The following is a 72,089-nucleotide window of genomic DNA, read 5'->3' as shown; positions in this document are numbered from 1 at the left end:
GGGGTGGGGAGGGGCCTCCAGGCACAGAGGAGCCGGAGGCCACCTTTCTTCCTGGCCACACCAGAGCAGCGCTATGGATCTGTGACATCCTCCAGCTCTTGCATCCCCGTGAATGAACTCTGCCTCCGCCCCAAACACAAGGCCTCCAGGCTTTCCAACAGAGCCCACGTGCCAGGAAGTATTGGTGAGTCATCTATAACATGCCTGGGATTTCACAGAGAAGCCAGAGAAAGGGGTTTGTATGTGACACTCAACACCCAACACCTAAAAGTTCCTGCACCAGCAAGGAGGGGGCGCCTCTCTCCCCTCCCCCACCCAGAGACAGCCCCCAGCACCTCTTTCCTTGTTACGCGCAGCAGCTCATGTCTGCCCGAGCTCCGGCCCCAGACGAGCGCACTAAACTCACCCAATTGCTGGACAGATCCAAGGCCCCTCTCAGCAGCCGTTTCCCCCTGTCCCCTTAGAAGACTGTTGAGACTGTCCTTTGTCCTCAGGCATGTTCTTGGGGGCCTTAACCTCAACTTGCTCAAATATTTCTTCCAAACAAATGCAGTGCTTTCCCCGAGGGCTTTATGGTTCATTACATCTTCCCCGTGGCACCAGCATCTACAGGTGGCCCTGCCCAGCCTCCAGGGTGCAGGCCTTGTCCACAGTGGGACTTGGGTCTTACTTAGTCAAGCCTCCTGGTGGTCTCTGTGTACCCATCTCCCCTCTTTTCAGAGTGATAGAATTTGGGCTTGGGCACATGGACACCTGCCTAAAAGGCTGCTTATCCAAACGCCCACCCCATGTGGCCAGATTCTCGTGCCTGAGCTCTGGCCGGTGAGGAGAAGCAATGTGTTCAAGAGCCAGACTGTGTCCTGGCAGGCAAGAGGAATCTCCCTTCTCCCTTTCTCGGTTCTGTCTACTGGGATGTAGACACGCTGCCAGGCGCTGGCTCCCCTTGGTGTCCCACGTGGAAGCTGTGTGCTGAGGATGGCGGAGCAAAGGTAAAATGCCCTGGGACCGTGGTGACCAGGTAACCACCAGGCCTGCCCCACATCTCCTATCCAGACTTTGGTGAATGAGAGAAAGAGACTTCTGTCCTGTTCCAGCCACTGGAAGACTAGAGTTAGGATCTCTCTGTGACAGCTGCTGGCCAACTGGCCTGTTTTGTTTGAATCCGCTTAGATTCCATCCAACCACCCCGTGTGATCACCCACTCTGTGCCAGATGCTGGGACTTCAGCGATGACTAGGGCACTGTCCCAGGCAGTGGGTGTGCGCCGTGGGCCCAAGGGGAAAAGAAGAGTCAGCTACAAAAAGTCAGCTGAGTGTCATCCGGGAAAGAGGGAAAGAGCGCAGCAGAGGCCAGGAGGAGCAGCAGGGACCGGCGCACACACGGGCTGGGGCTGCACAGAAGTACAGACGGCGGACACAGAGAGCCCTGGGGATCCCACACCGTCCCCCGCAGCCTGGATTTTGCACTAGGGACTGGGGCCCACGAAAGTTTCAGCCCCTAAAATATCTCCAAAATAAGCTGTCTCCACCGAACTGTAAAGCAATCAATAACAGATGCCAGCAGAGATCCCCTGGAAGCCCCATCCTTTCACTTGAACATTAAGACACTGTGGCCTTGGAAGGGACGCATGGCCCCAGGCCACAAGCCAGGACAAGCGCCCCGCTTCTCCCTGCGCAGTGCCTCTGTGTGCTGCTCCCTTCCAGACTTCACCAGCCCCCTGGAACTGTCCCACCAGCCTCATCCTTCTGGCCCGTTCCCCGGCGACGTGTGGGCTTTTCAGTCCTTTTCAGACTTTGGCACTGAGGCCACACGGAGGATGTTTCTCCTTCACTCTTGGTGTCTCAAATGGCCAAGGCATCCTGAAGATTATTCCAGAGCAGGTCTCCTCGAGGCCAGTGACCGTTTGCGCTGCAGTTGGCTGGGAATGCATGTAGCTGCAGTGTAGGGCAGATGAGCTTGCAGACCCTTAGTCAGGAAAGCTGAGCAAGCACTGGATAGACGTCTCTCTGGCGATGCATTCACCAGGAGTATCTGGAAAAAAGAGAAAAACCTTTATGTATTCTACATATAAAAGCCCTCTCTCTAATTCATTCACTCATTCACAAATAATTAATTGATCATCCATTATGTGCTGCCAAAAGGTGACATGGAGAGAAAACAAAGATAAATCAGACTGGGCCTATAGATTTGAGGAAGATTTGAGGAAAATCCATCTCGGAAAAGACTGAAACAGACTACACTTGACTGGCACCTAAACAGGCTCCAATGACTTTATCCAGAGTAGGAAGCAGAGAAGAGGCAATAAGTGCAGGTGCAGAGAAAAGAAGGCAACGTCTGACAGGGAAGGCTGTGCGGCAGGTGCCAGGGGGTAACCTACCCAGAAAAGCAGGGAACTCACACCCTCCAGAACCCGTGCTCCAGAAAGAGGACAGTTCCTGAGATTGAGTCTGGGCAGAGGACCACTTGTCCTCTTACAAAATGAAGATCAGGTGAGAATGTTATAATTTGCAAGGCATCATGCAAATGCCAGCCCTTTTTGCAATTTGGGGAATGCCATGATTTTTGTTGTTTAATTGTCTTAATAATCTGGATTCCAACAAAAAATTTGCAGATGATCCCATCACACTTGTGATGAAAACTGTACTCTCCTGCTGTGTGCTGAGGGATGCAGGACAACCCTAGAGGTTTCTTAACTCATGTGCTCACTGAGCACTTGGGGAAAGTGCAGAGATTAAGCACACACTTTGTCTTGAAGGAGAAAGTTTCTCATTTGCATCACCCTCATCTGGAAGAGGCTCCAAACAGAAGATGAGCTGGGGTGTGAGCTCCAGGCGGGCAGGGATTTTTGTCTGTTTTAATCATTTCTGTAACTCAGCACCTAAAATAGTGCTGGGCACATAGTAGGTTCTGAGCAACTATTTGTTGGATGGATGGATGATGGGTGGATGGATGGATGGATGGATGGATGGATAGATGGATGAATGGATGGATGGAAGGATGGGTGAATGGGTGGATGGGTGAATAGATGGATGGGAGGATGGATGGATGAGTGGATAGATAGATGGGTATATGGATGAATGGGTGAATGGGTGGATGGATGGATGGATAGATAGATGCATGGATGGGTGAATGGATGGATGGGAGGATAGGTAAATGGGTGGATGGGCAGATGGATAGATAGATGGATGGGTGAATAGGTGGATGGGAGAATGGATGGATGAATGGATAGATAGATGAGTATATGGATGAATGGGTGAGTGGATGGATGGATGGATGGATGGATGGATGGATGGTTAGATGGATGAATGGGTGGATGGATGGATAGATAGATGGATGGATGGGTGAATGGATGGATGGGCAGATGGATGGGTGGATAGATGGATGGGTGAATAGGTGAATGGGAGAATGGATGGATGAGTGGATAGATAGATGGGCATATGAATGAATGGGTGAGTGAATTGGATGGATTGACGGATGGATGGATAGATGGATGGATGAGTGGATGGATGGAGGGATGGATGAATGGATGGATGAGTGATGGGTGATTGGGTGAATGGGTGGATGGTTGGATGAGTGGCAGTGATTGAGGCAGGAGAGCTGGTGCTCTCACATGCACACTTCATAATCTGCATCATCTGACCTTAAGCATGTTGAATTTTGAGGCTTAGGCTTTGCTAGCACAATTAGTATATTTTTGTTTCTCTCATCAAAGAGACCAACCTAAGAAACAAAAATTCAGCAATGGTGCCATAAGTCTGAATGTCCAGCCACAGTTTTAGAGTGTCTGACCGTAGAAGGCTAGAATGCCCTCAGCAGGATTTGTACATTTTGTTGCAAAGTTATTATCATTTCCATAAGGCACTTATCAGCATTTTCACTTGTGGAAATATGCAATCTTTTTGTAATATAAGAGGGGAAGAGCTATAACTGACTTTTTTTTTTTTTTTTTTTTTTTTTACAGAAGACTAGCAAAGCCAGATCTCTACCACATGTTTTCTGTGGCTTGAAGATTTTTGGAGCTTACAATTCTAAGTAGCCATCTATGTCTTCGGTTTTCTGTCTTTGGGCACCAATGTTTACTAAAAACACTTTCTGTTTCCAAACAAATTAGGAAAATGCACATGTGCTACTCAAGAAACAAGGCTGTGATTGAAGCCTGACACCCTGGACGCTCGGCTGGCTGGTGTCAGGGCACACGGGGCAGCAGGTGCTGAGGCCAGGAGGTCCCTCGCTGGCTCCCGGCATCAGCAACTGGAGTCCACGGCCTGGGGACTAGACTGTGGAAGTGCTTGACCGATGGCTAAACTACCCCTGGAAGGGACATAATTTCTGCTTCTGTTCCACAGAGTAGACTTTAACTTGAATTCCATCCTGCAAAACCCTTGGGATTCAGCAGTAGAAAGGACCCTGGTTCAGTTTTCCTCTTTGCAAAGAACACATGATCTGGATTCAGAAGTCTTTATTTATACCCAAATGTGCAATCTATATGCCACATGGTTTTTCTGTAAGAAACTCACCTTTTTTGCACCTTGCTTTCTTCCTCCAAACCTAGAAGGTCAACCTGCTGGGTGACGTGGCACTGTGTGTTCTGTGTACACAGACTCTTTGTGCCTACAAACTCTTCCTTTCCTGGCTCTTTCTTCCCAGTGTTCTATCTTCTAGAGGAGATTATATTAGAGACTGAGAAAGAGGCAGAAATAGAGAGGGAAGGGGAGCAGACCCCTCAGTGGGCAAAGGCAGGGAAGACTCCAGGCCCCACAAGAGTGAGCCCTGGGAGGTGGCAAGGCCTTGAAGGAACATGACAAAATGGTACCCCTGATGCCAGCACCCCTGAGTGAGGATTCCTGAGCCCACACATGGCACCAAAGCAATGAAACTGCAGGCTTTCAAGGGATCAGGCAGAAGGCATTTCAGTAGCAATTACTGAGGCCAAAGACGGGAGAAAATTCCCCAAAGGTTTGGTCCACATGAGATCCCTGAGACTCTAGGGCTTTCCTTTAAGTCTCAGAGGTGCACACCAGCAATGACTGAGAAAGAATTCCTCACTGACACTGTAAGATAGGGAACAGAGTGAAATCAAATCCTGCAGAAGTAGGACTGATTTAAAGAAAACAATGGAGTAGGACATTTTGCAGAGTGGGAACGTTGTAGAGAAACAGTATCACCTGCAACATGGAACTGATGGGTCGACCTGCCGGTCTCACAGGCCTGTTGGGAGGTAATGTGAGTGGAAATGAGCTGCAAAATGTAAAATGCATGCAAATATCTTCATTATTTGTGTGAAAACCGCTTGACAGAGGCACATTTTTAGTTTCTTGTGCTCTGCGGTGAGAAAAGCATTAACTTACCCAAGGACACAACCTTGTCCATTTTCTCCAGGATAGTTTTAAGATAAAATGCACTTTACAATAGAGTCAGAAAGTTTGACGTTACTTGGCACTTTGGGATTAAATCATCTCAAGGGGGAAAAAATCTCAAAGAAAAACCAAGCAGAGTAGTAAGGCTTTAATCCAAAGGAGAACAAACTTTCTGTTCTGCATTCCAGGACTGTGCTCTCAGAAGGGAATCAGCATCTGTCTAAAAAGCACCCCCACCCGCTGGCCTGACCTACTGCAAGGGATAGAGCTGACGGGCACTTGCTCGTCTTACAGCCAAACCTCCCACATAGAATGAGGCCAGCAACTGCTCACAGGAACCAAGGAATTGGATCCAAAACATTTGAAGTCTTTTTATTTGTACTGCAGGCAGGCAGGGGCTGGATGGAGTGTGTGTGTGTGTGTGTGCACATGTGTACATGCTAATGAGTTCCTTTCTGGATAACAATTCAGTTCCAGTTTGAAAACACACACACACATACACACACACACACAGATCATCAGGAACTGTTTGGACTTAGAAGACTCCTGCAGTCTAGTGCCACGGGCCCTGTCCTCGGGATTTCATGTGAGCTGGCTGCGTCAAACTGGCCCCCTTGCAAACCACCCCCCTCACAAACAAACCACTTGCAGGACTGTAATGGTCTGGAACGGGTTCCTTTACTGCTCTGTCTCAGAAAACGTGCATGATGCCTCACAAATGACAGATCCACAGCAGAGAAACCCTGGGATTGTGCCTGGCAAGGAGCCCTCAAGCTGTGCTGGCCACAGACCATCTCCATGGGGCTCACTTTCTGGCCCTGCGGAGACCACAGCCCCCAGGGCACCTAGCAGAGCAGCCACGTGGCCTGTTCTGGGACAGGGCCTAAGGGAGGCAGGACTGAAGCCACCCGCAGGCCCAGCGTCCCTCTGCCAGAACTAAGCTCGCTCCACACACTGTCCGAGGTGCAGAATTTGCCTCATCTCTCTGGCTCCTTCCCAGGTGGGGATACAACCTGACTTCAAATCAGAAAGCTGAAGCTCTCACCTGGAAGGTGAGAGCCCAGATGTGCTGTCAGACAGCGCACTCCACACAATCCAGAGCTCTCTGTCTTTCTCTTTAGTTAGGAGCGAGCGACAGCCTTCTGAAGGTGGGGGGAGCAGAGGGAAGGTGACGACATTACTTGAGAAACAGAGAAGAGTGACCGACACATTCCTGTAGAACCTTCAGTGCAGCCCCAAACCAGAGGGGTGGAAGGAACTCCCCAGCCTGACTCAGAGCGTTTCCAGACTGGCAGTTGCAGCACGTGCTGGATTTGGCAGGGGACGGGGACGGGGGCCTCTTCCATGCATGTTGGTCAAGTGACAAGAAAAAGAATTCCAAATTAAGTGGACAGAGCTTAGCCAGCTCACTTTTCAACCTCTACGGCTTCCTGGCCCGGGGGCACCGGGTTTGGGGCTTGAGCACCACACTCAGTGGAGTCACCAGTGTGTAAAGTGACAAGCATGGCCTGGCTGCCGCCTGCTCCCTTGGACAACACCGACACAGAGGGCCCCCCTTAGTTTTGCCACATGACAAACCACCAAAAGTTAGGGGTTTCCGACAATCGTTTTTAGCCAGTTGGGCGGGACGGCCAGGGCGCTGCTGATCTGGGCGGCACTCGCAGACCGCAGCCCGCCCCAGGCCCAAGCTGGCGCCCCGTGACCTCCTCCCAGTGCCCCGAGACCTCCTCCCAGTGCCCCGCGGCCTCCTCCCAGTGCCCCGCGGCCTCCTCCCAGCGCCCCGAGACCTCCTCCCAGCGCCTGGCCTGGACACTGGCCCCAGGCTGCTGCTGGCACATTGTATTAGCTAGAACTACAGTCAAACTGCAGTCAGTAGCCTCTACCTCCTGAGCTCGATGTCACAACGCAAACGAGTGCAACTACACGGAGGGAGGACTTGCCGCCACTTGTGCCGTGACCATAAGTGTGGGCAAAGCTACCTGCATCCATGTACTAGGGCTGCCATACAAATTCCACAGCCTGGGCTTAACCGGCAGAAGTTACCTCCTCACAGCTCTGGGGCTGGAAGTCTACGACGAGGTGCCCTGCACCAGTGTTTTCAGCCGGGGCCTCACTCCTTGGCTCGCAGATGGCGCCTGCTCCCCGTGTCCTCACGTGGCCTTTCCTCCACGTGTGCATCGGGTGTCTCTTCGTGTGTCCTGTCTCTTCTCACAAGGGTGCCCCAGCAGCCTCGCTTTAGATAAACTGCCTCTCTGAAGGCTCCACCTCCAAGCACAGTCCTACTCCAGGTCCTGGGGGTTAAGGCCCAAAGATATGAATTTGGGGAGAACACAGCTCAGCTATAACACCGCCAAAATCCAAAACAATCAAAGACGTGGAGGTATCATCCTTACGGGGTGTGGTCCACAATAGTACATTGACAGGAGATTAGAAACTAAATCTTAAATATAAAGAGTGCGGCGCTGGCTGTATCACCCGCAGCTTGGACAGCCTGCTTCAGGGATTTCGATCCCCGAGCCCCCTCAGTGTGTCAGCCGCTGCTGTGTGCACCCACTGAGACTCTCTCCTGCCCGCGCGGCCCACCTCCTCTTCTGAAAAACGACATTCACCGACGCAGAGTGTAAAGCAGAGGACATGGGGTCACAGATCGTTTCATTTAGTGGCTCCTTCACATCTATTTTCAGGCCTAACAAAAGTTGTGTGAAACTGAGTCATACCTGCCACCTTTGGCCCGGGTAAAACTTTTCCTGTCCGTGGGCTGCGGACCGTGGCACGGCCTGATGGGCACACAAGAGTCGCGTGAGTAGCTCCACGCTTTGCACGTTTTTTTCTTTATACTAGCCTACCCACACCCCTGGAAGCCGAGGGACACGCCCACAGGCCCACGCGGCCCGGTGCCATGGGCTCTCTCTCACTGTCCCTCTCTTCCCACGTCCTGACTGAGCTCCCTGGCAACCCCAACTTCCCGGCGGCCCCTGTTGGCACTGCTAACCTCTCTGTTCCTGTGAGTAATAAATTTCATCTGCTTTGTGCATTTTGTCTTCACTTCCTCATTGTGTCTCAGCTGGCACACACCCAAACCTAACTCCAATCGGGCTCACCTAAAAATGGTTATCTTGGCTATTGCCACTCTCAAGAGAGAGACCTCCAGACCAAACTAGAATAACAGTCACAACACTGGGGAGTCCCAGAATGCTTTGACTTTGGCACATCTCTGGGGACTTAGTAGGGGTACAGGCTGAGTAGCCACTGTGCTCCAGGCAAATGCTGGGATGATTCGAGAATCCCAGGTGGGAAGAGGCAGATCCTCCCAGGCCTCACAGCACGTAGAGGACAGACGGAGAGTCACAGGCCCCTAATACAAATGGGACTTCCAGGTAGGAAACCGTAGGAGCAGTATATTCTTTTACGGTAAAATTGCATTTTTGTGGCTAAAGGTCAAATTTGCTTGACCTTTACTTGAGATTAAATTCATTTTTTGGTTTGAAAGATATTCTCCCAGAGTCTTTAAGGACCTCTGAGTGTGACCTTTGCCCCTCTGGGTGTTCAGTTCCGAGTAACCCTTTTTGGCAAGTGCATTCATGACAGGCACAGGCTTGGGATCTGATATACTTTTTTTCCTTTAAGGCTTAAAAAAAAGAATCTGCCGCTCTCAGAACTAAGCCTGCAAGTTGCCAAAGCAAAACACAATAAGAGCAAAGAGAGCCCAGTGTCTGTCCTATTTGTGCAGCAGTGCGGCCTAGACCCGCGCCTGGCTCTCATGGGCTCTGCTCAGACGGCGCTTCGAGAAAGCTGGCCGTGGGCCGGAGAGCAGTGCCCGGCTGTTATGGACGTGAGCGTCAACAATGGAGAAAAGAGTAATTCATACATCATATAATAATAAGTGGTGGAATAAAATTAATGCTTCTTTTCTCATGGCAAAACTGTATTTACTTTTTGGCCTCACTCAATATATGTCCAGAGATGTGAAGGCCCATAGAAGAGTTTTTTCTTTCCTTTCTGTCTTCCAGGGAAGCACAGTGGCATCGACCACAAAATGATAAGGAGGGAACCTGTCTGTGATCAGTGGAGCTCAGAGGCCGGGACTAGACCACAAACCACCCCGAGCCTGGCACTGAGAAATGGAGAAATGAGAGCTTACGTCTAACGACTGCTTTCATCCTTGCTAACTTCTAAAAGATGTTTTCCTTGTTTATGAATTTTATGGGGGTCACATTTAAACCACGGAAAGAGGAATGTACACCTAAAAGGACGCTTAAGTGTCAAGGACCCTCTGAAGAGGTCAGGCTTGTCACGTCACAAGAATGTGATGTCTAATCTCCCACTTCCAGCAAGAGCTGCCGTTTGCATAAAACTGGATTTCAATGTACTTGAGGCTGATGTGACCTGTAAATTACTATTTTTCATGTAATGCACTTTGTAAACGTGCAGTCATATGCTGGATATAATTATGTCAACATGCTAACAGAACCATCAGGCTTATACACATCTTACTGGCTTATTATGACTTAATTTCCTATCGTGGATTTTTTTTTTCAGCCACTCAGTGAGGCATTCTGAATTGCACGTGGTCTCACTGTCTCCATTGCATGGTCTCGGGAACGCTGGCCAAAGTTGCCCATCTTTGGAGTGTCCGCAGTCACAGGCATCGGTCTCTGGGCAGCACAAAGACTCGGAGTGTCCTCACAATGGGCAGAGACTGGGAGGCAAAGTCCTGCGGGTTCTGGGCAGGCAGGGACAGCAGTCGCCACACTCCGGTGGCTGCAGACCTGGCTGTGGGGCAGCACAGGCGACAGGTGCTCTGGGCTTCCGGCCCCAGGAGCTTGGTCCTCAAAGATTATGTGAGTCGAGAACGTTCACTTCGGCCAGTGATGCAGGGTCTTGCTGAGATTTGCTTTCTGTACCAAGTGACTCTTTAGAACAAGACTGTAACTAGCCCTGCAGAGAAAAGTGCCTGTTAAGTTCTTATACACGTTTCTGAGGGGCGGACCCAATGTTGGAAGTCACCTGCCTTTATTTATTCCTTCCTGACCTCATGCGATGGGACTTCATAATAAATACTATTGTCTGATGTTCTTTAAATCTCTTATTCTTACTCATTTTCCCCAGAAGACTTTTTTTTTTCAAAGATGTGGCCAGATAAAAAGTAGTGACAACAATATGTTTAAAAATGGAAAGCAGCTCTGCATAGATTAAGCACTTCTGATGCCAACATCCAGGGGTTGCTCCTCCACACGGAGGAGCAAATCGGGCCTTGCAGAGTGGAAGGATGTGCCCCGAAGCGGCAAGGCGTGTCTGGCGCCGTGAAGAACGCCTGGCGTGCTGGCCTCCTGTGGATGTCCCCGAGCCCCACGGCCTCAGCCGCTCCGCATCACAGTCCTGGATCCTCTGTCTCGGCCTGCTGGCCGCAGGTGTGCCACCTGTCCTCCCTGTGGACTTCCAGCCTTCCGTCTGGGTGCGTCACTGAGTCTCTCATCCTCTGGCCTCAAGTGCCCTCCCAGTTTCGTGTTCGTCTCTCTTTGGTTCTTGAATAAACACAAACAGTCCTCAGGGTACCAGCTCCCTAGACAGCTCCTTCCCATACAGGAAAGCCCCCAGTGGAATCTGTCCTGTGTCATTTTCAAATAGATACACAAGGGTGGTAGAACCGTCGTCCCCGAGTTGGAAGGCACCACAGAGATCGCCCTGTCCAAACTCCCCTTTGGAACAAGAGCCATATAATAACAAACGTTTGCTGCCACAAGTCATTAGATGGGAGGATAGATTCAAGTAATAAAAACACAAGTCTTTAAGCTTGTGATTAAAAAATCTCAAATGTGGATATGGTGGGCAGCCTCTGGGATGGTTCCTGGTGATCCTTAGTCCCTGGTGAAGTGACTCAGCTCACAGCAACCTCCAACTCCTGGGCTCAAATGATCCACCTGCCTCAGCCACCCTAGTAGCTGGAACTACAGGTGTGTGCCACCATGCCCAACTAATTGTTTTTTATTTTTATAGAGACAGGGTCTCACTATGTTTCCCAGGCTGGTCTTGAACTCCTAGCCTCAAGCAATCCTCCCACCTTGGCCTCCCAAAGTGCTGGGATTACAGACAGGAGCCACCGCACCTGGCCTGTTTGTTGCTTTACACTGCTAAATTTAAGACAGCAATAATTTGTTACATGGCAATGGATAACTAACACAATGAATTAATGTCATCTTCCTAATTGTTTCAGGCAACTTATCACAATATCACATCATCATTTAATGTTACTATTAATAAAAGTTTCCCTTCATTCATTATTTTATGTTGTAGGTGTCCAACCAGATTATTTTGACCTTCTAAGCAGACACAATTGCTTCACCCAAAATTGGACGGATACACCATACAGCAGAGTGCTGATAAAGATTATCCATTGGCTACTTTGCAAAGTCAGATCTAAAACCATGGTGCAGTGTGCAGAATGCTGAGTGAGCCGGAGTGACACGGCCACGCACGCTGGACATCTCGGGGTCTCCCTGCCCCTCCCCTTCCTCGGACCCATCATAGCTCTCCTTTCCCCATCTCGGCCACCTGTCATGGCTGGGCCCTAGGAAGCTTTAGCCAGCCCTGGCTATGACGGGAATGCACTTGACTCATTGAGGCAGCTAAACTCAGGCTGGTGACCAGGAGGACTGTGCAGGAGCTTCCACAAAGATTCCTTTCCCCAGGCCTGTGGGGTGAGGCTTTGCAGCCCGGGTGCCAGGCAACCACGAGAAGGCCTAGGAGGGGTCGACTGAGGAAGACACAGCAGCCAAGACAGCAGTTCCTGAGGCACTCCACTGCACCTCCCCTAAAGCCAGACAGCCTGTCTCTGCTCCTTACACCTGTGAATTCTTAAATTCTTCTCCCTCTCTCTCTGTCTCTGTCTCTTCACCAAATTCATTGTCAGTCAGGCTTTTCTATAACTTGCTACTGAAATAAACCTTATTGATACATCATCTAAAATGTTAATGATGCAGGTAATGCCGTATTATATGAAATGCCCCATTCTAGAACATTCCCAAACTTTTTACCTCAAGAAATTGTATAGACTCAACATGACAGTGTCCTTTTAGTAACTGGTGACTAGGAAAACGATGGCAGTATTAAAATTTTTATATTTTATTCATCACATTAGTGTCTTTAGCCAAGCAGAAAATACTCATGCATCCAAATGCAGAGTGGCAGATACTCAGCCCATGGTCAATACTTAGAGCTCTTGAGAGTTTCAGTATTTGCAATTCATGTTGTGGCTTCATCCCTTCAGAAATACAAGACAAAAGGAGTAAAACATGGGCAGATTAGAGTAAGGGGAGAGAGAGGTTAGAATAGAAAGATTGAGAAAGAAAAACCTGAAAAGACACATCGAGCTGCTAAAGCAGGATCGATCACAAGTGCTTCCTTAAAGGAATTCCAGACCTGAGCCAGCCACGGAGCCCCCAGACGGGACTTTGAAATTTTCCATGGAAAACCTCTCAATGCAGACAAGAGAGTGCATAACGGTGGAGCTCAAGGGATTGGGGCCTGAACTAAAAGTTGGCAATTCACCTCCAGAAAAGTCATGCAAGTTTTGCATCCTGTCTCATATTATATTTATATTTGTATACACTTGGACCCAGGAATTTAATTAAATCTTGTCTTGTTTCTTAATCAGCAAAATGCTAAGAGAGCTCATGTTGCACATCAAGTTGTTTATTAGACATTTGTCTAAGAGCAGATATACTCAAACCACTGTGCTCTTCATCAAGTTACCATCTTCACCACTCCATTCACCTACTGAAGAGCCATCTGTTGCTTCTAAGTTTGGGCAATTGGGAATAAGACGGTGTTAAACATCCATGGGCAGGTTTTCATGTGGATGTAAGTTTCCAATTCATTTGAAGTCCCTGGGAGTGTGATTGCTGGATCACATGTTGTTGTGGACTGAATTGTGTCATTTCCCACCACCACCACCACCAAATTCATATGCTGAGTGTATTTGGATATAGAGTCTTTAAAGAGGTAAGTAAGGTTAAATGAAGTCATAAGGGTGGGGCCCTAAGCCAACAGGACTGGTGTCTTTATAAGAAGAAGAAGAGATACCCAACCCTAGCCCCACCACACCCAGGCACACACGGAGGAAAGGCCACATGAGCACACAGTGAGAAGTTGCCTTCTGCAAACTGAGCACAGAAGCCTCACTAGAAACCAACCCTATAGACAACTAGATCTTGGACTTTCAGCCTCCAAAACTATATGAACCTGGCTTTCTGTTGTTTAAGCCACTCAGTCTGTGATATTTTGTTATGACAGCCCAAGCAGACTAACACGAATGGTAAGACCATTTGCTAACTGTAATTCCACCAGCAATGAATTCACACCATCTCATTGTTGTTTTAATTTGCAATTCCCTAATGACACATGATGTAGACCATCTTTTCATATGCATACTTGCCATTTGAGTATCTTTTTTGGTGATGTGTCTGTTCAGATCTCTTGCCCAATTTTTAATGGGATTGTTTGTTTCTTTTTTGTTGAGTTTTATGAGTTCTTTGTATATTTTGGATACCAGTCCTTTATCAGATAAGTCTTTTGCAAATATTTTTTTCCCAGTCTGTGGCTTAAGAGGGCATTTTTCTAAAAAAATGTAATTTCCTTCGTATAGGCTTTTATAAAATTGAGATATAACTCACATATCAGAAAATTCATCTTAATAAAGTAAACAATTTGAGGTTTTCAGCATACTCACAAAGTTGTGCAAACATCACCACTACCTAGTACATTTTTATCACCACCACCCCCAAAAAAACCCCATACCCATGAACATCTGGTCCAATTTCCCCCTTTCCTAATCCTCCAGCAACCACTCATATTCCCTCTGACCTAATGGCTTTCCCTACTCTGGGCAGTTTGTATGCCTGGAATCATACACTATGTGGCCTTTTGTGATTGGCTTCTTTCACTCAACATAAATTTCCAAGGCTCATCCATGTCACAGTATATATTAGTACTTTCTTTTTATGGCTAATATTCCATTGTGTGAATATATCACATTTTGTTTTACCATTCATTGATTAATGCACATTGGGTTGTTTCCATTTTGGGGCTATTATGAATAGTGCTTCCATGAATATTCATGTACAAGTGTTTGGGTAGGCATGTTTTCAAACCTCTTGGGCGTCTCCATAAGAGTAGAATTTCCCAGTCATGTGGTAATTCTATGTTTAACTTTTTGGGAAACTGAAAAACTATTTTTTCAAAGTGGCTGCACCATTTTACATTGCCACCAACAATGTACGAGGGTTCCAATTTCTCCACATCCTCACCAGCACTTGCTATTGTCTCTTTCTGATTACAGCCATACTAGTGTGTGGGAAGTGGTATTTTATTGTGGTTTTGTTTTGCATTTCCCTGATGGCTAATGATGCTGAATATCTTTTCATACGCTTACTGATCATTTGTATATCTTTCTTGGAGAAATGTCTATTTAGACACTTTACCCATTTTTAATTGGATTATTTGTCATTTTATTAATGAGTTGAGTTGGAAGACATGGTTATATATTCTAAATACACATCCTCATCAGAGATATAATTTGTAAATATTTTGTCTCATTTGAGGGTTGTCTATTCACTTTCTTAAAGGTGTCTTTTGCAAGCAAAAAAAATCTATAATTTTGATGAAGTTCACTTTAATTTTTTCTTTTGTTTCTTCTGCTTTTTTGAAGGTGAAATTCACCTTCTTTCTTAATTTCCCTTATCTTCACATCTTTTTCTCTCTCTTGGACATCAGTGTGATAAATTGCTTAATGTTTCTGTCCATCTGACTCACCAATTTCATGTGCTGTTTGAACCGTAGTTTTTAATCAAACAATTTGCTTCACCTTCAGTGAAAACAAACAGTTTTAGGCTATTTCCTTCTTTGACAAGAGTCTAAATTCCCAAGCCCTGGAGTAGTTCAGGTCCCTGCAGCTTGGACGCTGAGACTGTGAGAAACTGTGTCCTCCTGTCAGTGGCATTTGGGGGAGGAGGGGTGTTTCCTGTCTAGGGAAGCTCTCATCAGGTTTCAGTCCAAATAAAGCTGGAAGAGTCTTCAGATTGGGAGGATAGAGGGGACCTTCTGGTGAGAGTTACTCTGGCCTTTTGTTGATTCTAGTGTGGGGCTTGCCAATCAAAGGCGTAAGTAAGCCCGCGCTTAACCCAGTATAGACTAAACAGCCAGGAGGCCGGGGGTAGAAATTTGCTTACAGGGGGATTTCCTTCATGGTTTAGAGGTCAGCAGCAGTGAAGGAAAGTTAGTGGAGGGGCTTACTCTGTGACTCAACATGTGTCCATGAATGTGAAACCTCGCCCTTGCATGGAAGGCCTATAAGCAAAGAACCTGGGGCAGGGAGCAGACAGAACTTTCACTTAACTTCACCAGAACTCTGACTTTGGAGGTCTGGGGATAAATGGGAAGCTCCACTTCGTAGGAGTAAGTCTCAAGGGTAATTAATTGGAATACATAATTGTACTTTTACCAACACCTACAATCAAGGACTGGGACTTTTATTATGAAACCACATTGCTACTATAAGAACAAACAGAAGCTTACAGCAAGGGAAAATGAAAGCTTGGGTTATGCGGCAACATATGAGTATCAAAAGAAATGGCAGTAAAACATGTCACATGCGGGGTGGCACCACATGGGACAGATTTGAGTTCTTCATGGCAGCCACTCACCTTCTCCCATAGGTCCGACCCTCCCACCAGGGCGATAGGGCATGTCTGTAAAAGAGCTTCCAGAGTGTTGCGTTTGTTACAATCCATAAACCAACACTGACGCAGCATCACCACCCAAGGTCCGTAGCTTACATTAGGGTTCACTGTTGGTATTGTACATTCTGTGAGTTTTGACAAACATGTATCCAGTGTTGTAGTATCATACAGAATAGTCTCATTGCCCTAAAAGCCCCCTGTGCTCCTTCTGCTCAGCCCCCTCTTCCCCTCTCCTGCCCAAGCCTGGACAACCGCTCAGCTGCTACTCTCCCCCCAGCACTGCCCATCCAGTGTTACGGTGGGACTCGCCCAGCCTGAGCCTTCCCAGACTGGCGCCTTTCACTCAGCGATACGCATGCACAGCTCCTCACGCCCTTTCGCGACTCAGCAGCCCATTTCTTCCTAGTGCTCAGTGGGATTCTGCTGGCTAGATGTACCACAGTTTGTCCATTCACCTATTAAAAGGAATCTTGGTTGCTTCCAAGTTTTGGCAATTATGACTAATGCTTCTACAAACACCTATGTGCAGGTTTTTGTGTGGACATCACATTTTGAACTGATTTGGGTAAATAGCAAGGAGCACAATTGCTGGATCATATAGTACGAGTACCCTCAGTTTTGTCAGAAACTCTTTTCCAAAATGATTGCACCGTTTTGTATTTGCAGCAGCAGTGCCCATGGCTACGGCTCCGCATCCTTGCCGGCACTTGGACCTGTCGGCGTTTTAGACTTCCCAGTGGCCATGTAGGTGTATCTCATGTCATTTTAAGTCAAGGTTTTCTAATGAGGTATGAGGTGGATCAGATCATCTTTTTCAAAGGCTTACTTGTCATTTGTATATTATCTTTGGTGAAGTTTTTGTTCATATCTTTTCCCATTTTTTTATGAGAACTCTGTACTTTCTACTCAATTTTACTGTAAAGTTAAAACTGTTCTAAAAAATAAAGTTGATTAAAGAATCTAAATAACCTTAAGAAGGACAAAAAAAATACATAATACAACAAAACTCAACTGACTTTTCAATCAGAGCAGCCCCTCACGTCCAAATGAGCATTGTGCTATCACACCAGTGCTGTGCTCTCAAACTACACTTGTGGAAACATCACTAATAATAATTTCTGAAGCTTCTATTTTTAATAAACATTTGATTTACATATCAAAAAAAATATTTCTCCTTAAAGCCTTCCTGAACCCTTTCAAAGTGTGTGAGCAATTTTCCTCTCTGATCTGAGAACGCCCTGGGCACATCCGCCATGGATGTCCCTGACGTAGAGTGACCGTGGGCTTCCTGTCGCCTCCACTGAGCCCCAGCAGGCAAGATCAGTGACGTTCTCCTCTCGGCCTCCCAGTGGCCACAGAGCCTAGTAAACAGCTGCTTATTGAATGAATAAATGAGTAAATGTATCATGTATTTCATTTCCATACATACATGGAGCTACCACTGTGAATACTATAATCACGTTTTTCCATAATTAATCTAGAAAACCCAAAGCTGCAATTATAGGAAATAATCTCTTTTACTGTACAGCTGAGGAAAACTGTTCTACATTGAATTAATCAAAAGAAACAAATATAATGAATTGAACTGAATGCATCATAGAGTGTAATGTTATATGTTAAAGAATTATTTTTTTAACTCTAACAATCATTTAAATATATTTAAGTACATTGCATCAGCTGCTCAGTAGAGACTTTGCAAGTTCTGCCCTATGAGTTATTTGTAATTATTCGTACAGAAGATCTTGGAAAAAATACACCTTTTCTGAAGCTCTTTATGCTACCAATTTGCTGGGAAAATAGTTTTCTGGTAAGTAATTCAAAGGCAAATTTCAACTGGCTCTGAAAAAAATCATTGCAAATTAAGGTAAACTAAATTAATTATTATTACTTACCAAATATTAGAAGGATTTGATTTGTAGAAAATAACTAGTGACCGGAACTAATTTAAATGATTTAAATAATTCTCTAGTATATTTTTGTGCGTTGATTTATTTTATGTGTTTATTTTTGGTTTGTTTTATTTTAAATAGAGACAAACACGTTCACATAGCTTAGGTCTCTTAACTTTTTAAACAATATACATCCTTCTTTAGAAAGAAAACTATTTTACCTGAGTCAGCTACCTCTGGATTCATAAACTCAAATTGCAACAGACTCGATTTAGCTGCATTTTCTGTAAACAACTTTTTTCCCTAGGCAATCAGTACATTAAAAACTATGCATATCTGAAGTAGTAGAACCTAAAACAAAATGAATTCCAATAAAAAAGTTAATTTCCAAAGTTCTGGCATAAACCACAATCAGAACCTATAGTTTTAATGTTTATCATTAAGGCCTGTAATGTAATAGAAATTGGAAACTTTGGATTTGAGGGTAGGTCGTTTCATCACTAACAGTGTGCTCTTATATGAGCCCTATCCCTTTGAGCTTTAGTTTCCCAACCTGCGAAATGCATGTCGTTGTTGTCATCATGCATACCTTGCATGGTGTAGGGAGAAGTATTTGTTTAGTGCCTTTAGCATTGTGTTTCCCGAAATAGCCTGACAATAAGAATTGCTAGAGTTGTTATTTAAAAAAATTAAAAGTTCCCAGGACCCACCCCAGACCTACAGAAGCAGAATTTCCAGGGGAGAGTTCTAGCAATCTGTTTAGTTAACAAGCATTCCAAGTGATTCTTATGGTGAAAATTTGGGAAATTATGCTAGCGGCTCCAAAATTTTTTCTTTACAATGCTCATGAGCTGATCAAAGAGTGAATACTGACCCAAAAAAGGTGCGTAAAAATGAGTAGACTCTTATAGATCAGATCCTCAGTTCATATAAGGAAAAGATCAATGTTATTCCAATTTATTGATGCAAACCACATTGCTTTCACACAGCGATTTCCTTGCACTCAGATTTACTTAACCACTACAATGAAACCAGCCGATGTAATCCCTCATGCTACAACCAAGTGGTCTGGGGGCTTGCGCACCAGGAGAAAAGACTCCTGAGACAGGAAGCCAAGGCTGTTTCCACACGAGGAATTCTTACGGACAGAGGAGAGCAATGGTCCGAGGCAGTTCACACTGGACTAAGAGCAAAGCCCCTGGAAACGCCTTCTTTTCTCTCAGCGGCGTGTGTCACCACACGGAAACCGAACCCCAAATCCCAAGCAACAGGAGGTGGATGCCCACCCAGTCCAGTTGCTGTAGGCAAAATATGCAGCTCTCTGCAACCTGTAATCTCTTGTCCTTTCCTGACACATGTTGTTTCACACTTTTGTGCTGTTCTCTTGGCCAGAAATGCCCTTTCTCATAGAACTAATGTATTCCAAACGCAACCCCAATGTCACCTCTTCCAGAAAGCTCTCCTGAATCCTTCCTCATCCCGGGGGGGCCCCCCACAGCCTGCGCGGCCCTGGGCTGTGAGGCCTGCTTCTGTTCCCACGGCCCTTGAAAGGCAGGGGCAGTGTCTATCCTTCCTTACTCTGCCTCCCCAGAGCCTGCCAGCGAGTTCCCGGCACACACGCAAGTGGCCGCTGTGTGAGGGCAGCGAAGAGCGGAGAGGGCCGGGCCGCGGGGGGAGGGGGGCTGCTGGCTGAGACAGCCTGAGTTAACGCTGCCACCAGCAACCTCCAGAGGCCAGGGGAAGTTCACAAAGCTTCTCTAAATAAAGGCCCATGCGTGTGCTTCAAGGGAATATGTCTTCACCTAGAAACCTGCCCCCAAGCACAGCCCACCCATTTTTGGTCAATTCATATCATCAGGGTAAACACAGTTCCCCTACATAAACTGGTTATCGTCTGCCTCCTTGCCAAGGTGGAGAGGTATAGCTAGAAACACACTCAGTGTTGTACACATCTTTCATGCCATAGAAGACATCTAAGAAGTCACACCTATATATCTTAAATAGCCACTTCGTGAAGGAGCAGACAAGGAGCTCATGGAGACATCAGGCATGGAGAGAATTTACAAGCTAGTTTAGTATTTTAAAAGCAAACCAATGAGTCATGCCCAGGGTGGTTGGGGAACAAGGCAGAATCCCTCCAACATGCCTGTCATCACCCTTCTGGGGAAAGTGAGGTAAAACCAAAGGCACAGGAATACGCAAGCGTGTTCACAAAATCAGCTCAGAAGGGAAGGATTTTTTTTGTTTGATCCACCCACCTATAGGAACCTTTGAAATGAAGCTGCAGTAGTCAAGCTTGACATTTAAAGAGAAAAGTAAGAAGACTGCCACTTTAAGACATATAAACCACTCAGATTATAACTGAGACCAGGTCTAAACCAAAATCTCAGAGGGTAGCGTCCTCGAGTTGGTCCTGCTCGTGTCTCGTCACCTGTCAGGGATGACCAAGGGCCCTTGGAGCCCAACCCGCGTTCTGTTCACCTCAGTCTCCCCCGTGTGTGTCTCTCCTCTTTTCTGAAGTGCTTTTGTTCAACCTTCCCGCTGTTCCTCCTGAATATTCCTGCAAATTCTGGAGTTGCTTTGCCCATCTGGCGAGTATATCTCCAAATGCTGCTGAGTCCTACCCTGCCTCAACAGTGGATAGTTCCCTACATTGCTTCATTTTTACCTTTTTAATTGCACTGTCCATACCTTTCTGTGGGTTTTATTTGTGTTTACAGCATTGATGTGCATGTTATCTGGCTTTGCAATCTTGCTTAGTGATGGTCAACGGCAGTAAATGCAGCCGTGGGGCTGGTGCCGGCCTCACACCGGGCTGTGCGACACAGACCGACCTGCAAGCTGCGTAGATTCTTCAGTTAGACAGAGAAAGCAAAGGGAAAAAAATCCAACTACAGCAAATTACTTTCTTTTGAAGTGTTGTCTCAGCAGTGGCTCACATTCAAATGTTCACTTGTCAAAAGGCTTCCTCTGTATGAGAACCGTCCTGGGATTTTGCAACGGGTGGAAGATTTTGTAAACTTAGGAACATGCATAACCAAAAGCACCTGTGAACCCCTAGAATTGGCAGGAATAGCCAGTGGAACATTCACCCTGTGTATAAGACTCCCGCAAAATCCTTCAGATGAAACCGTACACCTAAAGGTCTTGAGGCGATTAATAAAGGGAGATTATTTCTGCTCCACAGTGTGGTAGGAATAGCTTAGCCCCTTGGTAACGGTCTTACTCAGACACCCAGGGCACAAGTGTCTTTGTTCAATAACAAAGTCTAGAAGGAACAAGAGAGGTGGGAAATGTGGAATGAATTCCATGCAAATCCCCATTAAAACATTGTCTTGAAGACAAGTGATTGAACTTTAAGACAATCCATTTTGAAATAATGGGAACTGTGAAGATCAATCTTCTGGAATCCCCTGAGAACAAACGCCTCTCGAGTCTGTCCAGAGTCACTTCTTCTCATACTGACACATATCCAGAACAGGTGTGTCATAGTGGCGGTCACTTTGCATAAGGCCTCACTTGCAGTGTCCCCTGGGTGGTAAAAAAGAAAGTAAAGGGGAAAAAATGAAGGGAAGGGAAGGGAAGGGGAGGGAAGAGGAAGGGAAGTAAGGGGAGGAAAGCAGGCAGGCTAAAAGACCTATTTGATCTTAAAATTTCTTGAGCTTAGATCTGTTAAACTGTTAAGGGCTGTTAAGATCCTGTCCTGTTTTGGAACTTTTTGATAAAGGCCATTCTCACTGGAGTTAAGTGATATCTCATTGTGCTTTTGATTTGCATTTCCCTGATGAGTAGAGATGTTGAGCACTTTTTCATGTTCATTAGCCATTAGTCTATCTTCTTTTGAGAAATTGCTGTTCATGTCCTTTGCTCACTTTTTGATAGGGTTGTCTAAGTTCTTCTTGCTGATTTTCCTGAGTTCTATATAAATTCTAGTTATCAGCCCTTTTTCAGATGTGTAACATGTGAATATTTTCTCCCATTCTGTAGGTTGTCTGTTTGCTCTCATGACAGTTTCCTTGGCTGTGCAGAAGCTTTTTAATGTGATCAGGTCCCATTTATTTATTTTTGTTGTCACTGTGATTGCCTTTGGGGTCTTCTTCATAAATTCTTTGCCTAGGCCAATGTCTGTAAGTGTTTTTTCTTAGTGGTTACCTCGGGTATTGCAATTAACATCTTAAAATTAAAACAACCTAGTTTGAATTAGTATCAACTTGCACACTCAATAGTGTACAAAACTCTTCTCCTGTACAGCTCCATCCCTACCTCTTTAGATTGTTCTTGTCACAAATTACAGCTTTATACATTGTGTGCCCATTAAGATAAATTTATAATTATTGTTTCATACATTTTTTTCTAAATCATATAGAGCAAAAACAGTTATAAACCAAAAAGACAACAGTACTGGCTTTTGTATTTACCTATGTAGTTAACTTAACCAGTGTTTTTTATTTCTTCTCAGGGAAAGTTACTGGCTAGTGTCATTTAATTTCAATCTGAAGGACACCCTTAAGCATTTCTTACAGAGCAGGTCTGTCAGGAATGAACTCCTTCAGCTTTTGTCTATCTGGGAATGTCTTAATTAATCTTTCATTCATGAAGAATATTTTTGCTGAATATGAAAATTTTTTTTCTCTAGCACTTTAAATATGTCTTCCCAATGCCTCTAGTCCCAGGTTTCTGCTGGGAAACTGGCTGTTAATCTAATTGATGATCCCTTGTGTGTGACAAGTTAGTTATCTTGTTGGTTTCAATATTCTGTTTTGGCTTTTGACAGTTTGATTATAACGTGTCTTGTTGTGCATCTCTTTGAGTTGATTCTGAGAAGTTCATTGAGCTTCTTGGATGTGTAGATTCATGTATTTTATCAAAAATAAAATTGGATAGTTTTTGACTATTATCTCTTCGAATATTCTCTGCTCCTTTCTCTCTCTCATTGCCTCTGGAACTCCCGTTATGCATATGTCGGTATACTCGACAGTGTCTCACAAGTCTCTTATGCCCTCTTCATTTTCTTCATTCTTTTTCCTTTCTGCTCCTCAGACTAGATGATTTCATGTGACCTCTATTCAAGTTTGTTGACTCTTTCTTCTGTCTGCTGAAATCTGCTCTTGAGTCCTCTAGAGAATTTTTCATTTCAGTTATACTTTTCAGCTTCAGAATTTCTATTTGGCTCAATTTTATAATGTCTTTCTCTTCTTTTAACTCTCTACTTATTTGAGGTGTTATTCTCTTGGTTTCCTTTCATTCTTTGTCCATGGTATCCTTTAGCTCTTTGAGCATATTTAAAACAGTTGATTTAAAGTTTTCATCTAGTATGTCCAATGTCTTTGCTTCCTAGGGATAATTTCTGTTCATATGTTTTCTATGAATGTGCCATACTTTCTTGTTTCTTTGTATACTTCATAATATTTTGTTGAAAATTGGATATTTTCAGTATTATGTGGAAAGGAAGGAAGGAAGAAAGAAGGAAAGAAGGAAATAAAGAGAGAGAAAGGAAGATAGACAAAGGAAGGGAAGGGAAGAGAAGCGAAGGGAAGGAAAGGGAAGTGAAATGGGAAGGGGAAAGGGAAGGGGAAGGGAAAAAGAAAAGAATATGCTTTCTAGGTCTTTTCAGATTGGCTCTGTGTTGACACACTCCACTTAGCCAGGTCATTTACAACTCTGCCTTATTTCACTTCCTGCTTGCGTTTAGCCTAAAGACCAGCCAAAGGTGAAAGCCTGTGGTCTTCTCAAGTCTATTCTGAGTGTGTGTTTTTCCCTGAGCATGTGTGTGGCTTTCTAGGTTCCCCACATGTACAGTGGCTTTTCAAAACCCTTATTCCCCCTCCCCAAAAGAAATCTTACTTCCTGACTTTTCTTACCCGGTTTTGGCATGTCTATTATTTGCTGCAACTTCTTCCCCGCAGACAGCAGCAGCTTGTTCATTTGGCTTTCACTGTGTTTGAGAACCATGTAGCTGTTTCACTCTGACAGGTTCCAGTGCAGGTTAAAACAGGGAAGCCCCTGCAGCAGTCCTTTGGGAAAAGCCCAGTCAGGCCAAAACAGATAGATGCATTCCTCGGGAAGAAGATTTACTCTCCCCCTGCCCCGAATCATATACTTACATTGGGAATGTTGGCTGCAGTCTTCAAGACTGCCACTGCTTCAGGGAAGGGACTGGGGCTAGGGTAAGTTAAGATGCTACAGACTCTCTTATCCTTTTTCAGTGGCCTTCCTCCACGCTAAATATTTGCTTGGTTTGTGTAAATCTTTGGCTATCTTCCAGAGTTCTACTAAGGTTGATTCTGACAGTTTTGCCAAGTTTTCCAGCGTCTGGAGAGGGATGGACACTGGAGATGCTCACTCTGTGATTTTCACTGACATCACCTTTCTCAGTCTTGTCTCCGACCTGCATAGAAGTATCCCACGAGTTCCAAACCACAGCACTTCTAGGAACTTCACTAACATAATAAGCCCAGAACTTCTTCACGGCTTATTTCCATCTCTCTCTTTTACAAAAGCCTCTAGGACACTTAGTGTTTCTCGATTTCCATGCCCCATAATCATACACACCAGCATAATGTCCTATGGGAAATGAAGACAATTAATATGACTTTAACTATGTTGTAAAGACAGCAGAACTGACAGAACCCTGATACAAGGCAGTGAGTCTGTAATGCTGCTCTAGACAAGTGAAAATGATCTGCTTATCTTTACCTTTGCTCATTAGAATAGGATACACATCATGTACCAAGAGATGTTTGTTCTAGTAAAGATGCAACATCCAGAAAATTGTAGCTATTGGCGTTGAGTTTATGATAATCCACAGTCATTCTGTGGGATCCATCTCATTTTGCACAGGCCTTGCGGGTACGTTAAATGAAGGTCCAGTGCAGATCACTAACCTGCATCTTTCACATCTTTGAGAATGGCATGAATTTCTACTGTCCCCTCAGTAGCAAGGTGTAACTTTTGGTTTACTATTCTGGTGAGGGGTGGCAGGGACTGGACAATTCCAGGGGCTTCCACTTGACCCTTTTTACTATAATAGCCTTCACTGCATAGATCAGTAATGGTCAGTCCCTAAGTACATCTGTTCTGCCTGTACATGTTGGGACTGAAGGGATCTGTGGCTCGTGGTCTTTCTGGATCCATCATAAGAAAGGCTCAGGTCAAGACTTGTTGCATCACCTGACCTCCATAAGCCCCCACTTTTAATTATAGGGGAATTTTAGTTTCCCACGATTGCATCTAATTCAGAGACAGTATTAATAGCCTCTGAAAATGACAGTTTTCTCTCCCCAGCAAACAGTCACCACAGCTGAGGATAATCTGTGAGAAAGTTTCGCAACACACATCTGTGGAATAAAATCAATATCCTTACTCATGGGAACCTTCAAATAAGGGGTTCTGGATCTGTGAACTGGCTTGAGTCTGAGAACTAGATAAAAGAGAACCAGACCCCTATGGCAGTTTGGGTCAGGTTTCTGCCCACCACAAGACTTAGACTTAGACTTTCCCACTTACATAGGTCAAGAGGGACCTTAGTCTTCCTCTGATCACTCACTTAAGCATATCTTCTAGATTCCGATTTATGACATTTTCTTATCATCAATTTATTTAAAATTCTATAATTTCTGTTTGTATTTTCCGTTTACCCAAGAGTTGTTTAATAGGAAGTTTTATATTATTTCATGTGGAAGGAAACATTTGTTTTGTTAATAATTTCCAGTTTTACTACATTGAGACCAGATACTGTAGCTCTTTATGACATTTATTGATATTTTATTCGTGACCTAATATGTGATCAACTTTTATGAATAATCTACAAGCACCAGAGACAAAGTCAGGGGAATTCTCATGGTGTAAAATTATAAACCATAATATCTATCTTAGTGACTATATTGTTTAGATCTTCTTTCTCCTTGTTTGTTTTTTCTTAACTTGGTCTGTCTCATCCTTAGAATGATGTGTTAAAGTCTCCTGCTGTCAGAAACTTTCTGAATGTGTCTCCTTGCATCTCCTATAGCTTTTGCTTTATATGAATGTTTTCTTCCTTGTCTATCTCCTAGTTCCACTTTCTTTTGGCTGTTATTTCTTTCTTTATCTCATTTTTATTCCTTTGTTTGTTTTTCTGCCTTTCCTAATGTTCCTCATTAATTCTCATTTAAGTCTATTCTCCTTTATATACCTTACAATTTATTCCTCCTTTATGAGAAACTCCATTTTTCTTTCATTTCTTTCCTGAATTTAATCAACTCTCATTTTATTTCTTCTTGTTCCTTTATCTATTTCTCTTCATACATTCTTTTAATTTCTGATTCAAGATATACTACCAAGTATTCGCATACCACCAAATACCACTTGTTTGAATATATTTGATTCAGACTGAAATATTGTTTTGTAGTCTTCATCTATTCCATGATTGCTTTTGCAGGAGAATTCTCAGCAGTTGGGATGTGTTCAAAATTATCTTCTCATTTTTTATAATAACCGTATAGATGCTCAAGTGGCATTGGGATCAGACACAAGAGTCCCGTATCAGTGGAACCCTCGTCTGTCATTGCAGCAAAGTTCTGCCTCTTTAGTTGATTTCTCAACAGGGAGAAAAGACTTGTGTGACTTCCAATATTTTGGTTCTCTTTTTTCTTGCAGGACCCTAAATTACCCCCTTTACCACTCAATTGCCAAGCGCTACCTTTCTTTTCTTTTTTTCCTTTTTCTCCCCTAGAAGCTAAGTGTTCGAAGGCTGCCACCTCACTTCACACAGTCTTTAAGCCCTTTCCTGGTGGATGTGGGATGTGCTCTAATCTTTCAGAACAATTGTTGCAGCATTTTCACATTTTTACCCCTTCTGAAAGTTTTTCACATACGCTGTAGGCTTCTTGCTAACTGCTTCCTTCTCTCTTTCTTGCAGAAAAATTTTGTGGGGGGACAATTACCGAGATTTATTGCTTTTTGGTTATTTTTCAATCTGTTCAACTTGGTGAGGTTTTTTGTTTGTTTGTTTGTTTGCTTTTGTTTTTGTTTTTTTCTCCACATGGATTATTTTGAAGTTTGGGCTTTGTCCATCCTCAACTTATGCTGAGAGTATGATCTTTAGGTGGTTTTATTTTTTCTTATTGTTGTTCTGTATTGTATTTGAAGGAAATATTGGGAGACTCACACCTAGGCTGCTGCCATTGTCTTAGCTAACCAGAAATCCACCAATGCCTTTCTTAATGTTTTAGACCCTCTGAGAAGTGTCCATTGGGCTCAGGGGTGGTGTTTGGGGTTGGCTGAGCAGTTTGCAATAATGGGTGGATTCCAACATTCTGATCTCCCTGGGGCTTTGGACTCTTTTTCTATTGTTTTCCAGGGAAGTTCTGGCATCTCCAACTCATTGAGGCAGATCTGTGGAGTGGAGTCCAGGTTCCAATGATCCAACATCTTAGCAGGTAATAACACTTGCAGGTGTTTCAATCAACTTACTAACTCTCAAGTCCCTAGCAAATGCTCTGATGTAGATAAATTCGACCCATCTCAATCTTACATTCTATCAGGTCATTAAATATGAAATGTCTGATTTCAAATCAAAAGTTTAATTTATTATATCTCAAACAAGAAGCAGTACAATTAATCAAAGTATGTGCCTAAACCATCAACACAGTGTTGCCATCTTAATGGTAGCTTGTTTATGCCAGCAGCAAAGAAGCCTGGAGAGCGAGTGGCAGTGAAATTGCGAAAGGAGTTTTCCACAGCTTGTTAAGAATTGAGTATTTTTCCTTGCAAGAAGTGGTCCAAAGCCTGGAAGAAGTGGTAGTCAGTTGGTGAAAGGTCTGGTGAATACAGTGGATGACAGAGTTTCCAAGTCCAGCTTCTGTGGTTTAAGAGTCATTGTTTTTTGTGACATGTGGTCTTGCAAGTCTCTAATCACCACTTAATTGCAAGTGTCCTCATCATTTTGTCTGATTGGTTGCAGTAGACATCCACTGTAATTGACTGACCAGGTTTCATGAAGCTGTGGTAGACAATACTAGTGCTGAACCACCTAACAGACACCATTAGCTTCTTTTGATGAATATTTTGTTTGGGACTGTGTTTTGGCACTTCACCTTTATCCAACCACTGTGCTGAATGCTTGCAATTGTCAAAAAGAGTCCATTTTTCATCACACATCACAATACAGTGTAGAAATGGTTCGCCTTTATGTCATGACAGCAAGCTTTGAAATGACTTCTTTTCTGACACTCATTAATTCATGCGGAACCCATCTGTCCAGCTTCTTTACCTTGCCAATTTGTTTCAAATGGTCCAATACTGTTGGAACAGTAACAACAAACCTTGCTGCTAATTCACCCATAGGCTGACGTAGATTTGCTTCCACTACAGCTTTCAGCTCATCATTATCCACCTTGGTCTCAGGTGGCCCACATGGCTCACTTTCAAAATTAAAATCACCAGAATGGAACTTTTCAAACCATCCATGTACTGTGTGTTCATTAGCCACATCTTTCACAAACACTTCGATGATATTTTAAGCTGTCTGCACTGCATTGGTTCCACGATGGAACTCATGTTCAAAAATAACATGAGTTTTTCACTTATCCATGGTTTCACAAAAATTGTTCTAAAAAAAGTTTGAAAGATAATCACAAGCCAAAACACGCATTTGAAAGACAAAGGATGTACCTTCACAATAGCAACAACAACAAAAAAAAAAACAAGAAGTATCAGAATGAAATGTCAGAGATATCAACTGTCAAACTTAGTACTTAAGGAAATAGGGTATTTCATACTTAATGACCTAATACTACATGGAGAATCCATTTTATATGCGCTCCTCCAATCTCTGGGAGTACTAGCTGGCAAGATCCCTTAGCTCTTGTGTGTATGAGTGAGTGTATACGTGTGTGTCTGTGTGTTTGTGTGTGTGTACGTGTGAGTCTGTGGGGGGGGTGTGTCTGTGTATCTTTCTGTGTGTGTGTCTGTGTGTGTTTGTGTGTGTGTTTCTGTGTGTGTGTGTGTCTGTGTATGTCAGTGTGTGTGTGTGTGTCTGTGTGTGTGTCTGTGTGTATGTGTCTGTGTGTGTCTGTGTGTCAGTGTGTGTCTGTGTGTGTGTACGTGTGTGTGTGTCTGTGTGTCTGTGTGTGTGTCGGTGTGTGTCTGTGTGTACGTGTGTGTGTCTGTGTGTACGTGTGTGTGTCTGTGTGTGTGTCTGTGTGTGTGTCTGTGTGTGTCGGTGTGTGTACGTGTGTGTGTCTCAGTGTGTGTCTGTGTCTGTGTGTGTCTGTGTCTGTGTGTCTCAGTGTCTATGTGTGTGTGTGTCTGTGTGTGTGTATGTCTCTGTGTCTCAGTGTCTGTGTGTGTGTGTGTCTGTGTGTCTGTGTGTGTCGGTGTGTGTGTGTGTCGGGGTGTGTGTGTGTGTGTGTGTGTGTGTGTGTGTTGGGGTGTGTGTGTGTGTATGTGTGTGTGTGTGTCAGTGTGTGTGTCGGTGTGTGTGTGTGTATGTGTGTGTGTGTGTGTGTGTGTGTGTGTGTAGGCTTCTCTACCCGAGAAGCCCCTTATGTCTGTTACTCCTGAGACCTGGGAGGCAGTGGAGGTGGGACTGGAGGGTAATTAGATCTCCTTTTATGGCAACTGCCCCAGGTAAAGTCATTGGAGGTTTTTGATTTTTTTGTTTTGTTTTTTTGTTTTTATGCAAGGATAAGTCTAATTTCCTCAGAGAATAGAGGGTTTGCTTCTGCTCTCAAGGAAGGTTCAAGAAGATTTGCATATCAAAGTCCTCAGTGTCATCTACTTATGCCCGAAGATTTTCAACCTATGCCTGAGAGTCCCGCTCCCTCCTAACCATGTTCTTATCTTAGAGTAAGAGACCTGGAGGGCTGAACATTGAACAGGCATCGGAACTCTGTAGCCTTTACACGTAGGACTTAAGCTTGAGCCACAGCCAAGTCTGTGTTGCATGCCCCTGAAATAAGGGATTCTTTAAGGCCACCACACAGACCTTCTGACGCTCTCCCAGTCACTCGAGCTAAGAACGCACAACCTCAGCTTTGCTGTTTTCTTTGCACGCGTTCTGTAGGGCAACCGCGCCAGCTAGCTCGCTCCCACCCACACTGTCATCACTGTAGCCACAAAGAGCAGCAGCCGTTTGATATTCAGCGTCCTGTTCCCCCCTCAACTTCATCCCATGCTACCAAGGCAATGATCTGGGAAAGTGTGGCGGTACAACATGCCACACGTTAGGACTATCCCGTCCTCCCCAGCGTGATGATGTGAGTGCTCACAAAGGGCATTGAGTAAGCTTCCTGTGGCCACACCTGGTACAGATTATTCTATCAGTCAGGCTTTGCAAAGTACATGAGGCACACTCAGTAGGTTTGCATGAAGATCATTTAACAAAGGAACTATTTTAAAAGTTGTGTGCAAGATTGAAAACCAACAAGAGATGATGAGGCAAGCACCCAGGGACCAATCATGGGGGAAAAGGTTAGCGCTTTAGGCGTTTGGGGAAAGGAATGAGAGCAGAGTTTCCAAAGCCCAAGGACAGCTGTGGCCGTAGGAGAGAAGCCATCCTACAGGAGCTGAGGTCCACAAGTAAGGGACACAGTCATTACGAACCCACAGTCAGGCCAGAATAGACAGACCCCAGCTCCTTCTCTTCCAGCCATCTGACTTCCTGCCAATGCCCCACTGGATGAACCCAGCCTGAGGCCAGAAGGCAAGAGGACCAGCCGGCTGCTGTGTGCAGAGTGGCCCGGAACAAGGCAGTGAAGGGGAAATGGGCCTGGTGCGGTCAATGAAGAGTAACAAGGTGTGCTGTCGAGGTACGTAGGCTTTTCTCCATTCAGCATCATGCCCCAGTGTCCAAAACAATTTTTTAAAACTATTTGTATAAATTTTAGGGGTAGTTTTGTTACATGGGCATATTGCATAGTGGTGAAGTCTGGGCTTTTAGTGTGTCTACCACTCAAATAGTGTACACGGTGCCTAATAAGTGATCGCTCATCACTCATGGCCCTCCCGCCCCTCCAAGTCTCCAGTGTCTGTCATTCCACACTCTGTGTCATGTGTGCACATTGTATAGCTTCCACTTATAAGTGAGCACTTGCTGTATTTGACTTTCTGTTTCTGAGTTATTTCACTTAAGGTGATGCCCTCCAGATCCACCCATGTTGCTGTGAAAGACATGATTTCATTCTTTTTTATGGCTGAATAGTGCTCCACTGTGTATATACCACATTTTCTTTATCGAATCACTCACTGATGAAGATGTGCTGATTCCATATCTTTGCTATTGTGAATAGTGCTGTGATAATAGGACTGCAGGTGTCTTTTTAATACAATGATTTCTTTTCCTTTGGATAGATAACCAGTAGTGGGATTGCTGGATCAAACGGTAGTCCTAGCTTTAGTTCTTTGAGAAATCTCCACACTGTTTTCCATAGAGGTCGTACTAATTTACATTCCCATCAGCAATGTATGAGCATTTCCTTTTCTCCACATTCTCACCTACATCTGTTATTTTTTAAGTTTTTAATATTAGCCATTCTGACCCATGTAAGGTGGTTTTAATTTGCATTTCCCTGATGATTAGTGATGTTGAACGTTTTTTCATAAGATTGTTGGCTTTTTGTATGTCTTCTTTTGAAAACTGTCTGTTAATGTACTTTGCCCACTTTTTAATGGGATTATTTGGGGCTTTTTGTTTGTTTGTTTGTTTGTTTAGCTATTTGAGTTCCTTATAGCTTCTGGACATTGGACTAGGCAAAGAATTCATGACTAAGACCTCAAAAACAAAAATAGACAAAGGAGACTTAAACTAAATAAAGCTTCTGCACAGCAAAAGAAATAATCAACAGAGTGAACAAACAACCTGCAGAATGGGAGAAAGTATCTGCAAACTATGCATCCAACAAGGGATTGTCCAGAACAATTCTATGTAACACATTCCAAAAGTATCTGACTACAAAGCATAGCATAATTTTAAAAACAACAGGAGCTCTTATAGTTCTGGCTGGGATTAAAATAAACAGCAGAGGAAAAATGATCTAAAATAACAAATTAATTGCTCCAAGATGTAATCAAAATTGTATCACTTTTACATTATAAAAATAAAAGCAGCAAATTATTTCTATTTTGTTAAAACTTAAATATATAAGAATAAAGTGAGATTATTTCACTTTGAATTTCTCTTACATGATATACTCAAATGCATATATTCTTAAGAGAAACAAATTTTTGAGTCTTTAAATCACACAAATACATAGTATTAGGCACAATGGTGCTGAATTGGCTCCTTGTATCAGATGAAAACATCAGACCAATTTATATATTCTATTTTAATGCACTTTTTAATAAATATCTAGTTTTATGCAAACAGCAAAGGAAAAAATTATATATTTTGCATTATTCAGGAAAATTTAGCTCTCTCAGTTATTGTTTTATATTGGACACCTTCAAATTTTATGGAAATTAGAGATCTCAATTATTCATCTTTTTTAAGTACTACTTTGAGTTTGTTTTCTTATCCTTAATCTTTCAGACACATTCTGTGAGCTTCAGGGCCCTCTTTTATATTTAAAAATTTGTTCTAGCAGCTTCAGATCCTTGACAAATAAAGGTTTTGAAAATGATAAATATTTAAACTACAATGCTGAATAATATCATGAATGGAACAAGGTGGAAAAATTAATCAAAATTCCTCTTAGAGAGAGTCATGTTCTTTTATTTGCGTGTGTGTGTGTGTGTGTGTGTGTGTGTGTGTGTGTTATGAGGACCACCTTGGGGAGTTCAGGGCATGATGGAGGGAAGTACGGATTTGGAACTCGCCGGGAGCAGAGGGGTTGGCACTCTGGGCTGGAGAGCGTTGGCAGGAGACGCAGGGGGAAAAGGAGAAAGCTGACCCTAGGGAGATGGCAGACGGTTCTTCCCTTAATACTCAGACCTGTATAAATCCTACAGAACTCAGTCATGCTTGATGGATATGAGCAGATTTTGGGTGGAAACTCATAAAAGGGATAAGCTTGATTCACGGGGTGGGTCATTGTTGCTAGAGTCGTATAAGCCTCAGCAGATACCTGGATTACAACATTGAAGATAAATCACCTCCCGCACCCCAGAAACTCTCAAGGGGGCACAGAAGCAACTCCTACAGCTAGCTGATAAGTGCTGCTTATGTGCCAAGGCACAGAAAGAACAGCATGCATTCTCTCTAGCTTCTGAAAGGAAAATTATCACATTAGTAAGAAAAATTCCATAAATGTCTGCAGAATTTGAGAGAGAGAGTTGTGATAGATATTTTGAAGACAAACTGTCACCTAGCATTACTGGGGAAGACAGGGGTTGTTGGGAGGAACAGCTATTAACACAGTCTTGCTGCTTTGTCCTACGGGTCCAGCTCCCACCAGGAAATATTCCAGGCATGGAGGAAAAGTGCTCTGGTAAAAGAATTAAAAGAAGATAAAAATTGAGAAAAACAAAACTTGTATAACATTTCCTGCATGCTGAAGAAATCTACTGAAAAAAGCAGCTGCGATCCTGTATCCCTGTTCTCACTTATCACAGCTATGACTTGACAAATTAAGCCTAAAAGAGTGAATAAAGAATGATTAGAAAATATTGGCACCTTAGCTGATCAAATGTGCATTGTTCACTTGGGCTTTTCCCCACAATATGATCAGACACTTGGAACCGTTAACTACTTCCTTTTGCCATTGTGTTTATAATGTAATTTATATTCTTATTAGGTATTTTTTTCTCTTTAAGGCAATATAAATACAAAGTATTATTATTTTTTCCTGACAGGCACCCCTATTCATTTATTTATTCACTCATAAATATATCTTGAGCACTTAGGATGTCCAGCACTGGAAACGCAAGCGGTAAGCGCGCGGCGGTGCTGCGTCAGGGAGCAAGCTGCCCCATACGGCTCCACGCTGACGGAAAGGTGACGTGCAGACGTTGCAGAAAATGCAAAGACTTGTGGCTTTACTTGCCTAAAAGCAAAAGAACTTCAAACGTATATTAAATTAGCAGATTGATAATTATCTGAAAAACTTTACATTTATGCTTACCTGCTATATGATTTTTAAAAACAAACCAAGGTATATGGAATATAGTACCAAATAACAAATGAACTATAGAGCTTTATTATACAAACTTCTATTACTTCTATTTCAATGTGCACAAAACTTTTTCCTCTTTTATTAAAAAAAAATCCTTTTCCCTGTTTTTAATTTTCTGGGCATCAGCAGTCCACTAAGGCCATACAAGCCCATGGTAATTTGCTACAGCAATTAATGTAAAAGACAGGTGGCTTGCTCTGAGTTTCAACAAGGTATCTCCCTCTACTAAGCACCTAGAAGGTAAGCAAGCTGGTCAGCCAAAACTTGTGTAACGTGTAACACTGGAAAAGGATGTGTACCCCCTGCGGTATTGCCAGTGCTGGAAGGGCAGAAGCCCTGCGGTCTCGGGCCCGTGTGCCAGACGGCAGTACAGGAGCACATCTTTAGAACACAGACCCACCAGCAAGCTACCCTGTGGAATGGCAGAGTTCTAGACACTTCTCCCGCCTGCTGATGCTCAGAGAAGCCTGCAGACCGCGCACGGCGGGGAGGGGGCCCGTCTGCGCAGCCACCTAGGCCTGTGCGTGGCCGCTGCCCTGCAGTCCAGTCGCAGGCGACAGGCTCGGAGAGGGGACCTGCTGTTGGGCACAGCACCCCAGACTGCTTAGGAGATGCGGTCTCCCGGTCACATTCGCTCACTGGCTCCGCCACGCCTTCGCGCGCTGGCTGTTAACCAGCTGCCGCGATTCCTGCGCATCAGGCGTCCCTCTCCTCCGTCGCGCAGGGTCCCAGAGTGCGGCGGCCCTTACTCGTCCACCCTGTCGGTCTGTACGAGGAAGTTGGCTTCCCAAGGAGAATGCAGAGCCTTTGAGTTAGCAGTGCCCTAAGAGAGGCTGAACACCTGCCATGTCGGCGCCTGTTCTGCCTTGGAGCCGGGCTCAGCGGAGCCACGGGTCCCCTGAGACCCTCCGCTCCGGAACCTGCGGCGTGTCCAGCCTCATTTCTGGGCTCCTCGCAGCAATTGCATCTTGCATCGCAACCTCTTTACATAGTCTCCCAGCCTGTGTGTTTCAAGGAAGCAGCAAGACTTGAAAGGGCCTTTCCTGCGACGCCCTTGAGGATGGATTCCCCAAACCGGGCTTTCGGAATCGTTGGGGAAAATCAGGCATCAGACGCCTGCTGGGAGCCAGGCCGCAGGAGCCATCCTGCTGGGCGACACAGGCCGCAGGAGTCATCTTGCCGGGTGACACAGGCCCCAGGAGCCATCCTGCCGGGTGACACAGGCCCCAGGAGCCATCCTGCCGAGTGACACAGGCCCCAGCCCGGGAAAAGGGCAGCCCGGAGCTAAGCTAAGAGAACCACAGTGCTCAGGGTGTGGTGGCTTTTCAGCTCTAGATATCCGAGGTCGTTCTGGTTGGAATTTGGAGCCTAAAATTCCAAAAATTCTAGTGTGATGTCTTTAAATGCATAAGCATTCCTTTTCGGTACTTGAATAAAAATAAGACCTGATAAGAGCACAGAGTCTACAATAAAGGCCAAATTTTAGCCTAAAGAGAGAATGCACATGGCTTCCTCCTGACTTTTTTCAAATCATTTTTTAATTAACTTCTTAATTGAGTTACAAGTCCAATCCTATGCAGGTCCAGTTAATTCCTTCCTAAGGAGCTAAAAATGAATAATCTTGCCTGTCTGCCAACTTTAAGTGGTTTGTGCCTGGGCAAAGTCTAAGCCCTGGACTTCTGGAAAGGCGGGGTTCTGAGGACTAAATGTTACAGGGAGCAGGGCCTGGCGGAGAAAGGTGACATTCTGCTGACGGAGCCATGTTTGATCACCTATTGCCTCAGCTCTGGCTGGGGGAGAGTTGACTCACATGTGTATATCTAATTAATTTATATAACCCTTTTCTTCTCTGGCTGTGTAAACGAAAGTGATCACATTAACCTTTTCAACATTAAAAATGGAAACACTAGCTCCGTATATGGAAAATGAAGCAAAGAGAAAATGAGTAATTATCCCGAGGAATGAGGCACACAACAAATGAGTAACTATCCTGAGGTTAAAGAGAGATTTGTCCACCGATTTTAGAAAAATGTTCTTCCTCTAACATGCCCAGTGGTACTGTTAGGAACAGGTGACTCACATGGAAGCCAGGGGAGATAAGAACAAGAATATAACACCGGCCAACTTTGAGTTACTAAATCGGAGTCTTGGTGACTCATACAGGTGCCAAATATATGGTGAAATACAAACTGGAAACAACATAGGATGTCCTTCAGTAGGTGAACCAAAGTGTGGCATATCCTTACCACAGAACGCTGCTCAGTGATAAAAAGGAACAAAGTGTTGACACACACCACAGTTTGGATGGATCTCATGGGAAGCATGCTGAGTGGGGAAAGGAAACCTCAAAAGGTCACATCCTGTATGATTCCACTTACATAACGTGTTGAAATCACAGTCAGGAGGTGGAGAAGGGTGAGGGGTTGCCAAGGGTTGGGGAGGGGATAGAAGTTGGTTATGTCGTCTACGGCCACACCACCCTGAACATGCCTGATCCCATCTGATCTCAGAAGCTAAGCAGGGTCGGGCCCGGTTAGTACTTGGATGGGAGTAGTTGGTTGTGGCAACAAAAGGGCAGCACACAGACCCTGTGTGGACCTGCTCTCTGCTCCCTCCCTCGAACTTGGTGGTCACAGGAATCTGCTCCTGTGAGGGACATAAACACACACACACACACACACACACGTAAAATCAGTGAAATCTGAATAAGGTCAGTGGATTGTACCAATGTCAATTTCCCGGTTGTGAAGCTGAGTGAAGAGTATGTGGGATCTGTCTGCATTATTTGTTACAGCTGCGTATGAATCTACAATTATCTCAAAATAAAGGATTTTAAAATACTGAGTATATTTGAGAAGAAAACATTAAAAGTGAAATGGGAAAGTCTATACAAGAAAAGTAGATGGCATAGAAATATTAAGTTGGTGCAAAAGTAATTGCGGTTTTAGCATTGTTGACATTTGCCATTTGATATTGGAATACATTCTTAAATGTGATTATGTTACACATCATTTTAATGCGCATTTCTCACTTTATTTTTTTTTGCTAATTACTTATTACTTGCTGTTTATTTTATTTCTTTTAGACTATGGAAATTATGTTAGAACAAAAGCAAATTCCAGCAATTTTCTTATTTGAGTTCAAAATGGGTCGTAAAGCAGCAGAGACAACTGGCAACATCAACAACACATTAGGCCCAGGAACTGCTAACGAGAACAGTGCAGTGGTGGTTCAAGAAGTTTTGCAAAGGAGACGAGAGCCCTGAAGATGAGGAGCGTAGTGGCGGCCATCGGAAGTTGACAACGACCCATTGAGAGCAATCATCGAAGCTGATCCTCTTACAACTACAGGAGAAGTTGCCAAAGAACTCAACGTCGACCATTCTATGTCGTTCAGCATTTGAAGCAAACTGGAAAGATGAAAAAGCTCAGTAAGTGGGTGCCTCATGAGCTGACTGAAAATCATAAAAAGTCGTCGTTTTGAAATGTCATCTCCTCTTCTTATATGCAACAGTGAACCATTTCTAGATCAGATCGTGACATAACAAAAAGTGGATTTCATATGACAACAGGTGATGGCCAGCTCAGTGGCTGGACTGAGAAGCAGCTCCAAAGCACTTCCCAAAGCCAACTTGCACCAACAAAGGCCATGGTCACTGTTTGGTGGTCTGCTACCAGTCTGATCCACTACAGCTTTCTGAGTCTCGGCGAAACCATTCCATCTGAGAAGTATGCTCAGCAAATCGATGAGATGCACCGAAAACTGCAATGCCTGCAGCCGGCGTTGGTCAACAGAAAGGGCCCAATTCTTCTTCTCCATGACAACGCCCGACTGCACGTTGCACAACCAAAGCTTCAAAAGTTGAATGAATTGGGCTACAAAGTTTTGCCTCATCGGCCACATTCACCTGACCTCTCACCAACCGACTACAACTTCTCCAAGCATCTTGACAACTTTTTGCAGCGGAAACGCTTCCACACCCAGCAGGATGCAGAAAATGCTTTCCAAGAGTTCATCCAATCCTGAAGCATGGATTTTTATGCTACAGGAATAAACAAACTTATTTCTTGTTGGCAATTGTAATGGTTCCTATTTTGATTAATAAAGATGTTTGAGCCTACTTATAATGATTTAAAATTCATGATCCCAAACTGCAATTACTTTTGCACCAACCTAAATATCAAGTTATCTAAAAATACTTTAGAATAGCCCAACCTCACATTCAAGACATCAGAAATCTCCTTGTTAACTGAAATACGTTGAAATAACACACACATGTACACACAGACTGTGTACCGAGGCAAGAAAACAAAGGCATTTTTTAAAATGTAGTTTTTATTCTTATTCAGGTCTGGTGAGGCCAACAAATCAGGAGGTGACAACCATTGAAAGGACAGTTTGTTACTCGCAGCCGCCAAGAGCAGGCACTCCGGGCCACTCAGAAGCACACAGGGAAGCACCAGAGCCACCAGGAAGCAGAGGGAGGGAGGGGAAATGGTCACAAGAGCCTGTATTGTGGCTTCTACAGGAAGGAACAGGTAAGGCACAGTGAGCAGCTTTGGGATTGGCCAGTCTGAATAATTTCAGAGGACTCTGGAACATTGGGCCATCCCTAGTTGTCTGTTACCTGGTCCTAGGGCGATTAGGGCAGAGGGATGGTGGCCTGGAGCGTGACAGCCTATAAAGGAGGTGGTTGGGGTACGGACTAGGATTGGTGGGTTTGCATTCGAAAGGTGCACCCACAGGCGGGCCCTTTACTATTCCTAGGCATTACTATAGTTAACCCTGGGAGAGACTCTCTCTTCCAGTGTCAGCAAGGCCCCAAAGTCAAAGCATAGGAACAAACAGACATGCTTAACACAGAGAGTTGTTGACCACACTGAGAGGCACAGACCTCTTTTCATTAGTCGGCCTCACACACTGGCCAGGCAGGACAACGTATGTGAGTGAGAAGGCTTCCTGAGGGAGCCGGCGATCACTTTTTCTACCCTACAGAACTTAGAGCTTGTAGCCTGGTTTTCAAAATAAACACTAAGATCTTATATAGATATTTAAATCTGTGTGTGTATGTTAACATCCTGATCGGCCAGTAAGTTTCATGGGCCAGAATTCTTTCTACTATTTTTAGCTGTAGTGATTAGAACTGTACTAACCCCCACGATCATGGCTTACTGAACTATTGGTGGCCCGCAACCATTAGGATAGATTCCCTGAAGGACTTCTCCTTTCCCCAGCAATCGCAATGGATTGGCTCCAGTCCACCAACACTAGTACAACCAGCTATTCACGCACTGTCTTTGGCAACTGCGAACAGGATAGTGACCAGTGGGGCATTTAGGTTCAGAGGTGAGTGCCCCAAAGGTGAGGGAAAGAGGGAGAATGAGTCGGAGAGTGTTCTGTCCATCCACATTGCTGTCAAACAATGACAACATCGTTCCATTTGCACACTGACGTATCTTTGTTGTGTCCCAAAAATCTGCCCAAGACAGCAAGTGCGGAAGGCTGGAACGCCACGGGACCCTCCCCGCACAGGTGTCAGCAGTGACGCCTGGTCAGCCCCGTGGGTGTGCTCAACAACATGAGCCGTGTCACTGAGCCTACACGCCCCCAGACCCCACACACGTGCATGCGCGCACACACACACACACACACACACACACAGAAAAATCACTTGCCTTGGGGTTTTAGCCTTGGTTTGTCCCAAAGATTGTCCCAAATCTTTGCTATTCCACATGGATTAATCATAGAAAAGCAAACACATTTACCTGGACTTACACAGTATGTGTACAAGGTATTATGACCTTTCCACATGATTACTTTTCTTCAACAGCAGAATACGTACTTAAGTATACTTATGTGTCATGGAACACTCATTTACCCAATTCCAAGCAACAAACCAGCATTGCCTCAAAAGACTGAGACAGAATTATTTTACCCTCTCCTAATACCACCCTAGAAGACACCTAGAACCCTGGATCAATTTTCTTTCCGGGGAACAGTGGCAGGTGAGGGAAGCTCCATCCCCCTGCCCTCGTGTTTCCATGTGGAGAATTCCCAGTGCAGCTCTTGTTCCCAAACTTGACTGGACAATGGGTGACTTGGAGAGCTCTGAAAAGTACTAATGCCTGGTGTCACCCTCAGAAATCTCCATGCAGTGTGCTAGAGTGGGCCTGGGCTTCGGGGTCTTTAAAGCTGCCTGCTGGTTCCAATGTTCAGCTGAGAGGGAGCACCCGCCTGCTCTCCAGCCCAGCCCTCGCTCACGCCTGCCCTTGGCAGGGAAGCCGCATGGTCAGATTGGTGAGTTTGGGAGAAACGATGGAGTTAGCGCAGCTCCACCTTCCTCTGTGATCTCAGGTCCTCCCACCTGCAGGTCAGGGGAGGGCGCGGCCACTCAGGGGAGCCTGCAGCTCCCCAGCTGTGCCCAGGAGCGAGTGGGAGCGCTCACCATCGGGCACAGGGCAGTCTCTGTCTGCTCCTTAAGTAACACATCTGACATTTTAATTTCCACCCGAGTGTCTCTGTGTCTTATTTCTCCCCTGGTTCCAAGCACAGGATTAGGAACAAAAGATGCTATTTCTTGGCCTTCCCCAAAACCTCAATAGTTACAACCAAGTCAAGAAAAACATAGTCTCTACCTTACCCTTGGCGTTTTCCCTTCACAAGACGGAATGGCTGCAGCAATAGCTACATTATCTTACAACACTTTGAAATAGGAATCTTAGGCTGGTCTGATTTAAATAAACAAAAGTTAATTTTAGAACTTGCCAGTTCTCCACCATTCAAAGTAGAGACATCTGGAGTAACAAAGTTAGTTTCAAAGCCCCATTTAAGTTTTTAAATTCCTACAAATATTGCTATTACACAAAGTATATTAGAATTCTTAAAACTCAGTGAACGAAATTAGTTATTCCACCTAAAAATCCCCAGCTGAAGCCCGGTCCTGTCATCCTTACAGCCGTGGGCTCCCGCTCAGAGTGAGCGGGCAGCTGCCCCTGCAGCACCGGCCTTGGCTCACGTGGAAGAGGTGACTCTTCATGCCAAAGTCAGAGACGAGCGTCAAATACACCTCTTTCAGACTCCCTGAGAGGCTCCTTTTCATGTGCTGCTGGGAAAGTTACTTCAGGTTTCTGCTTTTCGCTTTCTTTACAATTCCTCAGAAATCATGATTCTCATCACCCATGAGTCAAACGCACTTACGGAGTCTGGAAGGGCTGTGAGTCGCCTTGTGGAATAAAAAGTGCTTGCTTGGCTTAGCGTGTCAAGTTTAGGTGCAAGGAACAGAAACCTACTTCAGCGAGCTCAGGTAAAGGACAATTTATTTTACGCACACAGATGCATACAACATAAGGTGGAAAACCGAAAAAAAAAAAAATTAGGGCACCCACAGGGCTCTCAGCTTTAGGAGTTCATGGATTTTAGCTGCTGAGGAGGCCCAACAAATACCTCTGCTCTGTAAGTCTTAACTGGACCCAAAATTCCAACACATGCCCAGGTTCAGAAGCGAGAGAGAAACGGGGATGAAGTGACTATTTTCATACTGACAGAAGGTGGGCTGGAGGCTCCTGCTGGCATCAGAGGCCAAATGCTAATGTAATCATCATGAACTATTAAAGTGTTTCAATTTTAGAATTACAAAATTCATTTATGCTTTAGCAATTGTTACAATTTCAACCTAGAAAGTCCATAAGGAGATGGTTTTACTCCAAGTTACATCTTTGATGGCACATGTGTCTGAAAGTGAACACTCAGATATTAACGACAAACATGAATGACTTGCCTCATTTTTGATATGATCATTGTCTAGCCCGTCAGGTAAGACTATCACCTAGGTAATTGATCACATAGATCAGAAATGTCAGAAGTGGTACCAGATAGGCATTCACTATTGGTCTTTCAAGGGCTGAGACCAAAACCAAATTCTAAGAGAGATTTTATCTGAAGTTTGAGGCCTGAGCTGAACTTCAGTGCCTCCCAAAATAGAAAGACAGGTGGGTAGAGAGTAGATTGATGGGTAGACCAATAGATAGACACTTTAATAATGTAGCACCTCTGAATTACCTAGAAGATCCCTCCTTCAGACCCCTAAAATTTGGTCATTTCATGCTGGGCTATAAATAAAAGGTATGCAGGTTCAGAAAATATATATAAAATCCATCGAATTCTGGCTCACTGGTATTTAGTACTTCTTGCAAAATATTGGAAGGTAAGATAATTAAATAAAAACTAAAATTAGGGATTTCATGGTCAACTATGGATTTCAGTGATTCTTATTTCCTTTCATTGTAATAAAAATGAAATTGGTTGTATAAGTGCACACCTGGGTTTGGTTATAAGATTTTAAATCTTCCCCACTTGGAAGTACTTCACAACAATCTTTTTAAGAATATTACTAATATGCTTTGTTTGAGACTCTTGGCATTAGTTCCTGGAAGAAAAAAAAATTCTGGCTCATATGCTAAGAAGTAGCAGAACACATTCAGAGTGCTGTTGAGTAGTCTGGAGAACCGAAGAAGTATGAACTCAAAATATTCCTTCTCTGCATTTCAATTCTAGATTGTGTCCAGATTGCTACAGACTTGGGGGAAAAAGGATTTCAATACAAGCCATTGTTTTGATGTATTTCAAATCATCTTAATAGGTGTTTTGAAATTCCTCCCCAATGAGAACATTTGTGTGCCTTTTCTTTTCATGGATCTCATCCTCTGGGGATCCTATCCTCTTCTCTGGTAAGGGGCTGGGATCTTGATCACAGCCCCATGTACCCTCTGTCAACATCTGAACAAACACAGGCTCTCATGCCAACTGGACAGGACATCTACGTGCTGCCTCTCCCAGTCAAAGGTCAACATGGAATACAGGGCGCTTGGCAGGTGGTGCCCAGTAGCTCATCATGTGCTGTATATACATTCACACCTTTTCAGACTCAAAATCCATGACAGGTTCCAAGATAATTTTATATTTAATGCTTGTATGAACAATCCTCGGATATACTGCATGTGTTGTAATTAGAATCACATGATGACTGGTTTCCAAAATAATAACCAAAGTATTCCCAGGTGGAATGGCTTAAAGTCATCACAAAGCTCTTCCATTTTAAGAATTTAGGACAATTTAAGGCAATATGGAGTCAACAGTGTGATTTGACTTGGGAAGTTGTGTAACACCAGAATATTTATAGGAATACAATCCTGTATCTTCAGATTGCACAGAACAAGATTCACAAATTAGGTCTATCATTATTCTAAAATTTTAAAGCCACAGAGGTAATCGTTGAACTTCTTGGTTACCAAAAGGGAGTCTCTACCAATTGATACTAGATCTAGTCCATGGATTTCATTATTACAGATTAATAAGTCAATTTATGCTCAATGAAGATGAATTTTGGGTGGTTTATGTTCTCCATTATGTACTAACACAACAAACTTGGAAGTCAGATAATACCCAACATTTTAGAGTCAGCTCATGCTGAAAACCCATCACAATGCACTGCATTTTTCCAGAGAACTCAGCAAGGACTGACTGTGGAAAGAGAGGTAAACCGAGAATTGGAGCAAGCCCTGAAAGAATGCTGTGATCTCTCTGCTCTCGGATTCAGCACGTATACATTCTAAGGGAACTTAGACAGTAACTATAGTGGCAGTGATGGAATTCTTACATGTCTTTGTCTTTTGCATTTTCTTGGAAATCTGACATATGGACATCATATTTTGTTACAACTTTTTGGAGAAACAGCTATTGATTTGCTAATGGAAATAGCATCAAACTACTACAGTAACATCCACTCATTGCAAACACATATTGCTCCTTACCATAGAGAATGTGGGGACAAAATTTGCTCCTTATTCTGACTCTGACCCCAGTTGCAAAAGATAATTTTGTGCAGTAATTTTCTAATCCTAAAAGATATAATAGATTATACTATTATCTACAGCCATCCTGTTAGAGAACTAATACATCCCTAGTGACTGTCACGTAACTGGTGATGCCCTCTTGTGAGACGAGGGTGTCTCCCCACCCTTGATGACTGGGTGTGGCCCAGACTGTGCTTTGGGCAGTGCAAGGAGGCACACACTGTGCAAGGGGGGCTTTAAGAGCCACCCTGTGATCCTCCTGCCGTACTAGCCTTCTCTCATGAGAACAGGATGCTCCAAATGAAACTGCTCCTCAGACTTATCCCGTGGAATGAAAATCCACAGACAGCACGTAATGTGGCATGATAAATAGATGCTTGTTGTTTTAAGCCCTTGAAATTTAGATTACTATTGGTAACTGCAGCATAAACCCAAAAATTGAATACAGTAGTCCCCCTTGATCTGAGGTTTTGCTCTCAGTGGTTTCAGGTACCTGAGGTAAACAAGAAAAGTGAGTACTGTAGTACAAAAGATATTTTGAGAGAGAGAGAGAGACCACATTCCCATAACCTTTATTACAGTATATTGTTATAATTATTCTATTTTATTTTTAGTGGTTGTTAGTCTCTTACTGTGCCTAATTTATAGTAAACTTTATCATAAGTGTGTATGGGGAATACAGTGTATGTGAGGTTTGATGCATCCCCCCAGGTAAGGGGGGACCACTGCATGTGGAGAATGAGGCTCCAGGTGAGAAGCCCACATGATAAGAATGAAAGCTCAGGGTAGAAGGTAGAAGGAAGTGGGTCCTTTGTGACATTACGAAGCTCCTGTTTCAACCCTTGAACTACCTACCCCTAGAATTTGCAATATCTGAGACAATTAAATGGCATTAGTGCTTAACACCTTTGTTAGTTGAGTTTATTTTAATTGAGCTGAGAGTTTCCCTAACTGATATGATGCTCATTCTTCTATCCTTTGCTTCTGTCACCACGGAAGAGCATCTGCGTCTGTGTGCCAGCCACTCCCTTCTTAGCATGTTCCCAGGGCCATTTCTCCATCAGTTGCCATCTCTCCCTGTGCTGGTTCCTTCCCATTTGTGTTTGACTATGATCAGGTAGCACCTCTTTCTGAAAGTCTATACTGACTTGCCAACATCTGCTGGCTATCAGTCTGCATTCAAGTCCCTGCCTATAATCATGTCTAGCATTCTATGCTTAACTTGTCTTAGCACTGAACATCCTAATTGTCTGTCTTCTTGCCTGTGTTTACTACTATATGCAGGTTGTTAACTGTTTTTTCATGATTATTTCATGAACAAATTTTCATGAGAGAAAATTTGGAATATTCAGGAAAGAATGATCTTTGCACTTGTACCTACAAAATTATAAAAATGATAGGAACTTAATAAATGTTGATTGCAAAATGCATGAATGCATGAATCAATGAAGGAAGAGAGGAAGGAAATGTTTAGATCTAGTACAGAAAATGTGTAGGATAGGTGAGTAATGGAGATTAAATTGGAATTGTAGGTTGTGATCTGATCATAGAGCTTTGAAGGTCACGATAAAGTGTTTGTTCTTCTATTGTAGGAAATGGAATACTATTAAAAGATTTTGAGCAAGGAAAAGCATGCTTGAACCTGCACCTTAGAAAGAGAGTACTGGTGACAATGAAGGGAATGAATTGGAAAAGGGAACAACTAAAGACTGTGACTCTGTCATGCCTCATATCATTCAGGCTAAGACATGAATTACCCAAACTAGGCTGGTAGCACAGATGAAAAGGAAGATGTGATATAAGGTGTATTTAAGAAAGAGAACTGACATAGCTCAAGAAATCCTCTGGCCTTGCTAGGGGTGGCATTAGTCAAAGCCAGAGGACAGGATAAGGACGCTGTCGTTGAGGACAATGGAATCAGCTGGACGTGCAGAGAAGGAGGCTCAGACCAAGGCTGGGCCAGGGGAAGACCTGCTGGTCCAATGCAGGGGCTGGTGACTGGGAGAAGGACAGCGAGTGTTCCCTGAGCAAAACCCATGGAGCGAAAGAGAACACAGTCCCAGATGCAAGCCTGGGGACGCCTGAGTTTCGGGGAGCACCACAGAGGGAGGCACCAATCGAAATGCAGGAAATGGTCAGAAATGGGGAAGAGCTAAGAAAACGCGGCTCCCCAGAGCAAGGGCGAGAACCTCTGGAGGACAAGCAGCACGGCCGACGCTGCCCACAGGAAAGCACTGAAGCTGCGCTGAGGACTCTCTGGCACTCGTCGTGTTTACAACGTTCATGCCCACCATTCCCACAGTCAGACAAATTGATGATGGGATAATAGATAAAATGGGGGGAAAGAAATTAATACTAAGGATATTTGTGAACAGAAGAGCTTGGTTTCTAATGATACTGTTTACATTGATTAACTACATAACTTTACATAAGTCATCTGTCCGCTCCAGGGCCTCTGTTCAGCATTTGTAAAATGAACTAATTAAACCGAATACTCACGTGGTCATCATGTCCAGCTCTCAGAGTCTATGCATGTCCGTCAAACTAAACTTAAAAGCACATTTGCTCTCATGACTTCAAAACACAATGTTCAGTATGTTCAACTATCTACTCTGACTCCTTCCTAATGCTATTCTGTAGAACTGGAGAAGATTTTTAGGTATTTGTCACTAATTTTCTTATGAAAATTTCCAGCTCAAGCAATGGCCAAATCAAAGCTTAAGTTTAAAAACCATGATAAGATACATATGTGCTTTTAAAAATTGAGAAATGCTCATGAAGTTCCTTTTAAAGCCTCATTCCTAAATCACAAAAGTATTTTTGCAAAAAAGGGTGTGGTGTGACATTTATTCACCACATTTAGATATTATTTCTTCCATACAAATAGCAGTAATGTATCTAAAAGGCCCAATTATAGTAGGTAAATATTTCCACAAAGAACATCTGGCTTTTTGGCAAAAACTTGGATGGTTTCACTGATAGATATTTCATTTCTCTGAGATGCTTCATGCTCTGATGGTGCAAATATACTGTTCTTAGGCTGCTGAATGACTTTTTTTCCTTTCACCTAGAAAACAGTTATTTTTGACATGTTTCCTCTTGTTATTACTCTGGTTCTTTCCAGGCTCGATGGCAGTGCCAGACTCAAGATGCAGATTTTCACTCTTTCTCACATGTTGCGTTTTCATCTATACATTTTCCTTGTCTCTAAGTTTTATTTTATGCATGAATAAATCTAAAATGATAACATATCAGTTATCATCTGTTATTTCTAAACCATTGCTCTGTTCAACCATTTTCTTCTGACTCCGGGTGGTTTATCTCTGGCCCTTCGCATCAAAGGGGCAGGCAGACCACATGGCGAAATCCCTGACCCACCCTCAACAGGTAAAAATGACAGGGAGCATATGAAAACTATTTAAAGCCAATCTCTAAAGCATGAAATGCAGCAGGAAAGAAGCAGGAACACACAGCACTACCGGGATTGGAGGCCTCAGGGCACTGGGGATCACAGGAGTTGGGGTTTTAACAATAGGAGTCAAAATAGCAGACTGCAAACCCAAAGAAGAGTCAGAGTCTGGCTGTCTGCAAGAAACTAAAATGGCATGATGTTCTGCCCATCTGCGAACACAAATCTGAATAACTCTGTCTACCAACTATGGCAACTCCATCGTCATCCATGGCCTTGGTGGGCAGTTTGCTCTGGGCTGGTAAGTTAAGGAATTGAAATTGCATTACAAAATGTCCTCATTCTTTAATAGTACATACACAAAAGTTTGCCTACAACCTAAATGTCCATCAGTGAATAAAGGGATAAAGAAAATGTGATATACACACACAATGGAATATTATTCAGCCTTAAAAAAGAGGCAAATCCTGCTATATTTGACAACATGGATGAAACTTGAGGACATTATGCTCAGTGAAATAAGCCACACACAGAAGGACAGACACTGTGTGATCCCACTTGCATATGGTGTCCAAAATAGTCAGACTCGTAGAAGCAGAAAGTACAGTGGTGGTCGTCAGAAGCTGGGGGTAAGGAGGACAGTAAGTTGTTGTTCTGTGGGTATCAGGTTTCAGTTATGCAACGGGAACAAGTTCTAGAGATCTGCTGTACAACATGGTGCTTACCATTAACAATGCCCCACTATACACTTAAAAATTTGTTAAGTGGGTAAATCTCATGTTATTACAGCAACAATAAAAAAATTCACCCACAGAATAACTTAATTCTATAAATTTCAAAATCTGGCAACCAATAAAAGAAACATATAATTCTGGAATAAAACAGCAGAGCTTAGAAACTATCCCTTACCCGACTTCTCTCTCCTCTCAGACTCAGGAGATAGGTAAACTGCAAGGAAGTTCTGCTTTTTTCTTCTGAATAAATATTGTGTGGGGTAAACCCCAATATGTACATTTAACAATGCCTCAGAAGAAAGACTGGGACCTGCATATTCTAACAAAGGGCTACCTACCTCTTCAGCAAAGTTCTGTCTCTGTTCCAGACAGCACTTTCATTATCATTTCTTCATGGTAATAAAAGTTAATCGGCTACTAGCTCTTAGCTGCATATAGTAGCTTTCTGCATAAATTGCCCTCATTATGGAAAAGGGAACAGAATGTCAGGAAGGAGCTACTAAATGACATGTCAGTTGTCTTAGTCTGTTTGTGTTGCTATAACAGAATGTCACAAACTGGGTAATTTATAAAGAACAGAAATTTATGTGGCTCATGGTTTTGGAGGCTGGGAAGTCCAAAAGCATGGCACCAGTATCTGGCAAGGGTCACCCCATGGCAGAAGACCAAAGGCAAAAGCCAGTACACGAGACAGAGAGGGAATGGAGGTCAGACTTATCTTTTTATCAGGAGCCCACTCTCATAATTACTAATTCCCTCCCCAGATAACTGCATTAATCCATTCATACGGCCTAATCACCTGTGAAAAGCCCCACTTCTTAAGACTGTTACAATGGCAATTCAATTTCAGCATGAGTTTTGGTGGGACCACTCAAACCATAGCAGCAATTATTCAAATATATAATAGAAAAAATAAATTTATTTTAAAGACTCTACCAATCAAAAGGTTAAAAATTTATTCTAAATGTCATATACATACATACATGCACACACACACACACACACACACACAAAGAAAACAAGAGAAAGTCTTCACAATTGCATTCTGAAAGTAAGCAGTTGATCAACTCAATAAAATAGTGCAAAAACAGAGATGATAAAATTGAATGAGCTGCACTGTGGCTTGTATTAAGCAAATAAATAAATATTTGTTGAATAAGTGTTTAGTATTTCAAATATAATGAAATACTTTTAGATCCAAAAAAGCATTACATAATGAAAATATGTATTAGAAGCAGCACTGTATAAATCAAACATCATTGAAAGCTGAATTATGTACATAGAGGAAAGGTCAAAAATAATCCCAGTGAATGAATATATATATATATATATGTGTGTGAGTGTATATGAAACATGATTAATGGAATTAGAGCAAAGCTAATAGATTTGAAGACAGAAAAAAATGATTCAATATAAATATAATTGGCAATTGAATCAGTTGTAAGTAGAGAACCAAACAGAAGGAGCAGATTATACAGACAAATGTTTATTTGTTTTAATTTTCTTGTTATGAAAATTTAATAGAGAGCACACAGAAGTGAAACATATCCTAGTTAAGCTATTTTAATTGAAGGATAAAGAAAGACATCTTCAGTACTCCAGGCAAAAAAAGCAAATAAACTTTAAGGAAAAAAGCTTAGTTTGCCTTTAGCATTTTCCATACCAACATTTAATGCCAAAAGACAATAAATGCTGCTATAAATCTCTGAGAGAAACTGTGATCCAAACTGTAACATCATGAACCCTTAAGGGAATCTAAACAGCCTAAAACATGACATACTTTAGAGGATGTGATTTTGATGAGTATGTCTTGACAATAGCAAAACTACTCTCATTAATTCCAGACACCTCCCCCCAAAAAAGATAAAATAAAGATACAGGAATTGAATAGCCATAACTATAAGGTGAGTACTAACTCCACTTAAACATGGAAATAATGTTGAACAACCATAGACATTTTTGTTGCAGAATGGAATGTGCATATTATAATTTGGGACAGTGTAAAATAATGTAACTAATGAGTATTGGGAGGTGAGAGGAGGGAAGATGTGAAGAAATAGAATGTAAGTGTCTTCATTTTTCATAACAAGAAATCAACTGATGCTATCTAAAATCAATTCATGTGATTTAGAAAACATGATGGATCCATAATTATTACTAAGTTCAGAGGATGGGAAATAATAGCTCTTATGAAAAAAGATTATTTGGAGTTCAATAGTTTCTTTGGTTTCACTTCAGTTTCTTTTCTTTCTGGTATATTCAAATAATATTGAACTTGATACTTCTTAAAAATTAATTTAATTTTAATTAATAATAGCATCTATAGAATGCTTCCATTTTCCTAAAAGTATTTTATTTACTTATCCTTCTATATATGTATACATAAGTAACAATGTCTAGAATGTTCATCAAATGTTAATGAAAAATATTTCCAGTTGATAGAATTTGAGGATTTTAATATTTTTGTATTTATATATAAACATTCCTTCAGCATTTAGATTATTTATAATAAACACAAATCATTCCAAAAAAGACTTTTTCTCCTTAAAACAATAACAATAACAAAGAAGCAAAATGCTAAGATGTGAAAACACAGCTAATTATTTTCTTGTTTGTGTACTTCTCTGTATTTCAAATTAATACACACTTTAAAGAAATTAATGAAGGAATATCATTTAGAAAATAAATTAAGAGGTAAGGAAAAAATAGTAAGTATATATAAAGAAAAAGAATCAACTATGAATGTCAGAAATGAAAAATATAATCATGAAGTATAAACAGAGATAAAGAAAAAAACTGCAAATACAGTGTATACTGGTCTATGCCTAGCTGAAGACTTAGTGAACAAGAAGCTAAAATACAGGAAATTTTTCCAGAATTTACCCTATAAATGTAATGAGATGAAAAATACTAAAATACTAAATAAAAATTAAGTGTTTTTAAGATATTTAATTAATTAAGCTATGACAGTGAGCAATTGTTCACCTAGCAGGAGCTGCAGAAGGACAGAACACAGAACGGCAGAGAAGTGTGATCCAAAGATAATAAATGAGCTCGAGGGAAGAAAGAACCCTAAGACTGAAAACTCCTACCCAGTGCCGCATAGAGTGTTCTCCCTCAGCCCACGCATGGCAGTCACAGGGGCGCTGAAGAGCATCAGGGTCGGGGGAGTTGCTAAAGCCTTCAGAGAGAACAGATAGGTAGCGTACAAAGACCACGTTAAGAATGACAACAGTCCTCTTATCAGTGTCAAAAGATGTCAAAAAAGTGTGGAATGCTATTTTTCAAGTACCAGGGGTAAGTAACTGTGAATGTAAAATTTTATATTCAAACTGTCATTTATGAGCAAGGGGAAAGAGGATTCTTTTCTTTTTTTTTTTTTTTTTTTTTTTTTTAAAGACAGGGTCTCACTCTGCTGCCTGGGCTAGAGTGCCATGGTGTCAGCCTAGCTCACAGCAACCTCCAACTCTTGGGCTCAAGCAATCCTTCTGCCTCAGCCTCCCGAGTAGCTGGGATTACAGGCATGCACCACCATGCCCGGCTAATTTTTCCTATATATTTTTAATTTTCCAGCTAATTTCTTTCTATTTTTAGTAGAGATGGGGTCTCACTCTTGCTCAGGCTGGTCTCGAACTCCTGAGCTCAAACAATCCGCTGCCCACCTCTTATTCAACTTACATGGTAGACTACATACAACCTTGAAGAAAGGGAAGGGAAGGGAGGGGAGGGGAGGGGAGGGGGAAAGAAAGGAAAGACACAAGAAAGAAAGAAAGAGAGAGAGAGAGAGAGAGAGAGACGGAGGGAGGGAGGGAGGAAGGAAGGAAGGAAAGAAGGAGGATAAAATATAAAAAGCACTATTTTTAAAGCATGAATCAGCTGTTGAGAGAGTAAAGAAAATTTCCTGTAGCCAGAAATGAAATGGGAGCATAAATTCAAGGAAATACGAGAGTGCTGAAGCCATCAGCTGTCTTGGGAGACACGGGTAGAATCTCTGACAGCTGGTGATCTAGAACTTCAGTTTTAATGACAAGGAAATGGGGTCTGTGGCAGGCTGCAAATCACCAGGAAGCCGAATTCCACAAAGGCCTATATCTCAGTGAAAGGGTGAACTAGGAAAAAAAAAATCTGCTCACAGAGGCAGGTAGCAAGCCACATTGTCACTCTCATAACTGTCTCTGGGTACAAGGAGAAAAGCCTCCCCTGAGAATTCAGGGCCACAAATTGGTCTTCATGTGAGTTCAATTCCTGTAATCACAATTACAGACATAGCAGAAATTTTTAAAGTTAATCAGAAAATATTTCTGATGACTTTATGCCAATAAATTTGAAATTAATAAATTCTTAGAGATTAAAAAATGACAAACTGACTTAGGAAGAAATTAAAACATTCAAGATTCTATAACAATAAAATAAAATGGATCTGTAATTCAAGTATCCCACACACAGAGAATAAAATCAGGCACAGAAGTTTTTATAGGCAAATTCTAATAACACAACAGGTATGTTGTGTTTTATATGGTAATTTTATATGGTGAAAGAAGTAAGTTTACCCAACTCATTCCAAGAAGCTATTTTAAATATGATGGCAAAACCAGGCCAGAAAATACAAAAAAGTAAATTATTAGTCAACGTCATACATACTCCTAGATGCAAAATTTCCAAATAAAATATAAGCAAATAAAATGTAGCTTTCTCTCTCTATATATATATATGTCTTTCTTAAAAAAAATATAGTACAATGTGACCAAGTTGGGTATATCCCAGGAGTTCAAGGGTCCTTTAACATTGGAAAATGTATTAATACAGTTCCTAACATTCACAAAAAATCATAGGATCATATCAACAAATGGAAAAAATATTTCCTAAAATTCAACTATTTTGTATAATAAAAATCCTTTTGCAAATTAAGACCTTCCTTCACCTGAAAAACGTAGCCACAAAACATGTGAAGCAAACATTTTGTTCAATGGTAAAATCATAGGAATATTTCTTTTTAAAACTGAAGCAAGACAAGGATGCCCACCACCACCACCTCCATTCATCATGGTAGCCTGGCCCATTTGGTCAGTCATGGAAAGGAATTAGGCATGTGTACTAGTCAGCTTTTGCTGCAATAATGCTGCAAAACACACCATTCCAAATATTGCTGGCTTACAACAAACGTTTCTTTCTCTTTACCTGGGTCAGCTGCAGCTGGCTGGGCTCAGGTGGGCTTGGCTGAAGGCTGCAAGTTGGGTGCAGGGGTTCTGCTCCCTGTCTCCTGACTCTGGGCTGCAGGCTGGAGAAGTGGTTCTGCTGGGCACTTGTGGCTCTCTCATGAGCTCCAGAGGCTTAGCCCAGTTATGCAAGTGATGCGAAGACTCTGCCGGGAAGGGGGACACGCCAGCCCACTCACACTCCACAAAGGGGAAGAATAAATATTTGCTAACAGTAATGCATCCTGCCACACCATATATGTAACACGAATGGAGGGAACAAAACTGTCAATGCAGATGATACGACTGATTACATAGAAAAGCCAAAAGAACATAAGCGAATATTAGCAAGGCTCCTGACTCTGGATTAAGATACAAAAATGAGCTACATTTCCACACGCTAACAAAAAACTGTAAAAGAAAGGCCATCTTCCTTAGCAGCAGCAAGAACAGAAAGAGCATCAAGGTGCAGGAGTGATAATTCAAGTACATTCAACTTGATACGACTCAAGTGTGGGCCAATGGGGTAGACGCCATGCTCAGTACTGGGAAGGGCCCCTCCCACGACAGGCATGATCCTTTCGGTTGCTGGATCACGGGGTGATGTGGGATATCCCCAAGGTGACACTGGGAGACAGCTCAGCGTAGTGGTTACCAGTAAATTTTTCACTCACAATCTTCAATATATATTTTTCTAACAAAATCTATAATTAATTTGTATTTTTATCCTTTTCTTTGCTAGAAAAATGTATATTAAAGACTGTTTTAAAATGTACAGGTGACCACTAAAAATAAAAAGACATCAAACATATAAAGAAAACAATTAAATCTCCAAAATCTGTGCCTCTGGGACTCTGACTGATTTTGTTTCCTTCCAGGAAACCCTCATTCTGAGGTTTTACATTCTCCTAAAAGCAAAAAAGTCATCAAAGAATTCCATCTCTTGCCTTCTAGAGTCTTTCTCCTATTAGGAGAGAAGGAAAATGTGTCTCTCTAGTGCCTTCCTTCAGCAAGCCTCCCCCTTCCAAAGTCTTGGGCAGTTTTGTGTTGGATTGACAATGGGTTTGACTTTTGAACACCCTTTCCAACCTAGATAGTCTAATCCAATAGTGGTAATATCATTCCTGTGTTTCTCTGGGGGGCAATAAATACATTAGGAAGTTTTGAGGGACTTTAGGGAAAAAGAAAGCAGTACCTCTTATTCACTTAACATGAGCAAGGACCCTTGTTGCCCCAATTGTGGCTGGCAGCTGTCTTGACACCATGAGAAAAAGCTGCCGCATGGTTGATGGCAGAGCCAAAGGTATCATGGGAACATTCAAATAGGCAGACAGTTCATGTCCTTTGCCCACTTTTTAATGGGATTGTTTGATTTTTTTCTTGCTGATTTTCCTGAGTTCTATACAGAAACATTTCAAAAGAAGAGAGACTAGTGGCCAACAAACATATGAAAAAATGCTCAGCATCTCTAATCATCAGGGAAATGCAAATCAAAATCACAATGAGATATCACTTAACTCCAGTGAGAATGGCTTTTATCAAAAAGTCCCAAAATAATAAATGCTGGCGAGGATATGGAGAGATAGGAACACTCATACACTGCTGGTGGGACTGCAAACTAGCGCAACCTCTGTGGAAAATAATAGGATGATAGCTCAAAGAGCTACAAGTAGAACTACTATTTGATCCAGCAATCCCATTACTGGGCATCTACCCAAAAGAAAAAAAGACATTCTATAAAAAAGACATCTGCACTAGAATGTTTATTACAGCACAATTCACAATTGCAAAGATGTGGAAACAACACAAGTGCCCATCAATACATGAGTGAATTAATAAAATGTGGTATATGTATAACATGGAGTACTACTCAGCTATAAGAAACAATGGTGATCTAGCACCTCTTGTATTATCCTGGATAGAGCTGGAACCCATTCTACTACGTGAAGTATCACAAGAATGGGAAAAACAAGCACCACAGGTACTCACCACTAAATTGGTATTAATTAAACAACACTTAAGTGCACATGTAGTAGTAACATTCATCGGGTGTCGGGAAGGTTGAGGGGAGGAGGGGATGGGTATATTCACACCTAATGGGTGCAGTGCACACTGTCTGGGGGATGGACATGCCTGAAGCTCTGACTAGGGTGGGAAAATGCAATATATGTACCCTAAACATTTGTCATTTGTACCCCCATATTATGCTGGAATAAAAAAAATAGGCAGACAGTAGGAGTCAAATGGCTTCTCCTCATGCAGCTTTGAGTCACAGAGGAAAATCTTTCTCCCAGCCAACCTTTGCTTAGATCTCAGTGGCAGGACTGGGTCAATGCCCACCCATGACTGCCAAAGAGAAACAGAGCTGCCAGGACAGTGCAGTCGCAACTTGTGCCTTGGTGCCAGGCATACTGCCATCGCCATAACACTTGCCTTCTGTTGACAAAGGAGGAGGAACAGATCTGCCCTCCCTGCAAGCCGTCGAGGACGGGCCCTCAGGAGGCTGAGTCAGACCCGTACTATCCTGCATGTCTCATCCGTCCTGGCATCCTCATGGTGAGCGCCAAGGACGCCTACACAAAAGAAAGCCAAAAGCTTAGTTTTGGTCAGTGTCAGAGTGAAAACGAAAACACTTTCAGAGTTGGGAGGAACCTGAGGTTACTCGGCAGTTCTTAGCTAGCCACGGCTGCAGCGGGAGCTGCTCTGGAAGCTCCTCCTGCAGGTCCAGGCTCCAGGATGACCAGAGGGAACGTCTACAATACAACGTTCCTTCCTGGTGGCAGATCACGGGGGCTGTGACTAATAAGGGCACTAACTGCAGATCTTGCATGAGCACCAGAACGGCGCCTCTGCTGCTCACTCGCTCAGGGCGGGGAAGCCTCCGGTGGGTGAGACGGAGGTGCTGGCACCTGGCCACACAGTGCCCAACACCAGCCTACATTCTCTCCCTCCGTGGAGTTCTCACACCTCTGACATCTGCCGCTCCTGTGCCATCTTAGCAGCAGTGCCCGATAACGGCTCACAGAGCTTTTCTCTCCTTGCCAGCATCAAACTTCCCACGCATTTCTCCAGATTCCGAGAGCAGGTTTCCGGCTTCAGGGGTGCCCACGTCATGACAGAAATTAAGGCCGTGTTAGAAGCAACGAGTGTAGGACAGGCGCTGCTGAAATCTGGGTCAGTGACATGGGCAGCCTTGAGCAAAAGTGCAAAAACAAAATGACAAAGAATTATGAAGTAGAAGTGAAGAAATATTAGATATTAATACAAACTGAAAATTTTAAATATTAGACACAAATAAAAAATAACAAGAAAACGAATAAAGCAAAAGATGTGTAAAAACTGGTCGACACTTAGACATCCCGTAGGGAAGTTATTTATCTCCGAGGGAAAGGAAAGAATCCTGCTATGATTCAGGCAGAAGAAGCAAGTCTCAGACAGGGGAGAAAATGCGGCTGACTCAGCAGCTTCCACAGCCAAGGTCACGGGCAGAAGACAGGGGAGAAGCAGCGGTGCTGGGGCACAGCGGGAAGTGTGCGAGGCGTCGGCCCAGGACCCCGGCAAGGCTAAGGAACCACATCAGCCGTGGCTATGGACCGGAAGGTAAATGCTACAGACCTCGGCGTGGTCAAAATAATAACACTCCTAACAAGAATTGGAAGCTGAAAATAGGAAATGTGAGAAATGGAGTTGGCCAAATTTTCTCATATTTCAAAGTGGTTTCCTGTTATCAATAAATAGAATCCAAAAAAGAAAAAACGAAGGAAGAAGGTGTAAGAGAATGAAGTAGGGAAGAAGTTCATCCACATGTATAGGCATGGGAGGACAATTACAGATGGAAGATAGATTGGTGGATGATGATGATATCGATATGAATAATAAACAGATGCTAGATAGATGGATGATAGAGATGATTGATGGATGGAGACGAAATTGTGTGTAAGTGAAAAAAGCAAAGTGCAGAGCCATAGACGTAGCATCTCAGTTTCATGAAAACAAAATCCGACTTTGTATGTGCACAGAGACGGGTCTGGGACACTGCACAACAAATGGCTTCAAACAGCTAGCAGTTGCTGCCTCTAGAAACTGGAATTAGGCCAGCGTGCAAAATAAGACACATGCACGTTTCACTCTGTGCCTTCTGCCTTCGTGCATGGTGTGAGTTTTTCCAGCCTGAGGTTCGGAAGTTAGGTGTCTTCTTTTTATACCGCACAGTCGCCACTGGCCCGTGTGAGCTTGTCTCTGGTTCTATGGTCGTGTAGATTTATGGGCTTCTTCCTTCTATACTCTGGTGTCACCCCCATTCACCTTCCCCTATGGACACCTGTTCTGATGTGTTTAAAACACATCTATGTTGGTATTGATGGATTTTTAATTTACATAAATGGAACTGTGCTGCATTTCTGTTTATGTTTGAAACCCAGCCCCGTGCTTTTCCGGTTATCCTATTGCCACATGCACAGCTCGCCTACTGCTCCTCAGCGCCACGGAGCACCCCATCACCAGTCCACTCACCCCAGGATGGACAGCCGCCTCTTCTCCACTCCCTACCCCCTGGAATAATGCCACAAAATGCCCCATGCTGCTTCCCTGTGCAGCGAGGTGTGAATCTTTGGCACAGAAGCCCGGGAGCAGAGCTATGTGCACCTCTAATTTAACCAGGCACCGGCAGACATTTCATGTTCATAAGAAAATACTAAAAAGCACATTAACATTTTTTAAATTAAAGAAAACTTTTTAAACTTCTGGCAAAAAAAAAAAAAAGATTTGACTTATGGAACTTGTCTTTTTTTTTTTTTTTTTTAGCAAAATTATCACTCATTCTTTACCACAAAACAGTCTTGCCATCTACTAGAAAAAGGAAAACTTTCTCTAGTGAATCACAGCTTTAGGAAGAGAACACATTTCTCTCCCACAGGATTACCTGCTTCCTGGTGGGGATGGCAGTAAGTGAGCATTGAATTCAGCTTGGCCAGTCACCCAGGAACACTCACAGAGGCTCAGTGAATGATCAAGTACACCCACGCGATGCCACTTCCCAAAGAAGGTTACTTAATTAGAACACATCTGGTATAAAAATATGTAGTTTTCTCAAATTTTCTTACAGTGTAAAAGCTCAAATATCAGACAGCCTGGTTCAAAACTGGACATCTGGCAACTCCAAAAAATTCAGTTTTCTTTCCTCAGAGAAAAATTACACATACAGGTATCTACTAGATGTGAAAAATATAATTTCTAAAACTGGGTTAAATTATAACAAATTGTGGCATATAGAATTGATAAAATAGAAAGCAGATAATACTACATTGACTGAACGCAACTATGGGAAGAATATTATGAATGATTAGATATTGTTAAAAATCAAAATTGTTTTACAATTTGTAGCATAAACATATTGCATACTATCCTGTGATAAAAATTTATTTATGTAGTTCTATTTCATGAGCTTATGCATAATTACACTATATCTCTTTCTGAATGGTACTCCTACTCCTGATTTTAAAATGTCAGTGTGGGCTGGGCGCGGTGGCTCACGCCTGTAATCCTAGCCCTCTGGGAGGCCGAGGCAGGTGGATCGCTCAAGGTCAGGAGTTCGAGACCAGCCTGAGCGAGACCCTGTCTCTACTAAAAATAGAAAGAAATTATCTGGACAACTAAAAATATATATAGAAAAAATTAGCCGGGCATGGTGGCGCATGCCTGTAGTCCCAGCTACTCGGGAGGCTGAGGCAGTAGGATCGCTTGAGCCCAGGAGTTTGAGGTTGCTGTGAGCTAGGCTGACGCCACGGCACTCACTCTAGCCAGGGCAATGAAGTGAGACTCTGTCTCAAAATAAATAAATAAATAAATAAATAAATAAAATAAAATAAAATAAAATAAAATAAAATGTCAGTGTGTTCATTTTTTTTGTTCTCTCTGAGCACAGGTGCTGCTGTCCATGCCAATGAGGAAGTGCAAATGCACAGCAGAAAGAAAATGAAACTCCACATCGGATTCTCACACTGATAGACCTAAACAGATAGACTGAAATGTCTAAATGCTTATCCTAATGCCTTAATCACTTTGTTTTTCCTAAATCCCTTCTCAACATTAGGCTCTGTGTGTTGATCATCTTTGTCTACTTTAGGGCCAAGACAAACATGTTCTTGTCACTCGCACTACCTGGGTGTCGTAGGAGGTAGCATGTGTATGTCTGTCTGCACACATTTACATGTGTGTGTCCATCACTGATTCTTTCATCCCATGACTGGGCTTCACTCACTTCAAAAGAACCTGGAAGGCAGAATAGGAAGGAGAAATAGTGAAATCTGTAATCGCTGTTTTGACAGCTTTATATCACTAAGATGATTTTTACACACTCATCTAACAAATCAGATACAACTTAAAATTTTTATTTTGCCATCTCCACATGATGACTCAGAGGCTAGAACTCAAATCTAAGCAATATTATTGGCTTTTAACCCACAGAGCATGATAAGCCTTTAACTGCTTAATAAGTGTTTTTTGATTATGAAAAAGAAACTTCTTAAACTAATTGTTCCTGATAGAAGTATCCTGGGACCCCATGTAGCGTGTGCCTAATGCATGTGTGCTCGTAATTCTGAAGTAAGAAGATATATTTAACATGCTGCCATGCTGCCTTATTACCAAATGAAAAAAGTAGCCGCCTGTGGCATGTGCTTTGTACTAAAACACCTCGATTGTACACCTCTCAGGTAATACCTTCAGATCTAACAGTCTTGACTTCCCATCTCTCTGTTAGCCCACAGGGACGAGTGCTTTGCCTCCAGAAGCCCAGTGCTCTGATAAGCACAGTTTGTACTTGGACAGGCAACAAGAGTCTAGGAGGTGGTGACCTTTTCCTCTAGTCTAAGGTGACATAGCCTGACTCTGACATGGTGAGCCACTTGAGTAGGAGCGTTAAATGGCCTGAGCTCTGGATGGGCAACCTTGGACAGCTAGGGAGGCAGCCCCATCTTGTAAGAGAGGTCAAGCCGAGACAACATGAAAGCAATTCACTACTCAAAAGCAGTGCAGCAGCCATTTGTTGCTGGGAAAATAAGACTGTATCCTCAATGCAGAATAAGTTTGATAAAAGCACTTGTCTTGCTAGGTGAAAAGTTGACCAGATAACTTCAAATTACTTTCCCAGTTCCAAGATTCTACCTCTAAATAGAGGATGCTCCACACATTCAAGGAATTGAGATGTTTAACATTAAAGAAAGGAGCCTCGGTGGGCAGACACAACCACTGCTGTCAGACTGTATGAATCAAATAAAAGCCAAACAACACATGTGTCAACATATGACCAAGGAAGGCTGTTTTCTCAAGACTTACAACTTTTCTACCTGGGGGGCTTTCAATCTTCTGTTTTCATTTTTGGATGCTGATAGTAGAATAAGACAATGAAAGGAAAGGATCAGTACTTTGGGGAGCTGAGTTAAAACTGGCAAAGGCAAAAAATGTCACAGCAAATTTCACCTCCCAGCATGCAGTGAGGGTGAGATATTATTGTGGTATGGTATACGATTTGGGAGAACCAGACAGATAACTTTTGTTGTGATATCTTTAAAGTATTTATCTGGAAGAGGAAAAGAAAACAAATATCTTAGTATGTTACAATTTTGGACTGTATAGAGATCCAGTGAAATGAGAGAATTCAAGGGTGAGAGAGAGGTAAAAGAGTATAAAGTTAATCAATTTGGAATTTTTCTCTCTATGATTCAAAACATGTTTCTCTGAAAATGTTCCTATGTCTGAAAAATACATATCACCACTTTTCTAAATTTAAAAATGCTAAGTTAAAAAGTAGAGGGGCACAGTTAAACCATACATTTATTGAATATATATGAATCTGACTGCTTGCTATACTATGTATTACATATAAAGTTCCAATTTGGGACATTCTTATAATTTTAATTAGGTCTTTTTAATAAAACACTAATTTTATTAAAACCTTAAATATAAGTAATGTTTTATTCAGACTTCCAAGTCCAAGTAATTTTAAAAAGGTTCAAACATCTGCTTCCAAAAGCAGCTTAGCAAATGGTAGACAATAAAAAGCCTTCTCCGTCCTTTGTCAAACAAGGTGAGAGCCGTGCAGCCGCAGTCCCCCGGGCCTGCTGGGCCCGCTGGGGACGGCGGCGGGCGGGGAGCGGGCGGTGAGCGGCTCCCCGGGGCCCGCACGGCCGCAGGGCCTGCCTGCGCACCCGCACCCCCAGCCTGTGGAAACACTGTCTTCCCTGAAACCGGGCCCGGTGCCCAAAAGTCTGGGGACCGCTGCTCTGCAGCGCTCTCTGGCAATGAACTGACAGGCTCCGGAGCTTCCAGTAAGTCGCCCACGAGCAAATGGACCGAGAGGTTCCGCGAGATTCCCGGGGCTGAAACGGCGCCGTGCGGGGAAGCTCAGCCTCCCACGTTGACACGCGGGAAACGCGCGCGGAGGAGGGAGGCCGCGCCCGCCCCGCGTCCCCAGCGACTCGCCTGCCGGGGCTCCCGGGAACTGTTTGGGTTCACCTGCAATCATATCAATTAGTCTGCGTTTATTTGAAATGAAATCACTGGCAGAAACTTAAATCACTAAGACATGCTATACCTGATAATCCGCAACTCATCAACACGCAGCCGGGGAATGCGGGATTCCCACGCGCAGCCGTCTCCAGGCTGCCGGGCGACAGCGCTGCGGGAGCGGCTCCGTGGCGCCGCCCAGGGGCTGCTGCACGTTCACAGAGTTGTGCGTTTGTCACCACAATCAATTTTAGAATATTTATTACTCAAAAAGAAACTCCCAATCCCCTCCGCCATGGCCCCCAAACCCGCGTTCCTCCACACTGGCCTCCGCCCGGCGTAGCTTTCTGCCTCCGGTGAGGCCTGTTCAGGACATTTCCTATAAAGACCACAGTATGTGGTCCTTTGTAACCTGCCACAGCCATTTTTAAAGACCAAAATAAAAAAAAAAAAAAACCATAGTCAAAAGCATTTATTCCAATCTCTATTCTTTTTTCTTTTTCTGTAATCTAGACGACTTTCCAAAGCGAGTTCAGACTTTCCTAATTTGGGAAATACAGTTTTACTTTTATGCTCAGCAGCGTGGTGAACGTTTTGCCACGCCGGACGGAGCTCTCCCTGAAAGGCAACCTAACTGTTCCACCGTTATTGTGTATTCTTTTGTGACCCCTGCTGGCTGAATGTAATCCTGTGTTTTCAAAATCAGTCCCTTGGAACTGTTTTTCTGTCTTAAATGTTAAAATAATCGCTGAACACGTGACTGTCAATTAGTATAAGATGTAATTCAAATTTGCTTGATGGGTGTAAGTATCCTGTTCTTCTCCTAGAAATTACAAAGCTTTGAGCTAACACCCCTAAAGCTGTTAATAAAGCCCTGTCCAAAAGTTTTGCTTGCTTGACACTTCATTTTTCACAAGGAAAATGCTTAATCTTAAAGCATTTCATTTCAATCCTAACAAAACCATAAAATCTGAAAGCTCCTTTATTATTGTTTAAAAGAATAAAATACACAAGAGATAAATATTTTATTAAAACAATGTGTGAAGACTACTAATAAAAATTTTAAAAAAGATATAGAATAATACAAAACATGTATAAATAATAATAAAGTTCTTTTAAGGTTTAGAGCTTTGTGAAAATTATTTTTAGTGCAGTTATTTAACATACTTATCACTCTTTGAGTATTTCTCCATTTTTAAGTGCCTTTAAAATTGAAACTTTAATATTTACTAAATATTTTGACTAATCTTAAGCTTACCTTTTTTAAATTGAAAGTACAGCAGACAGAAAAACAAAATAAATTTATAAATAACTTTTTATGCTTTTTATAATGTAATAGATTAATGCTCTGGCTTAATAAATATTAAAATTATTTCTGATTTGTTAATAAAACTCCATAATCCACAACTAGTACTTCAAAAATCTGTGCTTAAAATTCTCAGTAAAAATTTAACCATTTTTTCAAACCATTGTCTCCAAAGTGGTTTAAATCTTGCAGAATGTTTTAGAAATCTTCAGAAGTAAATGTTTGATTTAACACACATTACTCTGAATTTCTCTTTTTGTTTAAAAAAAGAAAAAGAAGAAGAAGAAATAACACTTGGGGCAGATGAATGAGTGTATTTTATTAGACCTCCAGTTATTTTACTATTATTTGTATGCCCTGGGTAAGTTTACACAGAGTACTTTATTCTATGAAGATTTTGAAACATATCCATGTACCGCTTAGAGCCAAAAAATGTTTTTTTAATCAGTTTATGTGTAAATAATTTTTTGAAGTTAAAGGCTACAAATTGGGTGACTGTGCTTGTTTTTAAGTTTTTAATAAAATATTAAAAGAGAAATGTGTAGGTAAGATATGGATAACAAATTATTCTTTTGGAAAATACAGTTTATTATTTCTACATATGTATGTAGAGATAATACACACATATGCAAAGTGCAGTGAAGAAAGAGACTTTTCGTTGAACCTGCGTGTGGATGAGGCTTTGGTTTCTGACAGTGAACAAAGCATAACCGGCATCAGAAAGCACATCCCAGGACTCTGAACCTCTGTTGGAAGGAAGAAGGAAGAGATGGAGGTGTCATTTTCACTATTATCATCAGCAGGATTACATGCCCCAAAAAAACCGAATGAGGAAACTACTCACGTTGACTGTTATGCCATGTTTAAAGCATGTTCCAATCCTCGCTACTGTAGGTACCTCTGTACAGTGGCATGATTTACACATTTTAACACAGAAAATAATTATGGGCAGGCTTCCCTCCCTTATTTATCCTTGCCTGCAAGGTTGAGCCAAGCTTTACTTCTTAAATAAAACAGCTTTAATTTCTTATATATTTCAAGCTTACGTAACATATGAGCTTCCTTCATTTTTTGTATTTTTTTAAATATTCACTTAATTGAGGCAACCCTTATTTCTGTGACATCGAATTCTACTTTTACTCTGTGAGAAAGTCAAAGAGAAACTTAAAACATTGGCAAAACATGTTCTAAGTATTTTATTTGTTTCCTTATTTTTTACAATGTGTAAGAGGCTAGCGCAACCCATTTTTCCTATCGAAAGAAAAGAAATTAAAAATGGGAGAATGACTTACTCTCTTGGCCTGGTGACTAGCTGATGGTTTCTAGTCATAAGGAGCTAATAAGAATAGCAGACCTCGTCTTAAAGGACTTCTACCCTTTCTCAGAAAGCAGCCAATTACCATTTACGGCTCCAGCACTCTTTAATGCTGATCAGTTAATTCAGTCTCCTGGCCCTCAGATATACTGGTGTTTACTCTGTTGAGCCGTGCACATTTCAGTACAGTGAAACACATGTTCGGTGAAATATGATTCTTGGGCTCATCAGCTGCCCTGATGCAGAGGTTAGAGAGACAAGACAAAAGACTGTTGGCAACAAACACCTCCAGACTGAGAGCAGTCTCCAAGCTCATTTTACTAAAGCGCTGGGGTTGTTAGAAATCGGGAAGGGAGAGCCTTTTGGTGAAGCAAGTTTAAAGGAGAGCGACTCTGGCTGGAACGGAACGTCTGGCAGCACGTGCCCGACAAGCCCGCCCTGCCTGTGGCTGGCCGCCGGGAGCTCCAGTGAGAGCCCCGACATAATTTCACTGCGGCAGGAGAGCTGGAGCCACTGACAGGGTGACGAGGCGCTGCCAGACACAGCGAGAGTCCCTGGTATCTGCACTGGGGTTTTATGGTTACCGCTTCCATGTATTATCGGTCCACGTTTGTTACCTGCTCCTAATGTCTCGAAAAGGAACCGGTCACCGGGAGCATCAAACCCGGGACGTTGAAACACATGGCAGCCTAAGCATGTCTCCACTCCGGGGCCGTGTTCTGGAGTAACTGGAGAGATTCCTAACACAGCCACCATGATTAAATCTCCATTTTATGCAATAGACATTTTTGCTTTTTGCCTTGAACCTATGAAATGTGTGAATGTGATGAGTCATGAAAACCTTCCACGAACGTTTAAAATTTATTTTATGCTCACGTGGATTAAAAAGCCCTATGTACCATTACAATCATGTCTATTTAAAAACGTATTTCCCAGCAAAATGCAAAGCTCTGCCTTCAAAGTTTCATTCTCTGACTCATCCCTCTCTGTAGCACCAGGGGATTAGGTCCTGACACTAGCTCAGATAATAGCCTCCTTGGGGGCTCAGGAGGATTTTCCTCCCTGCTTCCCTCAACGATAAGTAACATGGGAAGGAAGACGGGAAGCACCTCTGAGAAAGAAACTGCAGGGCTGGTGCAGCTGCTCACAGAGATCGAGTCACCATTTCCTAAAATCCGATCTGCCTCCTTCAAGACTCACTGGAGTCTCAGGGTCACCTCAGTCCCCCACCCACTCAGTGGATCACCCCTACTCCGTTCAGCACAGCTCGCCAGTGATAGGAATGGTCGTTGTAAAGGGACAGAAATGAAGTCACCATCACAAAAACCAGGCGGCAACTTCCTGCATTCAGTGAGTATCTAACCAAGTCTGCTACGAATTTGTGAAAAAGTCCAGTTATTGGAGCCTTTAAACCCAGAATCTTATCATTGCATTTTTGTTACACATTCCAGATCATGGATGCACTTCACAAAATTATGCTGACTTTGAACACATAAATGTATCCTATATATATGATAGAGAATCATATGTCCATATGTATCAATATACATTTATGTAAAAAACTGATAAAATTAATTTGTTTCAGCTCTATTAAAAGTAATAAAATAATTTATAAATACCATTTCTAAAAGAAAAATAACAGCATATAACCAGGTGCTAGGGTCCTGAGATACCCTATGGAGAAAACATTGAATAAATTCTTTCTATGAAATAGTCTAAGTACATGAGTGAAAAATGCAATATGAATAATAAGCAAAATATTCAAGTAAATGTTACCCACAAAAGTCTTTCAAACTGCATCTTAACTCCTAGATTCTATGATCAACGAATACCACATTTTCAAGTGGTAAAACTTACAACTGAAATACAAAAAGTGAGGTGAGAAAGAAATTGCATCAGTCACCGTTAATGCCATTTTAAAGGCTGAGTTGAAATTGAATGTCAAAAAGCTAAGGTTTATTATACACGTGTTCGAACTCGTTAAAGCCTGTGTGGAGTACTAAAATGTCCCTCAGGGGCGCTCAAATGGTGATGTGGTGGTCAGAAAATGAAACCCATGTTTCCAATTCTAAACCATCCTGTGACATGTCTACCCGTATATCATGAAATACCTGGAGCCAGTCTTGCTTTTGCATTTTTATTCAGTGTCCTCTCGGTTTATGCTAATTCCTTGTTTGCATTTGGCAGTCTGTTTATTCTCCCTTTTTTCCTCTGAAGCAGAGGTGGGGATGTTTTCGAGAGAGGAGAGTGAGGTCAGGCATCTCTGCTGGGCCAGCTTCAGTCTGAAATACGATGTTGCCTATTTTAGTGCTGGCTGAGGGCGGGAGCGCCGGGAGCGAGGTCGAATGGAGAAGTGGACGGCTTCTCTGCTTCTGTCCTTCCCTAGCCTTATGGTAAGCCTTCTTTATTTGGTAAGAAGTGAAATTCCAGACAGAACTTCAGGCACATATTAAAATGCAAGTGCCAAAGCAAATCCCAAAGCCAAATATAAATAAGTTTTGGATCATCATTATTTTGGATTGTTACTGTGATTTCTTTTTTGTTGTTTGTTTCTTGGTTGAGAAATAAAGAGATAAATTTGCTGCAGTGGATGAAAATGGGCAGATTTTCTTATAATTTATTTTTCTATCCAAGAAAGTAAAATATTTTAAGTGGACACATTGCTCATTAACCCAGCACTTCCCTCCTGAAATGAAAACAAATCATGTCTCCTCCTCACACTGTTACTAAGCCTCTGTTAAGAGTTTTAAGAATGTGTCTTATTTCCAAAGAAAGCCTGTTGGCTAAATCCATATTGTTTATAATGATACAGAATTTCTGGTTGTTCTAAGTGAGGCTGTGGTTAACTTCCATCACACCCTCAGCCTTTCTGGTTGCAGCTGATTTGCTGAGAGAAACCAAAATGAACTGAAATTCGCACGTCAGCCCTCAGCCCACGCAAATCAGTGCATCCACCCTGAGCCACAGAGGATGACGAAACATGATGAGGGAAGTTAAGGGCTGCACGACAATATTTTTGGCAACACTGTAATTCTCAAGGAAATAGTCCTTCCACATTAAAACCCAAAGGAAAAACCAATCTCATCAATAGGTCCAATTCAATAGAAAACCATGAACAGAAAATGGAGAGTTAGGGGGACATAGTGCAATTTTGTGAAGAATTGGGCCAAGACTCCCTAGACCTGGGAGTGTATGGCCTGGCTTGGATTTCCACCATCCATGTAGTCCACGTCTTTCCATGCCTACTTTGTATTACTCTATGCATCATAACAATAGCTACTGTTTATTGGCAGGAATTTACACCAGCCTCTTGGCTAGATGCTTTTTATGTAACACAATAATCAAGATGTCATTGTTCCCATTTTACAGATGAGAACATCAGCCAGCTTGCACATGACCATGCCAGTTCCCCAAGCCCCTCTATTGTAACTGTGCCTCATCAGCCACTGGTGAAATTAGAGGTAGTAGACCAAAGTGATCACTAGCATAAAGTATTTCTAATCTACAGCACAGAACCCAAAATCCCAGAGGGTACAGCTACGCGGGACTGGACAACCCATTGTGGTGAGCGGGAGTCATTTTTCATGTGGAAGGAAGTCTTTCTTTAGGCTGTTGTCTGTCAAATGCTTACAAATCTGCTAAATAGTATACATTCTCAGCCTGCTGTGAAGATTAAAAGAGACAGTGCATGTGGCCCCCTGACACTGTGAGTACCTGGGATAAGCCACTCTCTTGCCTGTGAGTGCCATAGTTTAAGCCCATCTTAATGATAAGGAAAGTTGGTGAAAAATGCACGAAAACACACATAGGATTCTCTTAGAAGACCTAGATTAGAAGACTCCTCCATGGGCATAGAGACATTCTAGAATTGGCAAACAGCACTAATTGTTTTTCTATCATTGAATATTCAACCAATTTCCACAAAAATAACTCTTTTCATCCCCAAGAGCATTTCACAGGCAGTTGACAACAGCCGGAAAGTTTTACCCTGTTAACCATGTAATCACTTAACACTTGCTTGGAAAAAGATATTTCATATCAAAGAACCTCTTTCTGCTGTTTTAGGCAACTTCTCCTTTTAGAACCCAGGTCCTATTAGCAGACAGAATAAAAGCATTTTTTCAGTTTTACTTCCATTTTAAAACTGATATAAAGAGCATGGTCTTGAAACTTGCTGAATATTAAATTGCTGGCTGTGGTTCAAATTGATTGGAAAGCAGGTGAATTAATGGATAGATGGAAGAAAAGGCAGCAGGTGGAATTAGGCCTTGCTCACTCACGAATTAGCTGTGTGCTCTGAGAACATTTCTTCTACTCTCTAGCCCTCAGTTTCCTCATCTGTCAGATGAAGGTGGTTCGCTACAGAATCCAAAAACTTTGAATTTCCAAATCCTATAATTGCTGGCGAATGGCACATTGGTCCCAGCCTCACTGATACCCACGTGGGGCTGCCAGCAGTTCCGGAGTAAACCCCAAGTGGAGATAGTGACAGCAAAACCCTCTGGATCCAAACACTTGGACCAAACTTGAAGCATCTCAGGGGTTTAGATGGTCCCATTCCCTGCTTATCTATTTTTGGATTTTTTTCCCCAGTAGTCTGCGAAGTTAAAGGGAAGATGACATGAGTGACAGTTTCTAACATAGCCACAATTTTACAGGGCCTTCCATGGTTCCATTTGGGAGCTGCAAAAGCAGACAGGGGCTTTCTCCTACAGCCTTTTCCCCTCCAATTACAGTAGGTTAGTAGGGAAGGAATACAAAAAAGACTTTGACTTTACCAGTAATGCTATCTTTATTTTATGTAAAGAATGATCTGAAGAAAATATTTGAACACATTAACATTTATTAATCTTAAAAGGTGAGCACTTGAGTTTTGGTTATATTATTTCCAGTATTTGTATTTTTTAAAAAATGTTCCAGTAGAAAAGGCAACAAGAGACATTTAGATGCACAGTATTAAAACAAGAAATTTAAGAATTTCTGTAACACTTAACAAGCTTAGAAAACTTTCAATCAGCCATGTGTCTTTTTTTTTCTAAATTTGTTAATAAATTGAATATTTCTTCCCTGGAAAAAATCAGGAAGAATTCAGAAACCACAAACTAGTATTTGCCACTAAATTAATATTTTGGTTTTTCATATCAGCCATAATAAATACAAAATGTCTATAATTCCTCAAATTCTCCAGCACCACTCTCTTTATTGTCAAACTAACTACATCAAGATAAAAATTGCATTAAGATAAATACAAGATAAATGCAACTCAGTGTGTTTATGTTGGCAATGGTTAGACAATGTCAGGCTGCAGTGAAATCAATACTCATAGATTATTTGCTTCAAGCATCACATTTACTGTCATACAAAATGTGTGGATATATTCAAATGCTCTTCAATCAAGAAAATTTTTTGAAATAATTGAACCTGTATTGAAAGTAATTTGAAAGTTCTGTATATGCAGCATAATCTATTAACTCTAAAAGGAAAATGTAAAATCACAAAGCTAAAGAAAGGTGTGATGGTCAATATCAGCATCTACTAGGTAACAAAACTGAGCACATTTGCTAGAAAATTAGGTCTCAAGCACTGCAAGAGCAAATAACTTTATTATATCTCGCAAACATTAGGAACCAAAAAGCCACATTATAAAATAACTTTGACTCTCTTTTAATATGAAACATGAAAGGCAATTATAGCAGTAAAAACTTTTACAAACAGGCAGCAAAATAAAGCTTTGAATGAATGAACTCCTAAACAGGTAGTTGCAGTGTATGTAACCCAAAATAATTTTAAGTTACAAAGAATGGAAAGAGAAAAAAATAATTCTGAGGGAAATATAATGTCATGCATCTGCATGATTGAAAGCAAATACAGCCCTAGCATTACAAATGGGAAAAGGGGAATAAAAAATACTGTATTCCAACAGAAATTGATATTTTAATAACTATCATTGCTACATATGTAATAAGCAGAATAAATGCATTTAAAAGTATCATTAAAGTTTCACTCTTTATCCTGGAAGACTAGAAAAATCTCATCTTCAAATGCAGGGAAATTATCCTCCTGGAAATCCACTCTTGCTGCCGGGATCCAGATGATTCTCTTGCATCGTCGCTGGCCTCTCTCTACTGGATACTGAGCCATCACTACCTTCAAACAATAAGGCATTCTCCGCAGAGTCAGGGACATTGCTAATTCCACATGTTGAGGGGATTTCACCACTCCCTCTTGACAGCATTCCAGGAAGTCTTAACCACTCATTCACATGCTTGACCAAGAGGGCCACTTCCGTCCTCCTGCCAGGGCCGCCCCACAAGCTGCGACTCATGCCCACCTGTTCTACTCCTTCTTCCTGAATCCCTTAAATCGCATTTGGAGAGTCACATCTGACACTTACAACTGGCCTTAGCCTGTCAGGATATACCACACATCCTCCAAACACTCTGCACGACTCACGGAGCTGAGATTGTAGAAAGTCCAACCGGTTGCCTGGGCCTCTCTTGGTCTATTAAAAATCTCTCTTCATCCTATTTCATCCACCATTTCCCATGGACACGAACATAAATTTCATTTGAGATTCTATCTGTGGGTGTAATATTTCTTCTTATTAGCAGAAATAATGGCCTTTCCTGAAACTGGCGCAACAGGCTAACACAGCTCTGCAGTGTGCTTTTTCGTGTCCCGAAGTTTTAGCTGACATAAACTGAGCTCCACTGGAGTCACCTCTTTTATATATTTATGTTTTAGGATGTTAAAAAAAATAAAAAAGCAACAGCAAAAGGACTTTGGCTATACTTACTATCTATGAACGGCAAAAATGAGCTTTTTTCCTAGCATCATAATTATTTTTGTTAAAGTTGATGATTTTAGTGTAATATGTAGTTGGTGTATTTTGTGCTCAATATAATTCAATTCCCCTTACTAATCCATAGCAACAAAGGAATGGATCCATCTGTACATTGCTACCAATTGTTTTCAATACAATTCATTCCAATGGTTACTAATTTTTCCAAGTTTCTCTCATCTAATATTCAAATTTGTGAAATGCTGTGGTTGTAGCCACTATGAAGATTGTTTTGTTTGTTTTTGTTCTTGTTGTCTTCTTATATCTACAAGCTTTTGGCTTCTCTTCTTGACTTCTAGAATCTGTATTATGTCCCTAAGTTGTGGTGGACAAAATTCCACTCAGCAATCTTGTTATTTTACACAATCATTAACATAGAACATCTACCTAGTATTGTAGCAATGTCCCCACTGATTTTGAAGCATGAGTTACATTAACAACAAATTTAAAACTAAAATGTCATGATGTTCTACCCATGAACAAGTGGTTTGCTCTTTTTTTGTAGAGACAGGATCTTTCTCTTTTGCCCAGGCTGGAGTGCAGTGGCACAATCATAGCTCACTGCAGCCTCGAACTCCTGGGTCAAGTGATCCTCCTGTCTCAGTCTCTGGTGTAGCTTCTTTTTCTTGAAAGAAAGAAAAGGAAGGAAGGCAGGAAGGAAACATGCACATCTTTGGGATGTAGAGGACATCAGAGTCTCTGGAAAAAACCCATGCAGACACAGGGAGAACATGCAAACCACACAGACAGTGTACCTGGCCAGGTATAAATTTTTTTTCTCATCAACACTCATCAAATGACGTTGAAAAAACAACATTATTTGAGAATGTGCTGTATTGATTTACTGACTGATAGATTGGTAG

This window comes from Lemur catta, chromosome 5, assembly GCF_020740605.2.
Source record: "Lemur catta isolate mLemCat1 chromosome 5, mLemCat1.pri, whole genome shotgun sequence".
Classification (NCBI taxonomy): domain Eukaryota; kingdom Metazoa; phylum Chordata; class Mammalia; order Primates; family Lemuridae; genus Lemur; species Lemur catta.
This window is presented reverse-complemented; position numbering follows the sequence as displayed.